The sequence below is a fragment of the Zea mays genome, chromosome 2 (assembly GCF_902167145.1).
Source record: "Zea mays cultivar B73 chromosome 2, Zm-B73-REFERENCE-NAM-5.0, whole genome shotgun sequence".
Lineage (NCBI taxonomy): Eukaryota > Viridiplantae > Streptophyta > Magnoliopsida > Poales > Poaceae > Zea > Zea mays.
Window position 1 is genome coordinate 190,328,648 of NC_050097.1, and position 70,756 is coordinate 190,399,403.

General features: G+C 48.6%; 3 protein-coding genes and 1 long non-coding RNA gene across 8 annotated transcripts; 2 read left to right on the plus strand and 2 right to left on the minus strand.

Moving 5' to 3' along the window:
• Positions 1-12,300: 12,300 nt before the first annotated feature.
• Positions 12,301-15,248, minus strand: LOC100191736 (uncharacterized). 2 transcript variants are annotated; one of them, NM_001155169.2, is made up of 9 exons: positions 14,876-15,231; positions 14,398-14,654; positions 14,250-14,304; positions 14,080-14,160; positions 13,893-13,989; positions 13,738-13,805; positions 12,998-13,096; positions 12,867-12,908; positions 12,409-12,791 (listed from the first exon to the last, which is right to left on the minus strand). In NM_001155169.2, exons 1-9 carry the CDS (start codon positions 15,068-15,070, stop codon positions 12,660-12,662), a joined length of 1,026 nt encoding a protein of 341 aa, NP_001148641.2. In that variant the 5' UTR covers positions 15,071-15,231; the 3' UTR covers positions 12,409-12,659. The 2 variants fall into 2 exon arrangements, with proteins under 2 accessions (XP_035820367.1, NP_001148641.2); XM_035964474.1 differs by lacking the exons at positions 13,738-13,805; positions 13,893-13,989 and having other exon boundaries at positions 12,301-12,791; positions 14,876-15,248.
• A 1,200-nt stretch (positions 15,249-16,448) lies between these two features.
• On the minus strand, positions 16,449-18,722 carry LOC111590834 (uncharacterized). 3 transcript variants are annotated; one of them, XR_002749971.1, is made up of 4 exons: positions 18,299-18,722; positions 17,563-17,723; positions 17,381-17,465; positions 16,449-17,267 (listed from the first exon to the last, which is right to left on the minus strand). It is a non-coding gene; the product is annotated as an uncharacterized lncRNA (long non-coding RNA). The 3 variants fall into 3 exon arrangements; XR_002749972.1 differs by having other exon boundaries at positions 17,381-17,470; XR_002749970.1 differs by having other exon boundaries at positions 17,381-17,723.
• Positions 18,723-28,456: 9,734 nt separating this feature from the next.
• LOC100280158 (uncharacterized) lies at positions 28,457-30,645 on the plus strand. Its single transcript, NM_001153090.1, is given in 3 exon segments — positions 28,457-29,745; positions 29,859-30,087; positions 30,179-30,645. Coding segments are annotated over 3 exon segments (1,221 nt in total). The 5' UTR covers positions 28,457-28,918; the 3' UTR covers positions 30,344-30,645.
• A 1,065-nt stretch (positions 30,646-31,710) lies between these two features.
• On the plus strand, positions 31,711-34,923 carry LOC103647471 (uncharacterized). 2 transcript variants are annotated; one of them, XM_008672006.3, is made up of 5 exons: positions 31,711-32,159; positions 32,895-33,397; positions 33,489-33,524; positions 33,970-34,546; positions 34,628-34,923. In XM_008672006.3, exons 2-5 carry the CDS (start codon positions 32,924-32,926, stop codon positions 34,663-34,665), a joined length of 1,125 nt encoding a protein of 374 aa, XP_008670228.1. In that variant the 5' UTR covers positions 31,711-32,159; positions 32,895-32,923; the 3' UTR covers positions 34,666-34,923. The 2 variants fall into 2 exon arrangements, with proteins under 2 accessions (XP_008670228.1, XP_023157443.1); XM_023301675.1 differs by lacking the exon at positions 33,489-33,524 and having other exon boundaries at positions 31,712-32,159.
• Positions 34,924-70,756: the final 35,833 nt, after the last annotated feature.

Genomic DNA, 70,756 nt, shown 5'->3' on the forward strand with positions numbered 1-70,756 from the left:
GGACTAGGAAAATAGCTATTTCATCCGAGCATTCCATCTCTAATGTGTTTTTAGTTGAATCGCTCGGGTATAACTTGTTGTCCGTTAGTCAACTATGTAATATGGGTTATAATTGCTTATTTACAAATGTAGATGTGTCTGTCTTTAGAAGGAGTGATGGTTCATTAGCTTTTAAGGGTGTACTAGACGACAAACTCTATTTAGTTGATTTTGCAAAGGAAGAGGCCGGTCTAGATGCATGCTTAATTGCTAAGACTAGCATGGGCTGGCTGTGGCATCGCCGTCTAGCTCATGTGGGGATGAAGAACCTTCACAAACTTCTAAAGGGAGAACATGTGTTAGGTCTAACAAATGTAACTTTCAAAAAAGAAAGACCTTGTGCAGCTTGTCAAGCAGGTAAACAAGTGGGAAATGCTCATCACAGCAAGAACATGATGACCACATCAAGACCCCTGGAGCTGCTGCATATGGACCTCTTCGGACCCGTCGCCTACCTCAGCATCGGGGGAAGTAAGTATGGTCTTGTTATAGTTGATGATTTTTCCCGCTTCACGTGGGTATTCTTTTTGCAGGATAAATCTGAAACTCAAGGGACCCTCAAGCTCTTTTTAAGGAGAGCTCAAAATGAATTTGAGCTCAAGGTGAAGAATATAAGGAGCGACAATGGGTCCGAGTTCAAGAACCTTCAAGTAGAGGAGTACCTTGAGGAGGAAGGAATCAAGCACGAGTTCTCCGCTCCCTACACACCACAGCAAAACGGTGTGGTAGAGAGGAAGAATAGGACGCTCATAGACATGGCGAGGACAATGCTTGAAGAGTTCAAGACACCTGAGCGGTTTTGGTCGGAAGCCGTGAACATGGCTTGCCACGCCATAAACCGAGTCTACCTTCATCGCCTCCTCAAGATGACGTCGTACGAACTTCTAACCGGTAACAAACCCAACGTGTCATACTTTCGTGTATTTGGGAGTAAATGTTATATTCTAGTGAAGAAAGGTAGAAATTCTAAATTTGCTCCCAAAGCTGTAGAAGGGTTTTTGTTAGGTTATGACTCAAATACAAAGGCGTATAGAGTCTTCAACAAATCATCGGGTTTGGTTGAAGTCTCTAGCGACGTTGTATTTGATGAGACTAATGGCTCTCCAAGAGAGCAAGTTGATCTTGATGATGTAGATGAAGAAGATGTTCCAACGGCCGCCATACGCACCATGGCGATTGGAGATGTGCGACCACAGGAACAAAAGGAGCAAGATCAACCTTCTTCCTCAACAATGGTGCATCCCCCAACTCAAACTGATGAACAGGTTCATCAAGAGGCGTGCGATCAAGGGGGAGCACAAGATGATCATGCTATGGAGGAAGAAGCACCTCAAGCCCCCCCAACTCAAGTCCGAGCGACGATTCAAAGGAATCATCCCGTCGACCAGATTTTGGGTGATATAAGCAAGGGAGTAACTACTCGCTCTAGATTAGTTAATTTTTGTGAACACTACTCTTTTGTCTCTTCAATTGAGCCTTTCAGGGTAGAAGAGGCCTTGCTAGATCCAGACTGGGTGTTGGCCATGCAGGAAGAGCTCAATAACTTCAAGTGAAATGAAGTTTGGACCCTGGTGCCACGTCCAAAGCAAAACGTTGTGGGAAGCAAGTGGGTGTTCCACAACAAACAAGACGAGCACGGAGTGGTGACAAGGAACAAGGCTAGACTTGTGGCAAAAGGTTATGCCCAAGTCGCAGGTTTGGACTTTGAGGAGACTTTTGCTCCTGTGGCTAGGCTAGAGTCTATTCGTATTTTGTTAGCCTATGCCGCTCACCATTCTTTCAGGTAGTTCTAAATGGATGTGAAGAGTGCTTTCCTCAATGGGCCAATCAAGGAGGAGGTGTACGTAGAGCAACCCCCTGGCTTTGAGGATGAACGGTACCCCGACCACGTGTGTAAGCTCTCTAAGGCGCTCTATGGACTTAAGCAAGCCCCAGGAGCATGGTATGAATGCCTTAGAGACTTTCTAATTGCTAATGCCTTCAAGGTTGGGAAAGCCGATCCAACTTTATTCACTAAGACTTGTGATGGTGACTTATTTATGTGCCAAATTTATGTCGATGACATAATATTTGGTTCTACTAACCAAAAGTCTTGTGAAGAGTTTAGCAGGGTGATGACTCAAAAATTTGAGATGTCAATGATGGGCGAGTTGAACTACTTCCTTGGGTTCCAAGTGAAGCAACTCAAGGACGGCACTTTCATCTCCCAAACGAAGTACACGCAAGATTTGATCAAGCGGTTTGGGATGAATGACGCCAAGCTCACAAAGACTCCAATGGGAACCGACGGACATGTCGACCTCAACAAAGGAGGTAAGTCCGTTGATCAAAAGGCATACCGGTCTATGATAGGGTCTTTACTTTATTTAAGTGCTAGTAGACCGGATATTATGCTAAGCGTATGCATGTGTGCTAGATTTCAATCCGATCCAAGGGAGTGTCACCTTGTGGCCGTTAAGCGAATACTTAGATATTTAGTTGCTACGCCTTGCTTTGGGATCTGGTATCCAAAGGGGTCTACCTTTGACTTGATTGGATACTCAGACTCTGATCATGCTGGATGCAAGGTTGATAGGAAGAGTACATCAGGGACGTGCCAATTCTTAGGAAGGTCCCTGGTGTCTTAGAGTTCTAAGAAACAAACTTCTGTTGCCCTATGCACCGCTGAGGCTGAGTATGTTGCCGCAGGACAGTGTTGCGCGCAACTACTTTGGATGAGGCAAACCCTCAGGGACTTTGGCTACAATCTGAGCAAAGTCCCACTCCTATGTGACAATGAGAGTGCAATCCGCATGGCGGATAACCCTGTTGAACACAGCCGCACAAAGCACATAGACATCCGACATCACTTTTTGAGAGACCACTAGCAAAAGGGGGATATCGAAGTGTTTTATGTTAGCACCGAGAACCAGCTAGCCGATATCTTTACCAAGCCTTTAGATGAAAAGACCTTTTGCAGGCTGCGTAGTGAGCTAAATGTCTTAGATTCGCGTAACTTGGATTGATCTATAGCATACATGTGTTTTATGCCTTTGATCATGTTCCTTTATGCATATTGTTGCCTAATTATGGTGCTTAAGTTGTACACATGATCCCCGGTCCATTTGCAAGTAATGAACTTTTTAGGGGGAAGCATGCTACAACTTGACACTTTGAGACTAACATTGTGTTTGAGTTTACTTGTTTTAGTCTCAAAAGTGTATTGAAAGGGAAAGGTGAACTTGGACCATGCAAGACTTCCACTGCACTCCGATAAGAGGGTAATTAACTCCAAGTTCATCTCTATGATCTTATTGTCTTTTGCTCTTAATTAACAATTTTGTTGAAGCATTGAGGTTAAAGGGCCAACAATGATCCCGTTTTGGTGCTTGATGCCAAAGGGGGAGAAATTAAGGCTAAAGCAAATGGATCAGCTACCACTTGAGAATTTTAAAAATAGTAGAGTTAGAACTTTTGTTTTGTCAAAATACTCTAAGTGTCTCTTTTTGTCAAAAGTTGGTCTCTTGTGGGGAGAATGTTTGATTATGGAAAAAGGGGGAGTTTTTGAATCTTTGATCAATTTCTCTTGGAATACCTCTCTTTATGTCTCAACAAGTGTGTTTGACCTAGAGATAGGAATTTGAGTTTGATTTACAAAAACAAACCAAGTGGTGGCAAAGAATGATCCAAATATGCCAAATTTAAATAAAAAACAAATCTTGATCTCATTTGCGTTGATATTGCACTTCTATGTGTTGCTTTTTATTGTGTTGGCATAAATCACCAAAAAGGGGGAGATTGAAAGGGAAATGTGCCCTTGGGCCATTTCTAAGTATTTTGGTGATTAAGTGTCCAACACAAATGGCTTAAGTATAAATTGAGCAAAATGGTGGATGAAGTGCAAATCATCAATAAGGTAAGATTCTAGACTTAGTACATTGTAATTTGTGTACTAACATATTTGGCTAAGTGCTAGAATCAGGGAAAACAGAAAAAGAAAAAGACTTGGCTGAAGCAGCCAAGACTCAGCACAGTCCGGTGCACCGGACAGTGTCCGGTGCGCCAGGCTGGCGTTGGTCAAACTGGTCGCTCTCGGAATTTCGTCGGCGGCGTACGGCTAAAAATTACCGGACTGTCCGGTGGTGCATCGGACTGTCCGGTGAGCCAACGGTCGGCCGCGCAATCCGCGCGTGATGCGTGGTCGAGCCAACGGTCTGATGGGGGCACCGAACTGTCTAGTGTGCACCGGACAGTGTTCGGTGCGCCAACGGCTCCAAATCTTCAACGGTCAGCTGCGCCAGAATAGGAAAGCAATCAGCATCGGACAGTGTCCGGTGGTGCACCGGACTGTCCGGTGCGCCACCCGACAGAAGGCAAGAATTGCCTTCCTGGATTGCTCTCAACGGCTCCTAGCTGCCTTGGGGCTATAAAAGGGACCCCTAGGCGCATGGAGGAGACCACCAAGCATACTTTGAGCATTCTTAATCATTCACACTCCGTCTTTGCGCACTCGATTGATATTCTTAGTGATTTGAGCTCCGTTCTAGTGGTGAACTTTGTGCTATTCATTTGAGCTCAAGTCTTGGTTGTGTGTGTGTGCGTATTGTTGTGAATTTGTTTGTGTTGCTTCCCTCCCTTACTCTAGTGCTTTCACTTTGATCCTTATTGTAAGGGCGAGAGACTCCAAGTTGTGGAGATTCCTCGCAAACGGGAAAGAGTAAAGAAAGAAGAAAACCGTGGTATTCAAGTTGATCATTGGATCACTTGAGAGGAGTTGAGTCCAACTCTCGTCCGTTGGGACGTCACAATGTGGAGTAGGCAAGTGTTATACTTGGCCGAACCATGGGATAAATCATCGTGTCTCTTGTGCTTGTTCTCACTATGACTATTGTGTTTCGTAAGAGCTCAGTCCTTAGCCACTTGATTTCATTGTACTAACACTTAACCAAGTTTTGTGGTTATAAGTTTTAAGTTTTTACAGGATCACCTATTCACCCCCCCCCCTCTAGGTGCTCTCAACTAGCCGTGCTCACGGTCATGAGCAGCTCGGACACTCACATGATTAATTTATGGAACTAAATTCAATTTGTCATATGCATTGCATCGCAGGTGATGTTGTTACTTTTGTTCCACTATTTAATTGGGTTGGTATTTACTTATACTTAGTAACTGCTAATAAAATTTTGACCAACTTTAAAAGCAATGCTCAGCTCTAACCATCCTCTTTGGTAAGCCTTACACTTCACGTGAGCTCACACCTTTGGCGAGTTCATGCACATTATTCCCCACAACTTGTTGAGCTATGAACGTATGTGAGCTCACTCTTGCTATCTCACAGCCCCCACAGGTCAAGATCAGGTACCACAGGATGAGGTGCTTGGAGGATGCTGTGATGTGTTCATGAGAGGTTTAGGCTGTCGTCTCCCAGTCAACTTTGGGTTGCTGGACCGTTGTCTCCTTATAATGTAATTATTTATTTATTTTGTATAAAACTCCTATTATATAGTAAAGTTGTGACATTCGATCCTGTGCCATGATTCATCATATGTGTGAGACTTGGTCCCGGCACACCTGGTGATTATGTTCGTGCCCGAGTCTTGGTGCCCTAAAACCCGGGTGTGACAGAAGTGGTATCAGAGGAATGTTGACTGTAGGACGAAACCTAGATAGAACCGGACAACCAATACTTACTTAACTTCGCTACTCTGATTCTTTCTAAACTTTTCTTAATCTTTTCTCATCTATTTCCGCTTTACTCTGATTACTCTTACCTTTTCCTTCTAAAGACAAATGTGGATTTCACACTTTTAAATCATGTACCTAAAGTGATCTTCAGGAATAAGAGACCTAATCTTAGGAACCAAAACAAAACTATTTTTATAAGTATCCATATGCTTGAATGCTTGTTCTTATGATATTTGTCTGATTTGGATCTTTGATTGAGTGTGATGAGTTGTGGAGTAATATCCACAATTGCGTCTGCATATACATATAGAAAGATCCATTATAAGACAGCTAGCCCAGATAGATTATCCCCTATTAAAAAATATCCAGCTTAATAGATCCATCTTATCTTAAAAGATACTCTCTTATCTTAATAGGTTCATCTCATCTTGAAAGATTTGTCTTATCCTAACCACTATACTTACCTCATACTAAAATAACAACCCGGATCTAGTCCAAAAAAAGATAAGTAGATCTTAGCTAGTTTAATCTAGTCATATTCAATTTAATCTAGATCCTATCTAATCTTATATGACCCAATCTAGTGTGAGTTACCTAATGATGGTACAGAGGATAAGGCAATACTACTAATTCACTTAGGCCTAAATTAGCGACTTAGATTAACTGGGCTATACCTAACAACTTGACCTACATAATGGGTTACATAACCTATCCCACCCATCCAGAAGCAAACGACCAAACCAGATTCTGACTAATCTCATTAAACTCATAGAAATCTACTAAACTAGCTGCTCTACCTACAAGTTACATACAGATCTATCTTAACCTCTTATCCCAAACCCAAATGGAGACACCAAAGAGCAAGAAAGAGGAGATCAACCTTGACATGGAAGGATAAGAGTCAAATCAGATCGCAAGATGATTCAAGATTTACCACCTTGGATGGAGTCTTCCCTTACTAAGTTCTTCTTATCGTCAGCTAACCTCACACTAACCATCTCTCTTCTTACCTAACTGTGTGTCTAAACATAAAAGATAGCCATGCATTTCTAATCACCTGCTAAATAATATTAAAAAAAGAGACTCTTATTTTTTTAAAAAAAATCAATTAGAAACTACCATATCAATTACAAACCAATCTTGGTATAATACTTTTTCTTACAAATCTCGAGGACGAGATTTCTGTTAAGGGGGTAGGATTTGTAAAGCCCAAAATTTATATCAGAGAAAATAATAATAATAATAATAATAATAATAATAATAATAATAATAATAATAATAATAATATAAATGAATAAATATTATTGTGTAGGGTTTTAGGATTAGGGAACCGTTGGAGATTACTTGATTTTCTTTTATTTGTGCATATTCAATTAATGGAGTTATATCGGTTAAACAACAAATAAATAAATATAGAAAATGCATATCATGCTGGAATTCTTGTATGTTTACAATTGTACTCAAATTTTTGTGACAAGTTTAAGTTTGAAAAAATAGAACTTGAAAATATAAAGAAAAATAAGGAAAAGAAATGAAAAAGAATATACAAAGAAATATATATATATATATATATATATGAATATTTATAATTTTGTATACTAGAACCTTATGTGGGAATTCAACCTGTGTATGAACTAACGAACAAGTTTGAATTCAAATACTAGAGTTTGAAATTTAGTGGAGAAAATGCAAATAGAAATAAATAAAAAGGAGAAGACTCCATTTGGCGCCTTGGGCCATTTTCCCCTCGTGCTGGCCCATCTTCCGCAGAACTAGCCTGCCAGCCGGCCCACTTCCCCATCTCTCCCGCGCTGGCCCATCTTTCCCTTAAAACGGTACACTGGGCTAATTTGGGTTACCTTAGCGCTGACATGCGGGCCCCTTTGGCCAGCCGCTGATTACCTCGCGCCAGCCACTTGCACGCGGGCCATCTTCATCAGCTCTATCTCCCTGCTCGAATCGAACGCACCCCATATCCGCGGAACAGACTGGGCGGGCGCGCAACAAACTCGCCCTGGATATTGGGGAGGTCCATCAATCGACCCTAAATCCCCGTTCTCGGACTCGCCCCTTGCCTTGTGATCTATATATTGAGCATCAAAGCCATCGGAAGGAGCAGAGCACCATCGAGCAGGCGGAAGGGAGAGAGAAGAAGGTTGTCGCCGCCATGGCAATCGGTCGGACTTGCGTCTCTGGCCATGGAAGGGAGACCAGGAGCATCGCCTTAACGCGGGGAAGCTGTAGCTACCAGAAAATCAGCGCGGGAGGCCACGAATCCATGGCTATTCCTCGTCGGAGTATGAGCGCGGTCGCGGATCCGCCTCGCGCCATGAACCGTGCGGTCGTCGCCATAATCAGAGGTATGAATGTCGCTTACGCGTTCGCCTGGGTTGCCTCTAGGGGTAGGACCGTTTCGGGTCAGGTAATTGTCGGGGGAAGTGCGCATTGACCGGGCGCCGGTGAACTTCCGCCACAGGGCGTGGCGGCGCCGCCGTCCTGGCCAGTCGTGTGGAGAAGATGTCGGAGCACCGTCCGATCATGCACCAGTGGCTGCGATTAGAAGCTTAAACACTGGTTCGGGAGATTGAAATCGGGCTGTTGATCGACGATCCAAGGGTTTGGTCAATCTCGCTGCGTGGCACGTTCTCTAGCGTAGATCCTTGATCCAACGACTTCTGTGGCGTACCGATTCGATGTAGAAGAAACCTAATCCGAGCGCTTGATTGGTAATCTGACGGCTCGCGATTGTCCATACCCCTTCGCCGCGTTTATTTTTCTAAAGAGCCCCTTCACTTTTATACAATCAATCCGCCGTCCATATAGGGTTAATCTGAGTCTGGGGTATTTTTGTACGTCTGCCCCCGAACTTCTCTGATTTTGGCGCCCAGTCCAGAGAGTTGGAAAATCCAGTAAAAATAATTAGAAAATGAACTTTAATATGAAAATAAATGCTAGAAACTTGTATAATTCATAGAAAATTCATATTAAGTCCAAATTAGTCCATTCTAGTTCCTATAATTTTGAAATATTATTGTTTATCATTTAGTGTCACTGTTTTGACATTTTGGTCACAATAAAATTTATATCCTATTTAATCTTGTGCAAAACACTTCAAACCTTCAGAAAATCATAACTTAAAATCTATAATTCCAAAATTAATAATTCTTGTTCCTGTGATATTATTTTATTATATAGATTATTAATATGTATTTTGTTCTTATGTTTGGTGTGATGTTAATTTTGCCTATACATGTTTGTCTCTATTGCTACGTTTAGCAGTGAGGACACGTGTCATCTGAAAAGCAAGTTGGTACCTGGAATCTCAAGTGTCAGGCAAGTTGTGCCCTTGATCACTTCTTTTTACCCAGTCATGTTCTGATTAATCATAATGATCTGCATAGATTAATTTTGATGGGACCCAATAGGTTACCCTAGTTTGACTATCTTTATACCTTGTTTACCACTGAATTTTTGGGTAGTTCTTGCTATTGCTTTATGTGGTTTTGGGTATGGAGATACATTATACATGATTACACTTTTATTACCAGTTTATTATTGTTGTTCATGTTAAGATCATTATGTTAATTGGAACATGGAGAACCACCTGGGAAAACAGTGCTACCACAAGGGTTTAACGGACGCCCTTGGTTGATTAACTAGGAAAGCTAGTGGATGACTACCTTACCCGAAAGGGGCAAGGGCAGTAGGGGAGTGGTCAGTGTAGGGAGGTCCTTAGTTGATTTTGCTGCGATGGTGGCCAGGCACGGGATTCCTGCACTGGAGCTTCCTATAAACTGTAGCGGGTTTTCTGAAGCTAGTGGAACTTTGTAAAGGCCTCGTAGTGTTACCCTGCCTCGTCTCCTTGGTAGAGGTGTATGGGATTGGCTATCTCTTGGCAGATGGGTAACATGGCTTGTGGGTAAAGATGCGCAACCTCTGCATAGTGTAAAACTGGTATACTAACCGTGCTCACGGTCATGAGCAGTTCGGACACTCACATGATTAATTTATGAAACTAAATTCAATTTGACATATGCATTGCATCGCAGGTGATGTTGTTACTTCTGTTCTACTATTTAATTGGGTTGGTATTTACTTATACTTAGTAACTGCTAATAAAATTTTGACCAACTTTAAAAGCAATGCTCAACTCTAACCATCCTCTTTGGTAAGCCTTACACTTCATGTGAGCTCCCACCTTTGGCGAGTTCATGCACATTATTCCCCACAACTTGTTGAGCTATGAACGTATGTGAGCTCACTCTTGCTGTCTCACACCCCCCACAGGTCAAGATCAGGTACCACAGGATGAGGCGCTTGGAGGATGCTGTGATGTGTTCGTGAGAGGTTTAGGTCGTCATCTCCCAGTCAACTTTGAGTTGCTGGACCGTTGTCTCCTTATAATGTAATTATCTATTTATTTTGTATAGAACTCCTATTATATAGTAAAGTTGTGACATTCGATCTTGTGCCATGATTCATCATATGTGTGAGACTTGGTCTCGGCACACCTGGTGATTATGTTCGCGCCCCGGTCTTGGTGCCCTAAAACCCGGGTGTGACATTGAGGCACAAACCCGCTTCTCATCAAAATCAATTGCTCGAGGTACCATGCTATTCTTAATCTTATCATCCTCAAACAAGATAGTGTATCTTGCTTCTACAAACTTAGTATGTCTCTCAGGCGAGCAGAAATAATACTATTTTATCTTTCTGGATAGGTAATGAAATAGCAACTTAGTGTATCTGTAACGCACCCACTGGGCCAGTCCGCCCAAAGCCCACCATCGCCAGCGTCGGACGTTCATGCGCTCGTGCGCAGCCTATTCAGACGGGTACCTCGCTCTCAAAACCTAGGCTAAGAGAGGAGGGAGGCCCGCCCTTATAAGTGCAACACGACCCCCTTGGCTAGGCGAGGTGGTACTAACCCAGGGCGTGCATACCGGTCCCTTACATCCCACCCCCCTAAGAGGCCCAAAGCTCTTCCAGGCAGCAGCGGCAATGTAGGCTCCGATACCAATTGTAACGCACCCACTGGGCCAGTCCGCCTAAAGCCCACCATCGCCAGCGTCGGACGTTCATGCGCTCGTGCGCAGCCTATTCAGACGGGCACCTCGCTCTCAAAACCTAGGCTGAGAGAGGAGGGAGGCCCGCCCTTATAAGTGCAACACGACCCCCTTGGCTAGGCGAGGTGGTACTAACTCAGGGCGTGCATACCGGTCCCTTACAGTATCCGAGTCTAATTTCCTGATATCTAGGTTAAATGTTTTACCTTTCACTAGACAGCCCCACACATACAAATCTAGTTGTGCGTCTATAGAATGTGGGCTTGGTGGCAATTTTGCAAAGCTCATTCTTTATAATAGCAAATATCCAATTCTCTCCTTTCTAACCCATAACCATAGCTACTAGGATGGATAAAAATATGTGAATACCTTTAGGGTTGAGGAAAGGGCACCACAAATGTGAGGAATCTTGTTAGCGGTGTTAGAGACAGTATCCATGGTGGCGGCGACTTTCCCCTTGCTTTCGTGTACAAATGATTGAGTCTTAAGACTTATTTGATAGAACTTCGCTCCATGATTTTTTAGCTCCGAGAGTTGATTATCTGATAGAGTGATTCTCTTCCGAAGTGAATCTATTTGACGAAAATCGTTTGATAAATATGCTGTGAAGTGAATTTGAGGGGTTAAAGAGTGGAGAGTAGGTTGGAAGTGGTGGGAAGCAGATTTTTTTGCTCTCACTTTCTAGTACAAAGTAGAGATTAAATTCACTCCACTCGCACCGCGAAGCACTTCAGATTTTTATCGTTTGGCTCGGCAGGAGTGATTCTCCCTAAGAGCGGAGCTGTGAGAGCTCTGTCAAACGCTGCCTTATTTAGGTGTGTGGAGCGAAGAGGTACCAACCGATGAATGTTGATTCGTATGTCGATTTCATCCTGTCTCTGTCGTTGATCGAATGATGATCCAACAGTTTATCCCTTGCGTTGATTGAACACTGTCATACACATTACCTTGTGCATTGTGAATTAACTTACATGCCCATACGGCGTATCAGTTCTTTCAAGCTGAGTATTTTGCGCTGGTCCTAAAATTTTGACGGTGCAAAAAAACATATGCACTCCATTCTTTTTTATTTATCGCGTTTTACTTCAAAAATAGACTAGCGAATGACACATATTTGAGAATGAAGGTAGTAGTATTTTGCTACAGCATGCCTGGAGTGTTTATTTGGGATTATAATTTGACCAGATTTTATAATCCAGCAAATTTTGAACTAAGTGTTAGTTCAAAATTTTTTGGATTATATAATCTAGAAAAATTATAATCCCAAACAAACACCCCCATAATCACTTAACAGATCACTGAGGACATTATTACATATTTTATCATCTCTTGCAGTACTGGACAAGAAGAAACGTAGTAACAGTCGGAAGCCATTCATCTGCAGTAATATCCGACAACTTAAGTGCATGGGCCAGACAAGGCCAACCCCGCACGTCAATGACCTGACCTATCAGCAGCTACTTCAAGTTACTGTAGAGGATCCGGTTGCGTAACAATGTCCAACGTAGGAACTTGACAGCAGATCCTATGGTTAGTACAAAAAGGGCTATTGATACCTGGAAATACAACTGACAGTCCACAACTCGTCTTAGCTTTGAAGATTTAACAATTGCCACGATTCGAACAAAGCAATATGATTCTCGTGTGTGTTTCCTCAGCAATTAGCTCTGCAGTGAAATGTTTCGACACCAAAACTAGTTACATGTTAAGGTTCATGTGTTTTTTCTATGAAAAATGAACTGATTCATGTATGATTTCTCTGAAATTCTTTCATTCCAAAGAGGGCCTAATTGTTTTTTCGCCACTCCCTTTGCTCGGCGCATGTCTGAATCTTCACCCCCTTTCCCCTTTTCATCCTCTTCCACGCTATTTCCACGAATACCCACAGGTCTACCCCTTTATTAGTCGGAGGACTGGAGCCCTGTCTTTGAAAACCGCTCTACCATCCTTTGCCACGTACTGATATTGCCATGCCGGACCTAGGAACCATGCCATGGCAACTCCCCCAAGCAAGCCTCCCAGCTGTCATGATTCAAGTGAACTAGTGAGCTAAATCCATTCATGTTGTAAAATGAACAGATAATCCAAGAAACTTACATGGCCCCAGTTATCAATTCCCCTTGAAAGGAGGCCCATACCCTATGAAAAAAGAAAATGTTGCACATGGAACAAAGAAAGTTTTTGAAACGAAGGCAAAATAAAATAAGCAGAAAAAAGTGGAGCAGTACCATATTCAGGACAACCACACGCCCAATATGTTCTAAACTCTCTCTAGAATTCCCAAAAAATCTTCTATGCCTCCACATATAAACTGCATAGGCTCCAACCTGATAGTGCAGATAAAGGTGATATAAACACTTTCATGACCAGTTGTATCAGAGATTTATATTTCAATAGGACAAGACCAGGACTATTTTTTGACAAAACATAAATGTGGTGTACATAAGAAACAAAAGTCTGAAATACAGAAATACAAACTACAAATAAATCATGTTTCTGGCCTGTTTAGTAAAGATGTGCAGTTTTGAGGAGTTAGTACAAAGGAATGTTATACCAACCATTTAGAAGTGACGAATTAAAAACTTGGTTTCCAAGTTATAGTTCACTTAAGCTTTGTCCTAACTCGTATGTCAAACTTGTTAACTTTGACTGTTTTTAGGGGGGATATATTTTTACATGGATAAGTTCATATAAGTCCGCTATCAATACATGAGTTATGGAGAATTTAATTAAACTAATTTTATATTATAGATGTTTGTGTATATTCTACAAAGCTGGTAAAAGTTAGAGAAGTTTGACTCATGACAAATCTAAAGTGAACTATAATTTGGAACAAAGGGAGAAGTTTGTAGTTTCACATTGCTAATGAATTATGCCATATTATAGGGTTAACATGATTCTGGCACTGGGTAATGACCACAAGTGTGACAAACAAGTCCTATCATATGTAGCGGCAAAATAGACATACCAATCCAAAAATGGCACCTGACGCACCAACAGCAGGTGACGCACTAAAACGGTAGCTCATCAGTGAACCTATTTATGTTCCAAGAATTGATTAATAACAGTGATAACTTAAGATCAGGGCACTACCATCCAATCCAAAAGGTTAAGAACAAACACCTGCCAGCGCCGAACTGAAATAAACAGCTAGATATCTTCTAGGACCACTTAACATTTCAACCATGGGCCCAATAGAGTTCAAAGAGAAACAATTGAACTGCATCATTATGACAACATCCAACAGGTAGGAAGTTAGCTGATATTTTTTCTATGAAATATAAAACCCAATTCAAACATAAAAACATACTGCAAGGTGGGTGAGATTTGCATGAAGTAGAGATGATGTTGCCAAACGCCAAAATTGCCCTCTATCAATCAGACTGTTGATCTTTCATTGCAAATGATGGTCATAACTGTATTAGGTTAACAAAATCAACAGCGCATAACTGAAACAGAAATTCCAACCAAGACACAAACCTTGGCTCCCCACATGAGAAGCTTTCCTTGTGATGCTACCTGAGCGACATAAGCCCTTCGTTGAGAGCAAAAGGAAGGGTGTTAAACAACAAATGTACCAAAGGATTGGAGCTACTATCACATAAACTCAAATTGTCCACCGACTTACAGGACATTAAGAGCAAGAAGGACATTAGTCCAGAGCCTCTTCTTGGAATCGATTCCACGAGGCCGTCTGGACAACAACTTCCCGTTGCTGATGTATCTACCCCCTGACCCGTTCCCACTGAACAGAGCAGAGCTGCAAACATAAGGTGCAGAGAACACAATCCCTATCGCGCCAAGAATGTGGAATGTCGCAAGCGATTCTGATCCTTCAAACCAAAAGCTACCCATTTTCGGCAAGGCATCAAGATGTCGCACCTCCTAGAGTAGAAAGGTTCACTTGACATTAAGTATTTGATCGAGCGCGCGCGCACACACACACACACACAAAAATCGCCATCCAATGAACAAAGAGCGTGAGAGCTCAGTCAACAACAGACTGAGGGTCTGAGGCCTGTTTGGTTGGGAACAGACTAAGTAGACGCTATCATGGTGTGCATCCCAAGTTACAACGAAATGGAAGGCGAGGCGAGGCACGGTACCGGTGAGCGGAGGAGGCCGGCGAAGCGGCGGCGGAGAGCGCGGCCGACTTGCACGCCTGCGAAGGCTGCGACGACGGTCGGCCTCCAATCGCCGCCGTCTCCGCCGCCATCGCCGCCGCGGCCGGAGGAGGAGCCTGGTGGGGGCGGGGGAGGCCACGGGAAGGAGGAGAAGGGGAGCAACAGCCACGAAGCCATGGGCACCACCGCCGCCTGCGTGCGTGCGTGGACCACAGGAAGCGGGGGGACCTTTTGAGCTTTCGTCTCCCTTTGCTTCGGGGAAACGGCATCGGAGGCGCACAGGAGAGCCGTGCGTTGGGCTGTCAACCAGGGCCCACTGGTAGATTATCGGATTTGGCCTCCACCTCCATAGAGTTTAGTGTCTGTTTGCCAGCGGTCTATATATAATATTTTCCTCTACATTCATTGAAAATAACTTTATTTTGTTTAAAAAAAACCAAACATTCTAGATTCGTTAAATTCTAATTTACCAAAACGATAGATTTGAAGGTCAGTTTACTATTTTGGTAAAACTCTTTATTAGAGGATGCAAGACGAACTCAAATTTAGTATGGTTGGAGAGAGAATTGCCACCCGTTCATTCTAAATTATTTTCCGTCGTCCTCTTTTACCCGGCCCTTTTCCTCCCTGGCCTCGCCTCTCTCCGACGCCCGGCCCAGCCATGGCCGACGAGCACGCCGATCCCATCCCTTCGCGCCATCCCGTAGAGCTCGTCGCCCCGAATGGTCCTGTCCTGCCCAACGCTAGTCGTCTGTGGATAGGCTTGACTACACTAGGGCCACATGCCGCCACGAGCCCCGCCGGTCGCGCCAGCCGCCAGGGCCATGGGCCATCGCGCGCGGGGCCTCAAGCCCGGCTGCGCCGTCGCCACGCCTAGCCGAGTAGCCGTGCTCTATGTTTTTTTTTTCTTCGCGTCATCTGAGGAGGCATACATGGACGTGTGACTTCTATCCGGAGGGCTACGTAGTTCTAACTAAAATGTCCGGAGGCATATATAACTAGAGCTAGAATATCAGCTACACAAATTTTGTAGATCTATAGTGGATATCAAATCTATTGCAGATTTATTGAATACGGAGCCTAGGAGCGACAAGCAATTTGAGGCTGTTCCCCACGGCTTCCACAAATTAGGGCCCCTGTCTCTGTTACAAGGTACTGGTAAGTGGTAACCCGTAGCAAACGCAATCCGAGCTCGGTCAGAAACCGTTATGAACTATGAAGGCCGTAACACAATAGCACGTAACATTATGTTCTATTATTTGTTACCGAGTCAAACGAGCATGTATGCTCTAATGCTCAGGCAGTCGAAATTGTACGTAGAAAGGCGAGTTAAAAAACAATAGAGAGAGATCCACAGACGCGAAACAGGACGAATGGAAGCCGACAAAACGTGACAATGTACTTTGTGGGCTTGTACTGCTAGCCGACTAACCTTTCCATGACAGGTGCTCCCAGTCCCAGTCCCAGGCTGGGCAAAATCGTTCTAGACTAGTGCGATCGGCTGTACAGATCCGCGATCGTTCCCTGTCGCGCGTGTGTCCTGGCGACTGGGCGTAGAGATGGGCCGTGGACCGGCGAAGCGCATGCGAAAGGAGGCGGGCCAAGGTCGCGTGTCGTCGTCTTCGTGTCTCGTCGATTCAGCAGGCTCGCGTTCCAGATATGATGATGATGATGACCTTTAGCTGAACAGTCGACGACGGTAAAAAAGCGTTTTGCGGATATATAGAGAGAGAGAGAGAGCTAGCCACAGTTTAACGACTTTGCTGAAAGTTGATCATGCGACTGCGACTGCGACTGCTGAGGTATTTGCATTCATTCGAATTCGAATCAAACACGCGCTCCATGGAAAACCGTCTGCTAACACGCGCGCGCCATGAAAGTTGCGTTGCATCAGCGCCTACGTCCGACGACGCATCGCACTAAAGCGGAGGGAGGGTAAAGGCAACGGAGAGTAAAGGCGGGCCTCCGCTCTCTCTGAAAGGCCGTGCAGCTGCCGGCGTCGGCGTGCCTTTTCCCGGCGGCTTCCCGGCTCCTCGCCCGCTCGGCGTACTATAATACCTCCTGCGCTTGGGAGGGAGGGGAAGACTTGCGAATTTGCGATCATTCTGCCCAGGAACGAGGCGGCGGCAGACGTTTCCCCCACCACCTACTACCAATAATTCATCGGGTATTCCCGGAATCGATCACTGCCACTCAGCCAGTGAGTCATCAGTCTGCCAGATTGGATAGCTTTCGTTTCGCCCACAGCCTACGGCGGCCTGACCTGTGCAGTGCAGACGATAGTGTTTCTCTTGCATCCCCCGCACCTCCCTGTTGGTTCGTTCTTGTTGGAATGACAACCGCCAAGGAGCTTCAGGACGAAGGCTACTGGCAGCTGAAGAAGAAAAATAATCCATAGAGTTACAACAGTTACGACTAAGGGAGTGAAAGCCTGAATGGGGATAGACGCAAAAGAAAATCTTCTTTTTTATGAGGTCCAAGTCCAACCTGATGTCACATTTTTCTAACATGGATGGGCTCCATCCAAACTCTCGATCGATTCGTCTACCTCTGTCTCCCGTTCCTACTTTTCCTGTACTTTTTTTATATTATGCGACAAACGATAGCTGATTCATTCTTGGTGCAAACTTTTTGATGGTTTAATATAAAGCAGCAATGAGAAGTAATACCAGATCATCAACAGGCCAGCAGCTTTAGTGACGTCGATGGTGCGATCCCGGCCGGTGCAAACTGAGCATGCGGCTACTGCATGCATTACTCCGTGTCGGACGCCAGATTTCTCTTTCTTTTCAACTAGACAGCAGCAAGCATCAACGTGCCTGGAAAAAAACTAGAGAAATAATGTAAAAGTAGTTAGTATACCATACGAAGGGAAAGAGGCTACATCGCAGTCTCTGACCAGACTGAAAAAGGCTGCTCAGTTTTTGCAGCCGCATCTGTTTTCTCGCTGAAATCAGGATCGATGCTGTGATTTCTTCCGACCTTTCAAAGGAATGACTTTGGGGGTATTGTATTGTTGTTTTCATACCGTGATTCATTCCGGTCTTTCTAAGGCCATGTTTGAATGTACTATAGACTACAGTTAATAGTTGTTCGATAAATTGCTAGTGTAATTAGTTGGCTAACAAATGGTTAGCTAACTATTACCTTATTTTAGCTAGATTGAGCTAGCTAATGAATTAATAATGGGTAGTTAAGGGTGAGGCTACGGATGATTGGATGTGTCTAGCTAAAAGAGGTTAATGGTTATAGTGTTAGCTGAGTCGACTATTAGCTCTATTGCATTTAAACAATATCTAGGCTTGAAATCAAATCTTGTTGAGGGTGGCATCTCAGATCTTTCTTGCAAATTAACAAAAAGTATGGGTAAATCTGCCGCAACTTTATACTTGTGCCTCTACGTACTGCTTTTGCGTGAGACAAGACCGTGGCTTCTGTTCGTCGGTTTGCTACTGCCTCTGTGCCTCACGACCTGTTTTGCACGCTCCCCGTTCTCCTCCGGTAACGGCGATCTAGGAAGGGTGCTGCTGACTGCCTGCTGAGTGTCGATGCCGATCAGTTTAGGAAGATTAGTACTAGTAGTATGCCGCAAATGGCGATGGCACAGGCTCTGCATCCATTCAGAAAGAGAGATGCACGCACGGGCACGGTAATGTGGGTGGCTATAGGAAGGAGTACGTGGTCTGTCAGAGAAGAAGAAGAAGGGGGGCAGAAAGGCTATCTGATCGCTGATCCCGCGCGAGGACGCGAAAAAGAATATCTCCTGCCGGCCGTCGCCTCTTTGGCTCTTTGCTTAGTGGGGGGTTGGAGACATGGAGTGTGGTGGTCAGTGGAGGTGGAGCACTGGACTCTGGAGGCCTTAAAAAAACAAGGACTCAGCTATATGATGTGGACCATCGGTGGTCCGCGATGCCCACGGTCGTCATTCAGTGAAGTCCATGGGTTTCTCCCGTGCCGTGGTGGCGTTTGCGTGCAAGGAGCATTCCTTTTCCACGGTGTCGAAAGCACGCCTAACATTCACCTGGAGGAGCAAGCGTATACCTACTTGCTCAAGATTTCGGAATGGGTTTGCCAAGGAGTTGATCCGTGCAAGTGACTGGGAGCTGAAGTGCAGTTTTTCACCTTGTACCGATGTCACTGCATGCGAGCGGAGAGGATGGGCCCAGACCGAAAAAAAAAAATTGGTACCGCGTGCGCATGCCGCCGCCGCCGTTCTAGAACGAGGGGGAGGAAGGAACAAGGCTCGACGTGTCGTCGTTCGTCCACGCCTAGAGACTCCCCCAAAGTCCAAAGCCTACCGCGCGCTGCAAGACACTGCCGTGCCCCTACGGGTCTACACGCCGCCGGCCGCCCCGCCCGGCGCCCGCCCATGGATTCGCACGCCCGCGCCACACCAAAACTGGGCGCGCCGTGCGCTCCGCATCCGGATCCGCCCCAACTCCTCGAGCGAACCAGAAGGCACGCCGGGCATGGGAACCCGAACCCTATAGCCGATCGAGCGACTGCTCTCCTGTTCCCGGAGGTGGCCACGGATTGGCCGGTATAATAGGGCAGCTGACTCATGAGTCCTGACGAATCAGACGACGTACGTGTGCCCTGCCTGACCGGTGGCCTGGTCGTTGGCCGTTCAGCACCAAACTTACTCCTCCGAATCAATGCCCTCGCCCGAGTGAGCTCAGGCAACGTCGATGACACCGAGGTTGTGTCAACCATTGATTCACGCTTGCGCAGGCCGGCGATGCAAACAATTGAACAACGCTCCGGTCGCAGATTTGACATATAGACCAAGTCTTGCCTCTCCACCGAAATAGCGGGAGTCGATCACGACCGCTGACTCAATGTGTGAAGCCTATAAGGCATATGCAATCCATTTTAACGGTATTAAGAGTATTTTTAAGAGCTCCCTACCAAACGATTACTCAAAATCAGTTTTAAGGGGAACATTAGTGAAGCTAGATTTTAATCATTTCTCCAACAGATCGCTTAAATCGGCAGATTGTTTCTGTGGAGCATAGAAAACCCTCGTTTGTAGCTACAAATAAGGAAGTTTTAAGGGATATGAAAAAATTGGAAGCGTTTTAAGAAACTATTGGAGACAAGTTTTTGTATTTTTTTCCAAAAATTGTTGGATCTTTTATGGGCTTGGCCTATTTATTGAATAAACTCTAAGGTGTGTAATGGTGGAGAATACCAATAGTACCACATTGAAAGTCCAAGGGTCTTTTGCCTTGACTTATATGGTGAGATTTATTCCACTTAACTTGAGAAGTCAGGAAATGGACAAGGGTGTGCCACACGCGCGCGCGCCGCCGCCGCCGGCCGGGCCGGGCGTGGCGTGGCGTGGCGTGGCGTGCAGGCAGGCAGGCGTGGTGTTGGTTGTTCACTAACCGCGTACGTCAGCCGAGTGACCCTGTCTCTTCGTCAGCCAGCCGAGTGACCCTTCTCCTTCAGCTGCCGACTCATGGCGTGACTCGGCGAGAGCTGGCCGACTCATGGCATAACTCGGCTAGAGCTGGCCGACTCTTGGCGTGACTCGGTTGTGTTAATTTTTAGCACTCACTAACCGCGTACGTCAGCCGAGTGACCCTGTCTCTTCGTCTGCCGAGTGACCCTGTCTCTTCGTCAGCCAGCCGAGTGACCCTTCTCCTTCAGCTGCCGACTCATGGCGTGACTCGGCGAGAGCTGACCGACTCATGGCATAACTCGGCTAGAGCTGGCCGACTCTTGGCGTGACTCGGCGACCTTTCTCCTTCAGCTTCCCTCTGCGAGAGGTTAAATAGAGGAGCACCCCTGTCACTCGGCACACGCGAGAGAACACTTTCAGAATCACAGTACAGCTGTCGAGTGAGGGTATTTCCATCTCGTGACTCTGCGCGCACAGAGAAGCGAGAGGGCAGGTGCCTCCGAAGCCGGTGCCGTTCGAGACCTTGCACGGGGGATCGGCAATTAGGTTTTTGGGGAGCGTCTACGCGACTGCCCAAAACATCTCCAACATGACAAAAGAAGCTGGTCAAAGATCTGGATCATCAGAGCGCATCGGAGGGTATGATTGTTTTATTTACTTACTGTTTTGTGTTCTGGATATTATATATGTTTCATATATTCTTCTATGATGCTTCATATGTAGGAATGATTTTATCTTATCTGTTCTGTCTTATTGTAATATGATAGATCTGTCTGTTTTAATTTTACAGTCATGTTGTTTGTGTTTCTATCTGTTTATTTTCATTTGTTCAGTCAGTATACATGTTTATCGTATTTATATGATTTATATAATTCACATGCTCTATGTTCTCTTGATTCATATTGGTATGGATCAATTTAAGATCACGATTTATATGGTTAATCATTTATTATATGTCATCATCATAATGTTAATTTATGGAATTAAAATAATACGGAAAATGCCTATAATTCTAAAAATCCAAAAACCTAATGTTAGGCATTTTTCTGTCAGAGGTTTTGCTGCTGTGCTAAAGCCTGATCCTTTCGATGGTAAAAACTTCTTGATATGGAAAGCTAAGATGGAATTGTGGCTAACTGCAATGTCTTGCTTTCATGCCGCTGAGGGCAAGCCTGCCAACTTACCTCCTGAGGTTGAGGCTAAGTTTAAGGCTGAAGACAACCTCTTTCGAGGAGCAGTAATTAGCGCACTGGATACAAAATTCCAGAAAAGCTATATCATCCTTCCCACGGGGAAAGAGCTGTGGGATGCTCTTGTTGGAAAGTTTGGAGTTACTGACGCTGGTAGCGAGCTGTATCTCATGGAGCAGCTGTATGACTACAAGATGGTTGAGAACCGATCTGTAGTGGAACAGGCTCATGAGTTTCAGGCACTAGCTAAGGAACTCGAACTTTTTCCTTGTCCTCTGCCTGACAAGTTTGTGGCTGGCGGTATAATCGCCAAGTTGCCACCTTCTTGGAAGGACTTTGCTACCTCTCTCAAACATAAGAGACAAGAGTTCAATGTGGAAGAGCTCATTGGTACTCTTGATGTTGAGGAAAGGGCTAGAACAAAGGACAGTGGGAAAGCTGTTGAGACCTCTACTGCTAATGTGGTGCAGAAGAGAAACTTCCGTAAGTTTAACAAGAAGAAAAACCAGAACAAACAAGAGAATGCAAATAAACCTGTTCAAACAGCACAGTTTAAAAAGAAGAACAACAATAACAAGGGAAAGGGAGGATGCTTTGTCTGTGGCAGTGATCAACATTGGGCAAGAGAGTGCCCTGATCGCAAGTTCACTCAAGACAAGAAATCAGCTCATGTTGTAACCACTGAAACTGAAGGAGGAACATCTGGGTATGGTAATTCCTTACCATTTGTTCTTTCAGTCTGTAATTCACCTGAGTGGTGGATGGACAGTGGTGCAAACATTCATGTGTGTGCTGATGCCTCTATGTTCACTTCCTACCAGGTCGGGAGGTCTGGCGCCTTGTTAATGGGAAATGGGTCGCGTGCTCATGTTCTTGGTGTTGGTACGGTCATTCTGAAGTTTACTTTGGGAAAGACGGTGCCATTGAAGAGCGTGCAACATGTGCCCTCTATCAAGAAGAATCTCGTTAGCGCGTCTATGCTATGTCGAGATGGATACAAAGTTGTTCTTGAGTCTAATAAATGTGTTGTGTCTAAACATGGTATTTTTGTTGGTAAAGGATATGACTGCGGAGGGTTGTTCCGCTTATCACTGCATGATGTGTGTAATAAACTCGTGAATTCTGTTCATTTTTCTGATGAGTCGGATTTATGGCATTCACGTTTTTGTCATGCAAGCTTTGGCTGTCTTATGCGGTTAGCAAATATAAATTTAATTCCTAAATTTAACTTGGTCAAAAAGTCTAAGTGCCATGTGTGTGTTGAATCAAAACAACCTCGCAAGCCTCACAAGGTTGCTGAGGCGAGGAGTTTGGCATCTCTAGAACTTGTTCATTCTGATCTGTGCGAGATGAATGGAATTTTGACCAAAGGTGGTAAAAGATACTTTCTCACTTTTATAGATGACTCCACTAGATTTTGCTATATGTATCTCTTAAAAACAAAAGATGAAGCGTTCAATTATTTTAAGGCCTACAAAGCTGAAGTAGAGAACCAACTTGAGAGGAAAATAAAACGTTTAAGGTCCGACCGAGGTGGAGAATTTTTCTCTAATGTGTTCGATGAGTTCTGCGTGGAACATGATATTATTCATGAGAGGACACCGCCATTCTCACCACAATCCAATGGGATTGCTGAAAGGAAAAACCGCACTCTAACAGATTTGGTGAACGCCATGTTGAGTACAGCGGGATTATCCAAGGCATGGTGGGGTGAGGCGATTTTGACAGCATGTCATGTCCTGAATAGAGTTCCAACAAAGAACAAAGAGATCACACCATTCGAGGAATGGGAAAAGAGAAGATTAAATCTCTCATATTTGCGCACTTGGGGTTGCTTGGCTAAAGTGAATGTGCCAATCAACAAAAAGCGTAAACTTGGGCCTAAAACTGTTGACTGTATATTCCTTGGGTACTCTTTTCACAGCACTGGGTATAGGTTCTTAATTATAAAATCTGATGTGCCAGATATGTATGTTGATACTATCATGGAATCAAGAGACGCAACATTTTTTGAGAATGAGTTTCCCATGAAGAATACACCTAGTGATACAAGTCATGAGACTATAATTCCCCATGAGCACGAACTGTCGATTCCTATAGATCATGCTGAGGATTCTCACGAGCACATCCCTGAGGAGGATGACACTATAGTCACTCGAAAGAGCAAGAGACAGAGGGTTGCAAAATCCTTTGGTAATGACTTTATAGTGTACCTTGTGGAAGACACACCAACTACCATTAGTGAGGCATATTCCTCTCCTGATGCTGACTTATGGAAGGAAGCAGTAAGGAGTGAGATGGAATCTATTATGTCTAATGGAACTTGGGAGGTCGTTGACCGTCCTTATGGTTGTCAACCTATAGGTTGCAAATGGATCTTCAAGAAAAAGCTTAGGCCTGATGGTACAATCGAGAGGTACAAGGCAAGGCTTGTGGCCAAAGGATATACCCAAAAGGAGGGTGAAGATTTCTTTGATACCTACTCACTAGTGGCTCGATTGACTACAATTCGCACATTAATAGCCGTGGCAGCCTCTTATGGTCTTATCATTCATCAGATGGATGTTAAGACAGCTTTTCTAAATGGAGAGTTGGATGAGGAGATCTATATGGATCAGCCAGAAGGGTTTATAGCGTATGGTCAAGAGAACAAGGTGTGCAGGTTGATAAAATCACTGTATGGCCTAAAACAAGCACCTAAGCAATGGCATGAAAAGTTTGATAATACTCTTACAGCAGCTGGCTTTGTTGTAAATGAATCTGACACGTGTGTATACTATCGGTATGGTGGGGGTGAGTCTGTTATGCTGTGCCTTTATGTTGATGACATCTTGATCTTTGGATCAAATCTCAATGTGATTGAGGAAGTTAAAAGTCTTCTATCGAGCAATTTCGAGATGAAAGATTTGGGAGAAGCTGATGTCATTCTAAACATCAAGCTTGTTAGAGAAGCTGATGGTGGGGTAACTTTGTTACAATCCCATTATGTGGAAAAGGTATTGAGTCGCTTTGGTTTTAGTGACTGTGATCCTGCTCCAACACCTTATGATCCTAGTGTGCTATTGAGAAAGAATCGGAGAATAGCAAGGGATCAATTGACATACTCCCAGATCATTGGCTCGCTCATGTACCTTGCAAGTGCAACAAGGCCAGACATCTCTTATGCTGTGAGTAAGCTAAGTCGGTTTGTGTCGAAACCAGGAGATGATCACTGGCGTGCTCTTGAGAGAGTGTTGCGGTATTTGAAAGGTACTATGACATACGGTATTCACTATACCGGAAACCCAAAAGTGCTGGAAGGCTATTGTGATGCCAACTGGATTTCTGATGCTGATGAGCTTTATGCCACAAGCGGATATGTGTTTCTGTTTGGAGGTGGCGCTGTTTCCTGGAAGTCTTGCAAGCAGACTATCTTAACGAAGTCTACAATGGAAGCAGAACTCGCAGCATTAGACACTGCTGGGGCTGAGGCCGAGTGGCTTCGTGATTTTCTATTGGACTTACCGGTAGTTGAAAAACCGATACCGGCTATTTCCATAAACTGTGACAACCAAACGGTGATTACAAAGGTTAACAGTTCTAGGAATAACATGAAGTCTACAAGGCATGTTAAGAGGAGATTGAAATCTGTCAGAAAGTTGAAAAACTCCGGAGTTATAACTGTGGATTATGTCCACACATCGAATAATCTGGCAGATCAATTCACTAAGGGTCTATCACGCAATGTGATAGAAAGTGCATCGAGGGAAATGGGTATGAGACCCATGTGAGATCTACTCTAGTGGTAACATGCTCTATGTGATCGGAGATCCCGTGAAGTAGAGTGGAGAAACAAGCTAGGAGTAGATTGTGAGGAAAGATCCCTTCTTTAACTCATTTCTGATGCACATCTTTCCTATCTGTAAGGCAGGATGGTTTTTACCTTAATGTATTCCAAGAGTCTTATAAAGGTGAGATGTTGTCCTATAGAACATCTTCAGAGGAATACACCTATATGAGTCAGACTGCTAGTCACAGTCTATGGGACTTGGGTAATCCCTAAATACTCATGAAAGGCACTGAAGTGTGACTTATATGCTTCTAAACAGCGGGAATACCCTTTGCAGCCTAGTATCAGCAAAGGATTTGAGTGAATCTTATTTCGCACAAAACTGTCAATTCAAGGCTTAGTCCATTGTTCAGTTGTGAATGAGTGAAACTCTTATTCTAGATGGATGTTCAACTTAACAGTCTCCATCGAAACACTGGTATATATATCAAAGGATTGTGATTCTGATACTTCATCATTACAAACCCTAGAGTTTGGTGGGGATTGTTGGATCCTTTATGGGCTTGGCCCATTTATTGAATAAACTCTAAGGTGTGTAATGGTGGAGAATACCAATAGTACCACATTGGAAGTCCAAGGGTCTTTTGCCTTAACTTATATGGTGAGATTTATTCCACTTAACTTGAGAAGTCAGGAAATGGACAAGGGCGTGCCACACGCGCGCGCGCCGCCGCCGCCGCCGGCCGGGCCGGGCCGGGCGTGGCGAGGCGAGGCGAGGCGAGGCAGACAGACAGACAGACAGGCAGGCGAGCGGGCGTGGTGTGGTTGTGTTAATTTTTAGCACTCACTAACCGCGTACGTCAGCCGAGTGACCCTGTCTCTTCGTCTGCCGAGTGACCCTGTCTCTTCGTCAGCCAGCCGAGTGACCCTTCTCCTTCAGCTGCTGACTCATGGCGTGACTCGGCGAGAGCTGGTCGACTCATGGCATAACTCGGCTAGAGCTGGCCGACTCTTGGCGTGACTCGGCGACCTTTCTCCTTCAGCTTCCCTCTGCGAGAGGTTAAATAGAGGAGCACCCCTGTCACTCGGCACACGCGAGAGAACACTTTCAGAATCACAGTACAGCTGCCGAGTGAGGGTATTTCCATCTCGTGACTCTGCGCGCACAGAGAAGCGAGAGGGCAGGTGCCTCTGAAGCCGGTGCCGTTCGAGACCTTGCACGGGGGATCGGCAATTAGGTTTTTGGGGAGCGTCTACGCGACTGACCAAAACATCTCCAACATGACAAAAGAAGCTGGTTAAGGATCTGGATCATCAGAGCGCATCGGAGGGTATGATTGTTTTATTTACTTACTGTTTTGTGTTCTGGATATTATATATGTTTCATATATTCTTCTATGCTGCTTCATATGTAGGAATGATTTTATCTTATCTGTTCTGTCTTATTGTAATATGATAGATCTGTCTGTTTTAATTTTACAGTCATGCTGTTTGTGTTTTTATCTGTTTATTTTCATTTGTTCAGTCAGTATACATGTTTATCGTATTTATATGATTTATATAATTCACATGCTTTATGTTCTCTTGATTCATATTGGTATGGATCAATTTAAGATCACGATTTCTATGGTTAATTATTTATTATATGTCATCATCATAATGTTAATTTATGGAATTAAAAAATACGGAAAATGCCTATAATTCTAAAAAAAAACTTTGATTTACGAGAGACTTCCGGAAAGCTCCTGCATATGCTCTAAGAGGGCAAATGCAAAAACACACATAAATCAGCAAAGCAGCGTCTTTAGCGCGATTGTCTGAATCTATATATTGTTCTATCCATGCAACTTACATAAATCAGTCGTATCTTAAAGTTGTCTAATGAATAAGATACAAAATTTAGATAAATTAGGTTGCATTAAAAAGTTTCTTATACGTATTTAGTGCTCAAAGAAATGTAATATAGTATATATGTTGTACATACTCTAATACACTACGCATTACGAAAGCGTTTTGAACGTGTCTTTTCCATATGCCTCTCGTAAGTAGGGCGGGCATCGCCCGTTTTCACACATGACACATGATAACGTCGTCCAAGAAAAGTCGTGGAATGCAAAACTAAATGATGTCTTTGTGATTTCCTGACCTGGAGTTCAGTGGATTAACTGGAAGTTTTCAGAAGGGAACGACCGGAAGCACTTGATGACGTTTGGTTAACATGAGTTATCAATAACGTTAAATCGTATTTGTTTAAATCCAACCGTAATTAAATACCACACTAGAAATAGATATCATTCTATTCAAACTTATTACGCTAGTACTCGACTATAACTCATTACCATTTAAGTTAACAAATTACCAAACAACACCTTCGATTTTTCTTCTTTACAACTGAGGGGACGAAGACCTTACCTACTCAGTTTGCTTTAGTGGTGCTTCTGTGGTGTTGACCACATACATTTGGTTTGGTTATGATGTTTCCGAAAAGAAAAGGTCATATCCAAACCTTCATTTGTTTATTATGTCGTCCGTTTGACCGCTTGGTTAATTTCACATTCACATAAAGTGAGCGCGCTGTGTTCGATGACTGCTCGAAGTGAAAAAAGGATAATATGATTATTTAGAATCATAGTCTATCTAGTCGGTCAACTATGACCAATTTTGAGGTCTGGTATTAAGGCTGTGTCAATATAACTTATTTTTCTTAAGGTTAGTTTTAAAACATAAATCCTCTCTGAAAATCATGAAAATTGAGTAGAAAATTAGCTCATTTTCTCACTCAATCATTAGAAATCATATAGAGGATTTAAGTTTCTAAATTAGTCCTTATACTGTGTTTTAAACTTTTTTTTGGTGTCGTGGTTGAATTGGTTCAAATTAAGTCGGCCTAAACTTTCAGCTGTACCTCGCCTCTCTCACCCACCGGCGCGATGCCGCACGCAGCGTCTTCCGGCGTCCGGCCATCCCACTTCAGCCCAACCCGGCAACCACCAATCCGTGCCCCGCGCCGGCCTGGTCCCGGGTTAGCAAAAAGCGCCCCGCGGCACGTGCCCAAAGCTTGGATGCACTCACGTCACCGCACCACGCGACGCCTCCCTCCGCTCCCTCCATGCCCAGATCCGAATTCGGTGGGCGCCACCTCCACCCACTGACAGCCTCCCCTCCCCTCGTCTTCTCTTCCCGGCCAAGCGCCACTGCAGCATCGACACCGAGCGCCCAAGCTCCCCAGCCCGACCCCAACCCCTCCGCGCGGCGCGCGGCGCCCGCGCGCGTCTCCCGCCCAGGCCAACGCCAACCAAACAAAGTCCGTTAGCCGCGACCGCCAGACCACCCCGCCCGGGCCGCGGCGCAGGATGCGCCAACATCCCCCTTGCCTATAGGGCCCACGCGGCAGCGAGACGAGACGAGACGGGACGGGCAGGTCGGCGCTGCGCACACGGAGCTGGTCACTCACCTCCCTGTCTCTCTTCTCCTTCCCTCCCGCGGTGGTTATAAGACCCCTCCGCCCCGTCCTCTCCTCTCCTCTCTGCTCCCGTCGATCTGCCATCCTCTGCCTGCCCCGCTTGCGCGGCGCGTCTGCTCTAGTGATTTGAGACGGAGATCCGCCAGAGATTGAGGAGAGGGAGGGAGGCGCCGGGGCCGGGGAGCGGCGGCGGCGAGGGATGGACGGCCACGGCGGCGGGGCGGGGGCCGGCAAGCTGACGCGGACGCCGTCCTCGCTGCTGCGCTCGCCCACGGTGCGCAACTGCTCCTCGTTCCAGGCCGTGGTTGTCGACGACCCGGAGCCCGACGACAAGAAGGCGCAGGCGCACCCCAAGCCCCCGCCCCACCACTTGCACCCCGGTGGCGGCCCCGCCCACCCGCGGCTCGTCCTCGCGCTCCCGCTCGCCTTCCTGCTCGTGCTGCTCCTCCTCCGCGGCGGCGGCGACGGCCACCACCTCGCCCTCCTTTCGGCGTCCGCGGCCGTCGCGCTCGCCGCCGCCGCGGGGGCCGCGCGCCTGCTCCGGGGACGTCTGCGCCGCTCGCCAGGCTCCGGCTCGGTCCAGTGGTTCATCGGGGACGACGACGACAAGCCGCAGAAGCGGGCGGACAAGGCCGCCGCGCCGCACGGCCGCGTCGTGCGGGAGGGCGTCGAGTTCTACAGCAATGGGGACTGCTACGAGGGCGAGTTCCACCAGGGCCGCTGCAACGGCAGCGGCGTCTACAACTTCTTCGGCAAGGGCAAGTACGAGGGCGACTGGGTCGACGGCAAGTACGACGGCTACGGCATCGAGAGCTGGGCGCGGGGCAGCCGGTACCGCGGCCAGTACCGCCAGGGCCTCCGCCACGGCCACGGCGTCTACCGCTTCTACAGCGGCGACTGCTACGCGGGCGAGTGGGCCGGCGGCCAGAGCCACGGCATCGGCGCGCAGACCTGCTCCGACGGGAGCTCCTACGTCGGGGAGTTCAAGTGCGGCGTCAAGCACGGCATCGGGAGCTACCATTTCAGGTGAGCGGTTAGCGGAATTCCACGGCAAATCTCTCGATCCCCTTGGCGGTGAGTTGCTCCAACTTTGAACGCGGCTTTGCTAATTTCGGCCGTGCTGCTCGAATCCGTTTCAGAAACGGTGATCGGTATGCGGGCGAGTACTTTGGGGACAAGATCCACGGGTTTGGCGTCTACCGCTTCGCCAATGGCCACTGCTACGAAGGCTCCTGGCACGAAGGCAAGAAGCAGGGATTTGGGATGTACACGTTCCGGAACGGCGACAGGCGATCGGGGGACTGGGATTCTGGGACTCTCAAGACCCCCTTGCCCCCCGCTGATCCTTCCGTCCAGCGTGCTGTACAGGTAAACAGCAACTTTTCCTGTGCCCATCTATCAGACCAAAATCTAGCTACAGATATTCTAATTTCGTTGCATCATCCATCCATCCATCCAGGCCGCTCAGCGTGCTGCGGAGAACGCATTTCGCCTGCCTAGAGTTGATGAGCAGGTCCACAAGGCGGTCATAGCCGCCAACAGGGCGGCCACGGCCGCTCGAGTAGCGGCGATCAAAGCAGTTCAGAACAGGATGGATGGGAAGTTTTGCGATACCTGTGTGTGAATCGCTGCGTGCGAGACCATGTTCTTTTTGTTTCTCCTTCTAATCTAACTGTACATTAGGGTAGTGAAGGACAATAACTAATCAGAGTGAGGTCAGACGACCGGGGCAGCACAACCGCGTGCTCCGAGTCAGGGTTCATCAACGAACGGGAGCGGACCTGGCAAAAAAAAAACATTTGCGAGAAACGGCTCTGATCCTGCCATATCGCCATGGCCATCGGAGGTTCCCTTCCTCCTTCCTTGCAACAAGCTGTAACTGTACATAGATCCAAGTGTTGTATCAATGGAAGAGCGAGTTTTTCCAGCGCCCCTTTTCAGTGCTAAATTATGTCTGTGAATGTGTGCAGGGCACCACTGCACACAGTCACAGGAGTGTATGGTACGTGCTGTGACTGATTGCTTTGCATCTGCGTTTCCATTGCTCCGACCTAAATCTTGGCTGCTTAGTTGGACTCCCATGTGCAGTGATTCTCCATTTGCAAATGTACTTGGAGGTGCACATGGGGGCTGTAAATTTCCCTATTCTCCTGCAACTTGTATTTGTATCTCTGGTGGTGTAGTAGGGCACGCGTGACATAAATAATTTCCAGTGGCCTGTGCTGTCGATCCAGTCCCTGCACCTGAGCCCACTGTGTTTTTTTTTTCAAACCTAGGGAGAGCAATTCATAGCTTTGGGGTCCCCTGGCTCTGGCTGCTCCAGATTTTTGCACCAGAGGGTCATGAATGCCGGAAATGTGAAGCTGGCACAACGCATGGTTGGCTGCCGGGATCCCTCTTGCTTCAAATAACTTGCCTATCTCTCGATTATCCCTACAAAAGACCATGATGCTTAACAGAGAAATGAATTAGTCAATTTAAAACTACTTCTATCTATAGTGTGTATTTTTTTACGCAGACAAAATATATACAATAAATAAACTATTTATACGTGCGACTAGCTAGATGTGTTATTGTCTCTACCGTAAATGAGTTATACAATATAAATAATCTCAAAAGTTCACCCATGCATAGTAGGTGTAGAAATAATAAATTTTAGTCCTGCATGAAAAAAATGTAAAGAGGGTGAAGCTAACTTAAATAGCTTATCTTTTTGTCATTCCTCGACAGAAGCACGACTGCACGAGGGAGGAAACTAAAAGCCACACACGCTCGTGTTTTGTGTGATTATATTTGCGTGTCGTGTGCCTTATGATGTCGCGAGTAGCGTCGATTCTGCTTCTATCTTTTGTTGTTGTTAACAATGATGTGGCTTTGTCTTGCGCGATAAGTTCTAAACTGAATTTATCAGATTGTGTAGATTGTAACTTAGTCAATTTTCTATGTTTTTGCGTGTGGTTATCCTGAACCTAGTCACTCAATAACATAAACAGGATGTGCTCCCTAAAAGGTACGAGAACTACCAATCTACTACGAGTTATGGCCTTAGACGAGGGTGTTCTCTGTGTTGCACACTCTTAGGCTAACAGGTTGGATGAACTATCGACGTGTTTGGTTCCATGTAATGTAACGGTATAGGATTCCTGCGGGTATCTGATATCGTTACATGTGTTTGTTATGGGTTCTATTGGAATCAAATACATTGGAATCAGATACCGCTGTACAGAAAACTCAAACCCTCCAACCCTAGCCGGAATCAACACCCCGATTCACTCGCTCAGGCCGCTCGAGCGTTCCTCCTCCTCCTGGGACGCCAGTGCCGCCGCCACCCAGGCCTCCATCCTCCTCGGCCTCCTCCTCGGACGCCAGTGCCACCGCCACCCAGGTCTCCATCCTCCCCGGACGCCAGCAGCCGGCGCCAAGTCTTCGCTTCCGTCCAGGTAACAAATCTCCTAGAGTCTGTTCTCTCTGAATCTCGAATTTGCCCAGAGTCCGTCTCTCTGAATCTCCTAGAGTTCATCTCTCCGAAACTCCGAATCTCTGGTTTTGGTTCGTCGGAGTTCTAGATCTAGTGTAATCCTGACAAGTAGTAGTAGACCATGGAGGTCTGCTGCGCCCAGCGCATGGCATCCCGCTGCTGCACGCTGAGTCTGACGCCGGCGGGGGACGCCGACACGGGACAGCACTGGGCGTGCTTGCATCCGGCGGTCCTGAAATCCCACCACGAAGGAGGCTTTATCTGTAGTGCTGCTGGTCCTCGCATCCGGTGTCCTATAGTGCTGTAGCTTGCATCGGTTGCGTCTCTGGTTGAATAGTTTGCTGACGGGCACCGGTATTCAGCGATGGAGGATCCATTTTCCATCTGTGCACACAAATGTCAAATGATTAAACATGCATTTACTGTATGACGAAAGCAGCTTTATGTCAAATGATTAAACATGCATTTACAGTACAAGAACGGTAGAAGAGCTGGACCTGTGAATTATTGAGAAACGTTCGACCTTGATTAAGTATACCACGCACAATGATATCCAGTTTACTGTATCTCATAATCCAGTTGACTGTATGATCCATACATCAATTATTTGATTCATTTTACCTCTATGCTCTGTTTAATTTATTTGATGTGCACAATGATATCCAGATTTATATGAAACTCATTTGTTGATCTCTAGATTTATCCTCAAGAACTCGACGAAGAAATATGACATTTAGGGGTATCTTGAGTTCTCTCGTTGTCACGTACTATTATGTCTGGCTGCTCATGGGATTAGCATATAGAAGAAAATGTTTGAGAATAGAAAGAAGGTTAAGAAATAGGGAGCGTAGGATGGAGAATTTAAATGAACTCATTCGTGAGACTGATAGAAAATGTATTAGTGAGCTTCGTATGGATAGAAGAACTTTCTTTATTTTGTGTGAGATGCTTAGAGATGTTGGTGGGCTAAAGGCCACACGCAATATGACCATAGAGGAGATAGTGGCTCATTTTTTGTATACATTGGCTCATCATTTGAAGAACCGAACAATTGGAAGGTTTTTCTTTCGAAGCGGCGAGACAGTTAGTAGACAGTTCAACTTATGCCTTCTAGCTGTTCTAAAGTTGCAACATTTGCTTCTTAAGACCCCTGAGCCAATTCCAGAGAATAGCACTGATAATACCTGGAAAAACTTTAAGGTAAATACATAAGACCTATAAGGTTCTTTAGTTTTTCTTCAACTTTAAATAGACACATTGAAGTGATATTTCTTTTATGAAATGACTGTAGAATTGTTTGGGTGCATTAGACGGAACCGCTATCAAGGTAACTGTGCCAACACATCTAAAAGGAAGATATAGGTCAAGGAAAGTTTCCTCTGTTTTTTCCTACATACAATACTTGTGAACTAAAGGACGATACAACAGCTCAATTCTTAGGAATGTGAATCCTATATTTTTTCTTTGTTTTTACTGCGTTTTAAAGGAGCCCTAAGAATATACACATAGGAGATAATTTCAGGGTATCAAGGCTGTTTTGATGTCATCGACCATTAAAAAATTAAAACAATAAGTATGTAATCCTATATTTTCTTTTCACTTTATTTCTGGCAACTACATTTATCCAAATATAAATAGATATGATATTGCACACATAATTCTTATTCTCGAAACATTGGATGCTTGTTGCTATTCCACCTTCTCTGCTTATATCCTATTCCACATGTGTCTGCTTGTATCTGCTGGTGATGATGTGTCTTTGTTTTTTACAGAATAATCCAGATGCAAAAGGGTTGTATGGAGTTTCCTTTCCTTACTATGATGAACTTTCAATGGTATATTCCAAGGACATGGCCACAGGTGAAGGTGCGGAAGACATGACAGATGCTGTTCAAAACTTGGAAGAAGAGTTAGTTCGTGTAAATGCTAATGATGAAGAGGATGGAGAGGATATGACATCTGTAGAGACACCAAGGCGTTCTGTTGACTCAACATCATCTAGCTCCAAGAAGCGGAAGAAAGAGTGGAAAGGAAAGAAGACTTCATCAAGTGACCCGCTTCTTGATGTGTTCAATGAAGTGAGTGGTGATCTCAAGGTTGCCACCATGTCAATTGGAAAAATGGCGCAAGCTATGGATCGTGAGGCATCCAACCAAGAGAAGGCAAGAGATGAGGATCCACAACAAAAGCTAAGAGAGAAGGCGATCAATGAGGTCCGGAGACTTGAATTTACTGGCTCAGAAGTTATCAAAGCAGCTGGTGTGTTTGTTAGGATGCCAGATCAAATGGGGATGTTGTTTGCACTTCCAGAACCACTGAGGAGGGAATACATTGTCGACATGCTACGTGGTAACTAGAATTTTGTTTGTAGAAATGTACATGGCTAGTTTTGATCTTATTTTAATTTGCTAATTATTTCATTTATTCCAGATGAAGCCGCAAGGAGAGAGAGAGAGAGGTCAAAGTGAAGGTGCTGGTCTAGATGTTGAATGATGGAGCTTTGGAAGTTGTTGTTGGTTTAGTTGGTCTCAATCTGTTTACCTTTAGTGTTCTTCATATGTTGTTGTTGAATGACTGTGAATGATGATAAAAACTGAATTTTTATGATGTTGAACGTTGTTGAATGTTCACGAATGGTATTGACTATGGTATTGTATCTGTGGGTAGCTTTCAATGTGGTTTGTTGAATGTCGGTACCTTTCAATATGGAAAAAACTGAATTTTTATGAGTTTTGAATGTTGTTTAATGTTCACGAAGGGAATGATGTTGAATGATGGTAAATACTGAATTTTTATGTTCACGAATGATGTTGAATGGTTTCTTATATTAAAACGTGTATCGGAATGAAAAAGTGTTATAAAACTCACATTTTAAATTTCATTACGTTACATTGGTTTCCAAAAAAAACAGTGTATTGGAATCAAAAAGTGTTACAAAATTTAACCAAGCAAAACATGTAATGGCATTCATTGATTTAGAATCCACCGTTTTTAATTTCCATTGCGATACCATTACCCATGGTGAACCAAACACTACCTATGTTTTTTGGTAGCGATCAAGAACTGCTCGTTAAGTTGATTTGTATTGTCACATCTACGAACTTTAGACTTCAACGATATCGTGAACTCATCTTTGATCAAATTGGAGCAATCCTCATTGTGAACAACAATGAGTTATTTGTTTTTGTCGATGTTAGATACATTCAAGATAGATTTAATCTACTATATGAACACGTTTTAATTTGGTACGTGGTATTTATCTATTGATTATGTAGTGATTGTTTTAGAAATTAATTTAGTCTTAAAAGCCTACAATCTTCTAATAACTCTAACTCGTGCTTCTCTTCGCCCCCATGTCTTCTACCAACGGGACGAGCGGGCTTGAGACATAATAATTGGCCACTAATCACACGGACTAATTAAGCTCGGTTATGTGTCGAACAAAGCATTATAACCTGCTTATTAATTCTAGGTTCAGGTCCCTCAATCATGGCGTCATGCTGATCGGACGTACGATAATGTCGGCATCTCAAACTGAATATTATTATTTAATTTACTTCCTCAGTAAATACTATGTCTGCCTATTAGTATTATAGCTAAAAGACTTAAAATATCTTTGGGAGAAAGAGAAAGCAGTAGATAAAGCTGTACCGAGAAAAAACAAACATGTATTAGTAAAAAAATATGCATTAGAAAGTCAGAAGATCAATTATTTAGAGATAAAATTTAAATGCTATAATATCAACTATTTTAGGCGCCCAAAGTACTCAGTTATATAATCTAACTATTCATATATTTTCTTCTTCTGTGTGAATTTCATGCGTTAAAGAAACGATATAGATCATCTCACCACCATGTTTCATGATGCTCGCTTGCGTGACAAGCGAGGTAGCGCACAGTGAACCCTTCTCCCTTTCTCGCTCTCTTTTGCCGGCTCTGGAAATCCCTGTGATGTCCCCCATTCATGGCTCCAAATTCAGCGACGGCGACGCCGCAAATAAACGCCCCTTTCAGTCGCCATCATGTGAGGTAGCCATCCTCGCAATATCTAGCATTTCTCTCAATTTTGTATGTACGTGTTGTGGGTATCAAATATTCTGTAATAGCGTATTTGTTTTGAGAAATGAGGTAGTTCATCGTTTTCTCATTTCTCATTTTCTATTCGATTTGTAGAATAAAATAAGTTGATCCATCATCATTTCACACCAAACTTATGGAAATAGACTTATGATGTATCAACTTATCTAGAACGGATTGAAGCTTCAAACCAAACGCCCAATAAATTGCTCACTAGCTCAAAATAAACAATATTTTTAGCATGTTTAACTATTTACTTTATTCAGCCATATAATAACAATAAACTATATGAATTATTGTCAAAATATATATACTAATAAAATAAACTATAAAAATAAATAGTATTTATATAAAAAAATAAAAAAAATTAAACAGTAAAATTAAGAAGCCTAAGTTAAAGTAAAAAATGTCATATTGTTCTTGAACCGAGGTAGTAAGGAACAAACATCGTCGTCGATTAGAGAAACGGAAGCATCCTATCGTGACTACGACTTCCGACAATGGTGTGGAACTAGTCTCTGGTTAGTATGGCCATATAAAACACTAATTTTTAATGTAGATAACACTATTTATAAAGTGAATTTTAAGATAGGAGGTGAAATAGGATAGTTGCTGGAGAGGGCCGCTTTCAATTTTCTTAGCATATATTGAACATCATATCAACTATCAATTATTATTATGGACTATCGATCATGGTTGATCCTTATGTACCATATCTCTACTACTACTTAAGTACCTAATGTAGACGTCCACAGCTCCGGATGGTGCACTGTTCTGCCATCAGACCGAGGATCCTCGCCATCAACGCCTTCCATCATCGCTCTGACACCCCGCGCATCACGCGGTCCCTGCCCCCTTCGCGCCAGGGCTCAATCCCACCGCTCCGTCGCCGCCATCATCGCCTCTGTAGAATCCGCAGTGAGGTCTGTGTCGCCCTAACCGCGTCATTCCACCCATGGTTCTGCAGCCGCGCCGAAATCCTCCTCCGCCCCAAAATCCCCCATCGCACCCTTCCATCGACGACTATGGTGGACGAACCAGCCGCCGCACACGCCCTGGTCTTCGTCGCCCTAACCGCGCCCTTCCATCCGTTGATGGATTTCGGGGATGCATTGATGGTCCTCGCTCGACCCGCTCTCCGTCGATGGCATCCACAGTGCACCCATGCTCCTGCCCGGACGCGCCCCCCGCCCACCTCCCCCGCCGTGACAGTCGCCTCCCCATCCGTCGCCCCGCCCCATCAGTCGCATCATCCCACCTTCCCCCGAACCCCGCTCCACGCCTCTCCCAAGCTCCGACGTGTCATCCCCACCCTCCCCCCGGAACCCCGATCGAGCACCACCAGTCGCAGAATTATGGGCGAGCACCGCCGGCCACCATGGGCTCCGCCACCGTCGGCGCCCTCCTCCTCGGCTCCGCGCCCGCCTCCGGCCCCAGCAATAGCGGCGGGGCGCCCAGGTCCGCGGGAGTCGTACATCTGGAGTCCTCTACAACATCAACACCAAGGAGTCCAGAATCGGCCTACACAATGGTAATAGCCTTCCCCTTCTCCAACGCGTTCGCTCCAAAGCGTCGTTTTCCTCAGATGCGAACCTTCTAGACCTATATTCGCTGTTGTCTGGTGCACCCAACCTGGTGCTATCAACAGTGAGGAACCACCCCGCCTCGGATAGTGAGAGTGCAGGGCGGACATCGCTCTGAGCAGGGTCAAGTCGCTACCTGCCGACTCTAGCGGGGAAGTGATCTCGTCGGGTGGGAGAACCGACGATGCATGCGGCGACTCATCCGTTGGCGACGAGCGCGAGCCGACCGCCGAGAACGAACAGCGAGCAATGGAGAGTCAGGGAGCTAAGTGGGGAGTCTGATCCGTTTCATGTAATGGTGACCTGGTTCTTCACCGGAGCATAGGGCTGCTTGCATTTAAATTTGCACTGCCTCGAAATCCACTAGGAAAGGTGAGTTCAGAAGACACGGGCGAGGAGTATGGCGGCCCCGTCGTTCGCGCCAAGCGGACGAGGATGGGCGGGGACGAGGATAAGGTATGGTTCCATCGATCCATTGCAGGGACAGTGCAAGCGGCCAGGTCCGGTGACGGAGACGAAGCCGAGGAAGAGAAGGCCTTCCTGGTGCTGAGCGTCGCGGCCTTCCCCCACGGCATGTCCACTGCCGCCGCGGGCCCATCGCTGGCCGAGGCCAAGAAAGAGGAGTCAGCAAGTCGTCGTCCACCTTCGCGACAACGTCTCCAGCACCGAGTCCAGTATCGGCTCCAGTGTCGGCCACCCCACCACCGAAGTCCACACTGCAGGCGCGACAATCAATGTTAACGAAGTGCTAGGCTAGAAGCTCTCGGAGAGGGATTGGAGAAGGAGAGGAAGACGAGAGAAGGATACGAATGTGCTTTCTGTTACTTGCCTCCGCCAGTCAACACGACGGCGCCTTTACCAGCGTCTGAAACACACACCCTCACGCGTCCGATTACAGCGCATTCACTAGTTGTTTTAGTATGGTTTTAGCGCACAATATTTACTGTTAGCTTACAGCAGTTACCTCGGCGTCGTATCGAATTTTCTTTTATAATCTTTTAGTTGACATGAAACACATTGTTTTATTGAAATATAAATGCATCCAATTACATAATTAAGTAAATAAAATTATATAATTTGTAAAAATAATATATAATTATTGTGGTGCACATCCTAGATATGTTCTCTTAAATTATTTTGGAGCTGGTCATGGACCAGATTATCATTAATTGCAGACTCAAATTGAAGGATGGCCACAAAACTCATGGGTGCTCGAGGGGTGATGGTTGATATTGCAATGAATAACTCGACTATCTCATGATCATCCATATCGTATGCTCCTCTATGCTCATCCTAAATGATTATATTGTACAGAATGATACATGCATGTATGATCACACTGAGTACTTAGTGAAAACGATATGGGTTAGTGAGAATATGGAAGTGAGCCTTGAAAATCCCTATTGATATCTCTACGTCCTTCTGCATGTCATCCTCGTGGCATATAGCAAATATCCACTGCTTCGGAGTTCGTGGGATGGGATCTGTTTTCACAAACATTGGTCACTAGAGGTTGATGCCATCAGGAAGGTAGTACTCTTGGTTATACTTAGGTCTATTCATTATGAAGTTCATATTTGGTGTTTCTCTTTCTAGCGTGTTAATGAACAACAATGATTGATTGATCACGTTGACATTGTTGTTCTACCTCCTATTATAAAAAAAAGCATGCTAAATCCACAAGTCATATGAGACAACCGTCTATATCATGATGGTTGAGGATCCAATGTCCCCTTTAAACTGTCCTTTTTCATTCAACGTTATATTTTCTCCATGTTCAATTTATGCAACCTATACTCCTTATCATCCCAGAAAAGCCCCTCTCGTTCCCTTTGCTAAAAAGTTGCTTAAGATCGTCAACAGTGAACAACAATAGTACTCCTCGCCAAAACATAAAACGGTACTGTTACAAAAATGTTCAAGACACACTAAGGTCGAGCTTGTTCTCTTTTCAATATAATCATCGGTAGAGTCAGCAATATAGGCTTATGTGAGGGGGGGCAGTGGTGCAATTTTGGTAGAGGGAGAAACTGCTCTTTTGGGTGCATCAGTTCTAAGAGTGAGATTGGGAAATTCAAACCAACCTATTCAAGATTTAAAGAGTGTTGACACATAGATTGTTGAAGTAGTATTGCATTAGTCAGTTGTGGATAGCTTCACTATTTCGGTCGATGTAGATCCACTATTGTGTCCTTCGTCTGTCTCTCTGAGCCCTAGAGGCAAGCTTTGTTGTCGCATCCATTATAGTTTGACACAATATATCAAGTATCTCGTCTTCGGTCATCTCAACATCGGAGCATGAAGAAGACATGACGATAGCTGGTTTTACGTGGTAGTAAAAGGAGAGTGGGAGCTGCGAAATATGAAGCAATAGAAGCGAATTCGAGAGTGACATGTGTGAATGAACCTAAACATCTCTATCTATTTATAGGGTGGATTCAATTTTTTAGTTTTTTGTTTTTTGGACTTTTAAATAACGTGGATCAATTAGAACACGACACGTGTCTAAAGTCAATCGGTACTGATCGGTTCGAATCTGTATCTAAGGGTTCGAGTCGACAACGTGTTCATTTGCATTTAATCTGTACCAGCTTCTACTGCTTCTATATTATTTTTCTTTGTAGATGTTTTTAATATGAAGTGAACAGGGTGGATATATATCCACTGAACCCTCCAGCGCAACGGTCAATACCAAATAGTTTTACATGGGTCGATACTGACCAGCGGAGCGGGCCCGCTGTACCAATCGACGTTGAAGCAGGACTGATCGATACCGGCCACGAGTTGAACCATGTCACATGTCGTTATCTCGTTGGAACGAGGCCAAGGGCGGCAAGCTCGACATGGAAAGCATCGCCTCGCCTCGCCTGGCTTGTAGCTTTCGCCTGTCGCGAGCGTCTTTGGACGCAACCACTTCGTACGTAGGAGTCGGTGCACAGCACTTTTGCCGGCTTTCCTAGCAGGAAGGAAGAACACATCAAGCGTACGACATTTCCATTTTTTATATTTCATCCTCGTGTATCACAGTCAGTCACTTTGACGCACCGAAGGAAAGAAAAAATGAAAAACAAAAAGAACACGAAGGAAAGCTTGTCCATGGAGTAGGTGCGGTGCGAGGGTCTCTGCTGCTGGTGCCCCGTGACCCAGACGATTCTCGTCGAATTCGTGTGGGAAACAAACCATCGTGCATGGATTTGGTCGGTTAGCCGTTCGTGGGTTTGGAATCTAAAGCCGATGAACGAACGTTTTTTTTTTTGGCCCATGTCAAGGTGGTGACGCGCCGCAGGTTGGACTTGGACCTGCGGTTCCGTTTCCGGTTTGTTGGTGGTGCATCGGTTGTTCAGGGCCTCGATCGGTCTGCGTCTGCATCCTCGCGCCGGGTAGTTGGACGGCCGACGTGTGCGCTGTTGGTGGGTGGGTGAACCATGGAGCCTGCCAGGCTGGTGGCAACACGGCCATCATCATCTTCATGCCGCTTTGGTGCATTGTGCATTTGTGCGTTGAAAGGAGATGAGAGCTGCCGTTTCGATTTTTGAAACCTGAATTCTTGGGTGGCCGACTGTTGCCTCGCGCCCTCGCCCATATGTAGACACGCCAACACATCCAGTTTACAAGTGGGCGGCATTGTCTGATGGACGGGAATTATTGTCCGGTAGGCTTCCTATCAGCCACCGTCCGTTGAGGTGCTGAGCCCGCCGGACGCTGCCGCCGGTGGGGTTGACGAGGGCCCAACATGGCACTGCTTATGGCGCGAGAGAGAGGGAAATGTGAAGGGAAAAAAAATGGTTCGCTGTTGCATCATTGCATGGTACGTACAAGGACAAAGTCGGTCACTGTTGCAAGGGATTTGGTTTGATCAGTTCATTGACCGATGTGAATACGTTATGATTAGGATAGGTTGAAAAGGGCGAACGTACACATAGCGGCCACAAACTGCTCAATACTAGCTAGGTTACAAACGTGTACCGGCAGCTATATCCTGATCCATCGCCGTCTGCTTACACGCAGACAAATAGTGAAGACACTAACAAATGAAAACTAGTTTATTTCCATGCCACTTCATGGCATCAAAACGAGCTAGCAGTCCAATTTTATAAAATTTAAGTGTCACGTGTACAATTAATTCATAAATATTGGGCAAGCGAGTATGAATTTGGTAAGCAATCATCCGAACCCGATTACCCATGATAATATTTATCTAGTAAAATTAAATGTACTAACCCAACCTCTTCCGACCCTTTTATTTGTGTGTGCAGGTGGCAAACGATCAGGAACGAGGGTGCTTGCCTAAGATCCAATGTCAGGTGCGATCGTCCATCCAACCTTCCATCCTTTGAGATGGAACGCCAGCTTGTTCATGGTCACGGTCCAAACGCACATGCAAGGGATACAAGCCACCGATATATGATCATCCTCGAACGCCAGCTTGTCACAGTGACGGACCCCTCTTATGGTTAGGGTCCCAGAAAAAATGTTTAAAAAATAAATAAAAAAACGAAGGTTCTTGGATGTCACTAACAATAGATTCAAGATACAATACTTACACCACTAAATCTGTTGGGTCCGGGCTTGTCATAATCCGAATTACCCAAACTTAAATTAGGTTTTCAGACTTGCAAAATCCGAATTAGTGATTGGGTAAATCGAGTTCGGGTAGTTTGGGTCCGGATTTAGATAATCGGGTTTTTTCCTAGCCATAGGGTATAGGGATGATGATGAATATAAGGCCCTGTTTGGTTCAGCTTTTGGACTGATTTTGGTGGCTAGAAGAGCTTCTGGATGCCAAACGCACTGCTTCTGGGTCAGCTTCTGCTGACCGCGCTTTCATGAGAATCGCGCTTACAACGATACTGCAGAATCGGGCATCGGGCCGCGTCTCCTTGCAGCCGCCTCAGATTCTTAGTGTTTGACTCGAATACCCATTCCTCTGCTCAACAGTTAGGCTTTCTGTTGTGTAGGGATGGCAGTTGGACCCGTGGGTATGGATACCCGCGGGTTTCGTACCCACCGGATATGGATACGGGTATAAAAACTCACCCGTGGGTCCTATCGGGTCGGATACCCGAAATGCATCGGGTCGGATATGGGTAAAATACTTTACCCACGGGTATCGAGTGGATACCCGAAATATCAATATACCTCTTTAAATATGCTACATCCACTAAAAATGTGCTACGTTCACTAGAAAAACTCACTCGCATGTGTTGTTGATTAATGAATATTGATTTGTGTCGTGTTAACAGTCAATTGTAATGTAATCGAGACCAATGAGACATTGACAATGTTATAACTGTCAACTGTCATGAACTCATTAAGCTTTTATTCTCTGTACTTGTCGGCGTTTCGAGACCGGGGGGTCCCTAAGCCGACGAGTGAGTGTGCCGCGTGCCCCAGCCCAGATGGGTCGAGCGCGTGGGCGAGCGCGAAGGGGGGAAAGCGAGGTGGCCGGAGACGGACGTGAGAGAGGTGGAAATCCCGCGGCCTTCGTGTTTGTCCCGCGCCCAGGTCGGGTGCGCTTGCAGTAGGGGGTTACAAGCGTCCACGCGGGTGAGGGAAGCGAGCGGCCCCAAGAGAGCGCCTGTCCCCGTCCTCGTCCCCGCGCGGCCAACCTTCTCTAAGAAGGCCCTGGTCCTTCCTTTTATAGGCGTAAGGAGAGGATCCAGGTGTACAATGGGGGTGTAGCAGAGTGCTACGTGTCTAGCGGGGGGGAGAGCTAGTGCCCTAAGTACATGCCAATGTGGCAGCCGGAGAGATCTTGGCACCCTGCTGGCGTGATGTCGTGGCTGTCGGAGGAGCAACGGAGCCTGTCGGAGGGACAACTGTTGGAACGGTTGTGTCCTTGCTGACGTCGCCCTGCTTTCGTAAGAGAGCTGAGAGCCGCCGTCGTCACGGGGCTAGCGGGGCGCCATCATTGCCTATCTGGCGGAGCTAGCCAGATGGGACACCGGTCTTGTTCTCTGCGGCCCGAGTCGGCTCGGGGTAGGGTGATGATGGCGCTTCCTGTCGACGTGGCTGGCCTGTGCCCTAGGTTGGGCGACGTGGAGGCTCCTCCGAAGCCGGGGTCGAGTCTGTCTTCCATGGCCGAGGCCGAGTCCGAGCCCCTGGGTCGGGCGAGGCGGAAGTCGTCGGCAGAGGCCAGGGCGGTGTCCGAGCCCTGGGTCGGGCGAAGCGGAGTTCGTCGTCTTCTGGGGCCTTAGCCCGAGTCCGAGCCCTGAGTCGAGCGGAGCGGAGTTCGCCGTCTTCCGGGGCTTAGCCCGAGTCCGAGCCCTGGGTCGGGCGGAGCGGAGTTCGTCGTCTTCCGGGGCCTTAGCCCGAGTCCGAGCCCTGGGTCGGGCGGAGCGGAGTTCGCCGTCTTCCGGGGCTTAGCCCGAGTCTGAGCCCTAGGTCGGGCGGAGCGGAGTTCGCCGTCTTCCGGGGCCTTAGCCCGAGTCCGAGCCCTGGGTCGGGCGGAGCGGAGTTCGCCGTCTTCCGGGGCTTAGCCCGAGTCCGAGCCCTGGGTCGGGCGGAGCTTCCTATGGCGCCTTTGGCAGGGCCTGGCTTCCTTTGCGTTAAATGCTCCTGCGGCTTGGCCGGTCGGTGCGGCGATTTAGTTAGGGTTGCTTCTTAGCGTAGGCAAGGCCTCGGGCGAGCCGGAGACGTGTTCGCCGTTTAAGGGGGGCCTCGGGCGAGACGGAAACCCCTCGGGGTCGGCTGCCGTTGCCCGAGGCTAGGCTCGGGCGAGGCGTGATCGAATCGCTCGTACGGACTGATCCCTGACTTAATCGCACCCATCAGGCCTCTGCGGCTTTACGCTGATGGGGGTTACCAGCTGAGAATTAGGCGACTTGAGGGTACCCCTAATTATGGTCCCCGACAGTAGCCCCCGAGCCTCGAAGGGAGTGTTAGCACTCGCTTGGAGGCTTTTGTCGCACTTTTTTGCAAGGGGACCAGCCTCTCTCGGTTGCGTTTTGTTCCGGTGGGTGCGCGCGAGCGCACCCGCCGGGTGTAGCCCCCGAGGCCTCGGAGGAGTGGTTTCACTCCTTCGAGGTCTTAATGCCTTGCGTAACGCTTCAGCAGGTCTGGTTGTTCCCTCATGCGAACTGGCCGTAGCCCGGGTGCACGGTCGGGGCCCAAGTTCTCGGGCTAGTATGTTGACGCTGTCAACGATTTGGCCGGAGCCGGGTCTGCGAGAGCAGCCCCCGAGCCTCTGCACAGGGCGAGAGGACGATCAGGGACAGACTCGGCTTTTTTACGTACGCCCCTACGTCGCCTTTCCGCAAGGAGGAGGGGGGAGAGCGCCATGCTACCCTCGATGGGCACCGAACATGGTGTCTCCGGTGAGCTGCAAGCGGGTAATCCGAGTGGACGTCCGTGCCCCGTTCGTTAGGGGTCGGCTAGGGGCCCAGAGGCACGCCCAAAAGTACCTGCGGGTGATCTGCCGGACCCGGTCCCCTGGCGACGGGGTCCGAGGGGTCGATGCCTCCCTCTGATGGGATTCCGTTGCAAGATCGCTCCCGCTGGTCTCGGAAATGTCCTAGGGTACCTCGGGAGCGCAGCCCGAGCCTTGGTTATGTATCGAACGTACCCCTGGTCATCCCTCGCTCGGCGTCTGGGGCGACTGTGAACCCTTCGGGGGCCAGCCTTCGAACCCCTGATCAGTAATGGGCACGGAGCCCGAGTAGCCTGAGGCGGCCGTGGAACCCTTCGGGGGGCCGGCCTTCGAACCTCTGACCAGTAGTGGGTGTAGGGCCCACGCGATCTGAGGCGGCTGTTGAACCCTTTGGGGGGCCAGCCTTCGAACCCCTGATCAGTAAGGAGGCTCGGAGCCTGGTTCCTTCACGGGGAAGGATCCCTTTCGGGGTATCCCCCTTTCCTGGTCCCTGTTGCAAGAGATAGAGAAAGAGGAAGGAAGAAAAAAGGATACGAAACCGAACGACGCGGCATACCTTTTTTTGGCGCGGTTGTTTCGGCGAAGGCGAAGCGTCGCCCGCTTTTCCTGCCAGAAGCGCCGCCTGTCCCGCCGCGGAGTTAATGCGATGGGGCGAGTAGCTGGCGGGGCTGCCGTTGCGCGTGCGCGAGCCGTTCGAGGAACAGATCACGGGCGTGTTGTCTTCACGCCGTGAGAGGGGGCTCTCTCGCTGCCCCCGGATGGGACGTGAGCTTGGCTGACGACGCGACCGCTGCTCCCGCGCGCCTGCCACCGTCATTACTGCCGGCCCTCCTTTGGCCGCGTTGGCCGCCGCGTCGGGCTGGCGCCGCTGGGTCGCGTGCTGGGTCGCCTCGAGTCGCGGTATTGGTTCCGCAATTGAGGAGGCGCGGTGGTGGCGCAGGCGATGCAGTTGCTTGCATGCAGCATCTGGCGTGCCGGTTGCGCGACGCGTGGGCCTGGGCCTCCATGCTGGCGTGTCGGGAGTCGGAGAAGTGCGTCCACTTGGCGCGGTTGCATGCCGCCTGCATGGCTGCCCGCCTCTTTCGCCCGTTGGTCTGGGCAAAGGTGGAGGATCACTTGTAACCGCTGGGCGGTTGCATGCACCACGCACGGCGGTTTGGCTTCTCCTGCTCGGAGCCGGTCTGCATGACATGCGGGACCCACCCCCCGCGCCGCAGGGGAGGGCTTTGAAGCGTGTTGGAGAAGACTTAGCCCGTGACGGTTGGGAGCGCAAGCAGGGAGAGTCGCCTTTAAAAGGAGGGCGACCCCTTTCGTAAGGCGACCATGTCTTCTCACTCCCTTATGCGCCGCGCCTTTCCACCTTCCAAACCCCCGGATGGGGGGAGACCGCCGTCTTTTCGCCTCATCGTTGGAGGAAAGCAACTCCGTGGGAGTTGGTACCTTTTAGCCATCATTCGGCTTCAAGGATTTTCATCATGCAACCCGGTTGCTCCCCTCCGCTGGCGGTCGCCCGAGACGGTGATCACCAGCTCGTGGGTGGGGAGGAGCAAGCCGGGCTGCGATCTTGGTCCCACCCTCAGCTTCAAGGATGTTCATCATCCTCGCTGGGGTGGGTGTCGGGCTGAGCCGGCGCTCTACCTCCCGCGCGGGTCCGTGGGCCATCCTCTCCCGCGGCATCCGAGGGAGAGGGCGCTCACTGGCCCTGCGGGCGGCCCGGACTTCGACAACGCGGGGCTGGTCGACGGCAAGCGTCGTCACCTCCAGCGTGTCGGGTTTGTTGGCTTGGCTCCCGGCGGCCCCTTCTGTCGGAGGGCGGCTGCCGCGCCGTGTACACGGGAGGACCACCCTAGATGTCGCGCGCTGCTAGAGCGGCGTTCGTGTTCTGGGGTGGTCCTGCCTTGGCACTGGGATGGCGCCTTCACGTGGAGGCCGGTGCCCCACTTGTCTGGGAGGATTCGAGTGGGGATCTGCCGGAGGGCTGGTGGGCCCTGACGTCGGCGCCGAGGCGGAGGCGGCTCGAGAAGTCCCTGTCGCCGACGGGATCATCGCCACCATCCACGCTTCGGGCCTCCGGCTCTTTGTACTTGTCCTCGCCCCTCGAGCATCGGCGTGGGCGAGGGCAAGATTGCAGCAGTGCCTACCCTGAGGCCTGCGCTGCTGCAGTTCGGCCATCCAGAGTGGGGGCCATTGTCGTCGTAGTCAGAGCGGGCGGCGGCGAGCCGCTCGTCAGTCTTCTGTCGCTCCGCAAGCCTTCCCCCGTGGAGTGGGGTTGTTCGTACCTGCGGAGGAGGGAACCGGAGTTCCGTTTTGTAATGGCACTTCGAATGCCAGGGTTTTTTGTTCATTGCGGCTTTCGGGGCCTGAACGTGTATGTAATTACGGCACAGAGCCGCGTTTTTTCCTCATGTTCGAGCGCTAAGACTCGTCTGTTGATTATCTGAATCGCTTCACCAAGCATGAGTCGCCCCGTGTCAAGGTGACGAGTGAGGTATCCGTATCCCGAAGGCGTAGGAATCCCTCGGCTCGGTCGGCCTTGCTGTCCGAGGCTCCTCTAGCTTAGTTAAAGAGACCCCTCGGCCGCTCTTCGACGAGCCGAGGCCAGGGGTAGCAATATCAGTATGAACAGAGGCGGAGTCGGTTCGAAAATGAAACCTGGTTGGCCGGAGCCTAGTCGAGTTGTCCGTCAGCGGGACTGATGCCGGAGTTGATCAGCCGAGGCCTCAGGTCGGGCTGGCGCCCTCGGGAGATGGTCGGCCGAGGCCCCAGGGGCGACCGGCCGAGCCGCCTGCTCGGGCCGGATTCCCGGGGAAGTCCCTGGCAGCGATTGCCCGGGCGTGGCGATGACGTCGTCCTTCGGAGCGGAGAACCTCGGACCGCGTCGCCGTCCGAGGCTAGGTCGGGCCTCGCCGGAGGTGTCGTCGATGCCGAGGTTGTTGCCGCCTCCTTCTAGCGTCAGGACCCGAGCCTGCAGGGTCAAAGTGTCTTGTAGCGTGTGCCTTGTGCGGCCGCCGAGGCCGGAACACACACCCTCGCTGCGTTGTAAAGCTACGTCTCTTTTCCTCTTGTTTCGAGTATCCGGACTTTTTGTCGGTAACAGGGATGTTTGTGCGAGCGAAAGTTGCTTCTCGCGGAAGGTGATGAGTGAGGTATCCGTATCCCGGAGGCGTGGGAGTCCCTCGGCTCGGTCGGCCTTGCCGCTTACGCGTACTTTCACCCGTCCGCGAGGCCCTGTCACCGACTCGGTCGAGAAGGCTCGAAGGATCGCTTCGGCAGAAGGGCTTCCGAATGTAAAGACTTGTCTGATCCGCGGAGCCACTTTATCCGAACACGAGTTACTTATTGCAGAAGGTGATGAGTGAGGTATCCGTATCCCGGAGGCGTAGGAGTCCCTCGGCTCGGTCAGCCTTGGCTGCTTACGTGTACTCCGTCGTTTCCAGGACCCACTTTTCGAAGTAGTCAAAAAGCACGAAAGATATTCTGGTAAAAGAGATCTTTTTTCGAGGAAAATTTTGACGCAGAGGGGGTTTCCCCCCTTTTAGCCCCCGAGGGAGGGTCGGGCTTTGCCGAGGCGAGGCCGACCCTTCCTTGTTGACTAAACTTTGCGTGGGTGCGAGGTTTATGAACGACTTGAAAACATCTTAAGGGTAAAAGCGACGTAGTTGTTGGATTTTCCAAGCGTTGCCGTAGACCTCGCCTTGGCTGTTGGCCAGCCTGTACGTTCCGGGCTTCAGAACTTTGGCGATGACGAATGGCCCCTCCCAGGGGGGCGTGAGCTTGTGCCTCCCTCGGGCGTCTTGCCGCAGCCGAAGCACCAGGTCGCCCACCTGGAGGTCCCGGGGTCGGACCCCTCGGGCGTGGTAGCGTCGCAGGGATTGCTGATACCGCGCCGAGTGTAGTAAGGCCCTGTCCCGAGCCTCTCCCAGCTGGTCCAGCGAGTCTTCTCGGCTAGCTTGGTTGCTTTGCTCGTCGTAGGCCCTTGTCCTCGGGGAGCCGTATTCCAGGTCAGTGGGCAAGACGGCCTCGGCCCCGTAGACCAGGAAGAACGGCGTGAAACCCGTGGCCCGGCTTCGTGTTGTCCTTAGGCTCCAGATCACCGAGGGGAGTTCCTTCATCCATCGCCTGCCGAACTTGTTGAGGTCGTTGTGAATCCGAGGCTTGAGCCCTTGTAGAATCATGCCGTTGGCACGCTCTACCTGCTCATTCGACATGGGATGAGCCACGGCGGCCCAGTCCACCCGGATGTGGTGATCCTCGCAAAAATCTAAGAATTTTTTGCCGGTGAACTGGGTGCCGTTGTCGGTGATGATGGAGTTTGGGACCCCGAAGCGATGGATGATGTTGGTGAAGAACGCCACCGCCTGCTCGGACCTGATGTTGTTCAGGGGTCGGACCTCGATCCACTTGGAGAATTTGTCGACGGCGACCAGCAGGTGCGTGTAGCCCCCGGGCGCCTTCTGCAAGGGACCGACGAGGTCCAGTCCCCACACAGCAAAGGGCCAGGTGATAGGTATCGTCTGCAGAGCCTGAGCGGGCAGGTGGGTCTGCTTCGCATAGAATTGACACCCTCCGCAGGTGCGGACAATTCTAGTGGCGTCGGCCACCGCCGTTGGCCAGTAGAAGCCTTGCCGGAAAGCGTTCCCGACGAGGGCTCGAGGCGCTGCATGATGGCCGCAAGCCCCCAAGTGTATCTCTTGCAGGAGTTCCTGACCCTCGGCGGTGGAGATGCATCGCTGGAGGATGCCCGAGGGGCTGCGGTGGTCGAGCTCCTTCTCATCGCCCAGCAAGACGAACGACTTGGCGCGTCGCGCTACCCGCCGAGCCTCGGCTCGGTCGAGGGGTAGCTCTCCTTGTCGGAGATATTGCAGGTACGGGGTTTGCCAGTCTCGGTCAGGCGTGGCCCCGCTCCGCTCCTCCTCGATGCGCAGCGCCTCGCCTCCGGGGGCCGAGGGTACCTCGGGCTGAACCGAGAACGCCTCGGGCTGGGCCGAGGGTACCTCGGGCTGGACCGAGGGTACCTCGGGCTCGGGCGTGTCGTTGATCTTGACGGAGGGTTGGTGCAGATCCCGGGAGAAGACGTCCGGGGGAACTGTCGTCCGCCCCGAGGCTATTTTTGCCAGCTCGTCCGCAGTCTCGTTGTAGCGCCGAGCGATGTGGTTAAGCTCGAGCCCATAGAACTTGTCTTCCAGGCGCCGAACCTCATCGCAGTAGGCCTCCATCTTCGGGTCGCGGCAGTGGGAGTTCTTCATGACTTGGTCGATAACGAGCTGCGAGTCGCCGCGAGCGTCGAGGCGTCGGACCCCTAGCTCGATGGCGATTCGCAATCCGTTGATCAGAGCTTCGTACTCGGTCACATTGTTGGACGCCGAGAAATGGAGGCGTAGCACGTAGCGTAGGTGTTTCCCGAGGGGCGAGATGAAGAGCAGGCCCGCGCCGGCTCCCGTCTTCATTAGCGACCCGTCGAAAAACATGGTCCAGAGCTCTGCTTGGATCGGAGTCGTTGGTAGCTGGATGTCGACCCATTCGGCTACGAAGTCCGCCAAGACCTGGGACTTGATGGCCTTCCGAGGCGCGAACGAGATGGTCTCGCCCATGATTTCCACCGCCCACTTCGCAATCCTGCCCGAGGCCTCTCGGCACTGGATGATCTCCCCCAGGGGGAAGGATGACACCACAGTTATCGGGTGAGACTCGAAGTAGTGTCGCAACTTCCGCCTCGTCAGGACCACTGCATACAGTAGCTTCTGAACTTGTGGGTAGCGGATCTTGGTTTCGGACAGTACCTCGCTGACGAAGTAAACTGGCCTCTGAACGGGCAATGCATGCCCCTCTTCTTGCCTCTCGACCACAATCGCGGCGCTAACCACCTGAGTGGTCGCGGTGACGTAGACCAAGAGGGCTTCTCCATCAGCTGGGGGTACCAAGATAGGCGCCGTTGTAAGAAGCGCCTTCAGGTTCCCGAGAGCTTCCTCGGCCTCAGGTGTCCAAGTGAAGCACTCGGCCTTCCTTAAGAGGCGGTACAGAGGCAGGCCTCTTTCGCCGAGGCGTGAGATGAACCGGCTCAGGGCCGCGAGACATCCCATGACCCTCTGTACGCCCTTTAAGTCCTTGATGGGCCCCATGTTGGTGACGGCTGCGATCTTCTCCGGGTTGGCTTCGATGCCTCGCTCGGAGATGATGAACCCCAAGAGCATGCCCCGGGGCACCCCGAAGACACACTTCTCGGGATTGAGCTTGACGCCCTTTGCCTTGAGACACCGGAATGTCACTTCAAGGTCGAAAAGGAGGTTGGAAGCCTTCCTCGTCTTGACTACGGTGTCATCGACGTAGGCCTCGACTGTGCGTCCGATGTGTTCGCCGAACACATGGTTCATGCACCGCTGGTACGTCGCGCCCGCATTCCTCAAACCGAACGGCATGGTGACATAGCAGTACATGCCGAAGGGCGTGATGAAAGAAGTCGCGAGCTGGTCGGACTCTTTCATCCAGATTTGGTGATACCCGGAGTAGGCATCGAGGAAGGACAGGGTTTCGCACCCAGCAGTGGAATCCACGATTTGATCGATGCGAGGTAGAGGGTAGGGAACCTTTGGACATGCTTTGTTGAGACCAGTGTAGTCTACACACATCCGCCATTTCCCCCCTTTCTTTCTCACAAGCACAGGGTTGGCAAGCCATTCGGGATGGAATACCTCTTTGATGAACCCTGCTGCCATTAGCTTGTGGATCTCTTCGCCTATCACTCTGCGCTTCTCCTCGTCGAATCGGCGCAGAGGCTGCCTGACCGGTCGGGCCCCGGCCCGAATATCCAGCGAGTGCTCGGCGACTTCCCTCGGTATGCCGGGCATGTCCGAGGGACTCCACGCAAAAACGTCGGCGTTTGCGCGGAGAAAGTCGACGAGCACTGCTTCCTATTTGGGGTCGGGCCCGGAACCGATCCAGATCTGCTTGGAGGTGTCGCCATTGTGGTCGAGAGGGACGGCCTTAACCGTCTCCGCTGGCTCGAAGTTGCCGGCATGTCGCTTCACGTCTGGCACCTCTTTGGAGAGGTTCTCCAGGTCGGCGATGAGGGCCTCGGACTCGGCGAGGGCCTCGGCGTACTCCACGCACTCCACGTCGCATTCGAACGCGTGTTTGTACGTGGGGCCGACGGTGATGACCCCGTTGGGGCCCGGCATTTTGAGCTTTAGGTAGGTGTAGTTGGGGACGGCCATGAACTTCGCGTAGCATGGCCTCCCCAATATCGCGTGGTAGGTTCCTCGGAACCCGACCACCTCGAACGTCAGAGTCTCTCTTCGGAAATTGGAGGGCGTTCCGAAGCAGACGGGAAGGTCGAGCCGTTCGAGGGGCTGGACGCGCTTCCCAGGAATGATCCCGTGGAAAGGCGCAGCGCCTGCTCGGACGGAGGACAGATCGACGCGCAGGAGCCTGAGGGTCTCGGCGTAGATGATGTTGAGGCAGCTGCCCCCATCCATCAGGACCTTGGTGAGCCTGACGTCGCCGACGATGGGGTCGATGACGAGCGGGTATTTCCCCGGGCTCGGCACGTGGTCGGGGTGGTGAAAGGGAATTAGGCTTACACCTAGTCCCTAAATAATTTTGGTGGTTGAATTGCCCAACACAAATCTTTGGACTAACTAGTTTGCTCTAAGTGTATAAGTTATACAGGTGCAAAAGGTTCACACTTAGCCAATAAAATGACCAAGAGTTGGGTTCAACAAAAGGGCAAAGGAGCAACCAAAGGCTCCTCTGGTCTGGCGCACCGGACTGTCCGGTGTGCCACCGGACAGTGTCCGGTGCACCAAAGGACTTCAGCTCAAACTCGTCGCCCTCGGGAATTTCCAGAGGCCACTCCGCTAAAATTCACCGGACTGTCCGGTGTACACCGGACAGTGTCCGGTGCTCCAAGGGAGGTCGTCCTCAGGAACTCGCCAGCCTCGGGTTTTCACTCCAGCCGCTCCGCTATAATTCACCGGACTGTCCGGTGTGCACCGGACTGTCCGGTGCATCTGCGGAGCAACGGCTACTTCAGGCGCCAACGGCTACCTGCAGCGCATTTATTGCGCGCCAGCGCGCGCAGAGGTCAGACACGCCCATGCCGGCGCACCGGACAGTGAACAGTGCATGTCCGGTGCGCCACCGGACATCAAGGCGGGCCCAGAAGTCAGAACTCCAACGGTCAATTTCCAACGGCACTGGTGACGTGGCTGGGGCACCGGACTGTCCGGTGTGCCATCGAACAGACAGCCTCCACCAACGGTCATGTTTGGTGGTTGGGGCTATAAATACCCCAACCACCCCACCATTCATTGCATCCAAGTTTTCCACTTCTCAACCACCTACAAGAGCTAGGCATTCAATTCTAGACACACCCAAAGAGATCAAATCCTCTCCAATTCCATACAAAGACTAAGTGACTAGTGAGAGTGATTTGCTGTGTTCATTTGAGCTCTTGCACTTGGATTGCTTTCTCTCTTTCATTCTTTCATTGTGATCAAGTTCACTTGTAATTGAGGCAAGAGACACCAAACTTGTGGTGGTCCTTGTGGGAACTTTGTGTTCCAAGTGATTGAGAAAAGAAAGCTCACTCGATCCGCGGGATCATTTGAGAGAGGGAAGGGTTGAAAGAGACCCGGCCTTTGTGGCCTCCTCAACGGGGAGTAGGTTTGAGAAAACCGAACCTCGGTAAAACAAATCCGCTTGTCTCACTTCATTATTCGCTTGCGATTTGTTTTGCGCCCTCTCTCGCGGACTTAATTATATTTCTAACGCTAACCCGGCTTGTAGTTGTGATTATTTTTGAGAATTTCAGTTTCGCCCTATTCACCCCCCCTCTAGGCGACTTTCAATTGGTATCAGAGCCCGGTACTTCATTAGAGCCTAACCGCTCGAAGTGATGACGGGAGATCACACCAAGAGGGAGATGGAGACCGGCGACAAGCCCACTACAAGCCAAGGGAGCACTTCTTCGGAAGAGTCCCGCACCAAGAGGAGGGAGAAGAGGAAGGTCTCCTCCAAAGGGAAGGAGAAAAGATCTTCTTCACACCACGAAGAAAAGAAGAAGGACTCCTCCAAAGGAAAGGAGAAAGTATCTTCTTCACATCACAAAGAGAAGAAAGAAAAGTCCTCTTCCCACAAGCCGCATCGGAGTGGTGACAAGAAGAAGAGGATGAGGAAGGTGGTCTACTACGAGACCGATTCTTCATCAACATCCACCTCCGGCTCCGACGCGGCATCCGTCACTTCTAAGCGCCAAGAGCATAAGAAGTATAGTAAGATCCCCCTACGCTACCCCCGCATTCCTAAACATACACCTTTGCTTTCCGTCCCATTAGGCAAACCACCAACTTTTAATGGTGAAGATTATGCTATGTGGAGTGATTTAATGCGATTTCATCTAACCTCACTCCACAAAAGTATATGGGATGTTGTTGAGTTTGGTGTACAGGTACCATCCGTAGGGGATGAAGACTATGATACGGATGAAGTGGCCCAAATCGAGCACTTCAACTCCCAAGCCACAACCATTCTCCTCGCCTCTCTAAGCAAGGAGGAATACAACAAAGTGCAAGGGTTGAAGAATGCAAAGGAGATTTGGGACCTACTCAAGACCGCGCACGAGGGTGATGAACTCACCAAGATCACCAAGCGGGAAACGATCGAGGGGGAGCTCGGTCGCTTTTGTCTTCGCCCAGGGGAGGAGCCACAAGATATGTACAACCGACTCAAGACCTTGGTGAACCAAGTGCGCAACCTCGGGAGCAAAAAGTGGGATGACCACGAAGTAGTTAAGGTTATTTTAAGAGCTCTTATTTTTCTTAACCCCACTCAAGTTCAATTAATTCGTGGTAATCCTAGATATCCACTAATGACCCCCGAGGAAGTTATCGGGAATTTTGTGAGCTTTGAATGCATGATCAAAGGATCAAAGAAGATCAACGAGCTTGACGAACCCTCCACATCCGAGGTGCAACCGGTGGCCTTCAAGGCGACGGAGGAGAAGAAGGAGGAGTCTACACCAAGTAGACAACCAATTGACCCCTCCAAGCTCGACAATGAGGAGATGGCTTTAATCATCAAAAGCTTTCGCCAAATCCTCAAGCAAAGGAGAGGGAAAGACTACAAATCCCGCTCCAAGAAGGTTTGCTACAAGTGTGGTAAGCCCGGTCACTTTATTGCTAAATGTCCATTATCAAGTGATAGTGACAGGGGTGACGACAAGAAGGGGAGAAGAAAGGAGAAGAAGAGGTACTACAAGAAGAAGGGCGGCGATGCCCATGTTTGTCGGGAATGGGACTCCGACGAAAGCTCAAGCGACTCTTCCGACGACGAGGACGCCGCCAACATCGCCGTCACCAAGGGACTTCTCTTCCCCAACGTCGGCCACAAGTGCCTCATGGCAAAGGACGGCAAAAAGAAGAAGGTTAAATCTAAATCCTCCACAAAATATGAATCCTCTAGTGATGACAATGCTAGTAATGAGGAGGATAACTTGCTTACCCTTTTTGCCAACCTTAACATGGAACAAAAGGAGAAATTAAATGAATTGATTAGTGCTATTCATGAGAAGGATGATCTCTTGGACTCTCAAGAGGACTTCCTTATTAAGGAAAACAAAAAGCATGTTAAGGTTAAAAATGCATATGCTCTAGAGGTAGAAAAGTGTGAAAAATTGTCTAGTGAGCTAAGCACTTGCCATGAGACCATTAACAACCTTAGGGATGAAAATGCTAAATTAATTGCTAAGGTTGATTCTCATGTTTGTATTGATTCTCATCCTAGAAATGATAATGTTGAATTACTTGCTAGGATTGATGAATTGAATGATTCTCTTGCTAGCCTTAAGATTGAAAATGAAAAATTGCTTGCTAAGGCTAAGGATTTTGATGTTTGCAAAGCTACTATTTCCGACCTTAGAACTAAAAATGATTTGTTACATGCTAAGGTTGTTGAATTAAAATCTTGCAAACCCTCTACATCTAATGTTGAGCATGTTTCTATTTGTACTAGATGTAGAGATATTGATGTTGATGCTATTCATGATCACATGGTCTTAATTAAACAACAAAATGATCATATAGCAAAATTAGATGCAAAAATTGCTGAGCATAACTTAGAAAATGAAAAGTTCAAATTTGCTAGAAGTATGCTCTATAATGGGAGACGCCCTGGCATCAAGGATGGCATTGGCTTCCAAAGGGGAGACAATGTCAAACTTAATGCCCCTCCAAAGAACTTATCTAACTTTGTTAAGGGCAAGGCTCCCATGCCTCAGGACAACGAGGGTTACATTTTGTACCCTGCCGGCTATCCTGAGAGCAAAATTAGGAAAATTCATTCTAGGAAGTCTCACTCTGGCCCTAATTATGCTTTTATGTATAAGGGTGAGACATCTAGCTCTAGGCAACCAACCCGTGCCAAGTTTCCTAGAAAGAAGATTCCTAATGCATCAAATGATCATGCTATTTCATTCAAAACTTTTGATGCATCATATGTGCTTACTAACAAATCCGGCAAGGTAGTTGCCAAGTTTGTTGGGGGCAAACACAAGGGCTCCAAGACTTGTGTTTGGGTACCCAAAGTTCTTGTTTCTAATGCCAAAGGACCCAAAACCGTTTGGGTACCTAAAGTCAAGAACTAAAATTGTTTTGTAGGTTTATGCATCCGGGGGCTCAAGTTGGATACTCGACAGCGGGTGCACAAACCACATGACAGGGGAGAAGAAGATGTTCTCCTCATATGAGAAAAACCAAGATCCCCAACGAGCTATCACATTCGGGGATGGAAATCAAGGTTTGGTCAAAGGATTGGGTAAAATTGCTATATCTCCTGACCATTCCATTTCAAATGTTTTTCTTGTTGATTCATTAGATTACAATTTGCTTTCCGTATCCCAATTATGTCAAATGGGCTACAACTGTCTATTTACTGATGTAGGTGTTACTGTCTTTAGAAGAAGTGATGATTCAATAGCATTTAAGGGAGTGTTAGAGGGTCAGCTATACTTGGTAGATTTTGATAGAGCTGAACTCGACACTTGCTTGGTTGCTAAGACTAACTTGGGTTGGCTCTGGCACCGCCGACTAGCCCATGTTGGAATGAAGAATCTTCACAAGCTTCTAAAGGGAGAACACATTTTGGGACTAACAAATGTTCATTTTGAGAAAGACAGGATTTGTAGCGCATGCCAAGCAGGGAAGCAAGTTGGCACCCATCATCCACACAAGAACATCATGACTAGTGACAGGCCACTGGAACTCCTACACATGGATTTATTCGGCCCGATCGCTTACATAAGCATCGGCGGGAGTAAGTACTGTCTAGTTATTGTGGATGATTATTCTCGCTTCACTTGGGTGTTCTTTTTGCAGGAAAAATCTCATACCCAAGAGACCTTAAAGGGATTCTTGAGACGGGCTCAAAATGAGTTCGGCTTAAGGATCAAGAAAATTAGAAGCGACAATGGGACGGAGTTCAAGAACTCTCAAATAGAAGGCTTCCTTGAGGAGGAGGGCATCAAGCATGAGTTCTCTTCTCCCTACACTCCACAACAAAATGGTGTAGTGGAGAGGAAGAATCGAACTCTATTGGACATGGCAAGAACCATGCTTGATGAGTACAAGACACCGGACCGGTTTTGGGCCGAGGCGGTCAACACCGCCTGCTACGCCATCAATCGGTTATATCTTCACCGAATCCTCAAGAAGACATCCTATGAACTCCTAACCGAAGGCTTTTTACTAGGATATGACTCAAACACAAGGGCATATAGAGTCTTTAACAAGTCCTCAGGACTTGTTGAAGTTTCTTGTGACGTTGTGTTTGATGAGACTAACGGCTCTCAAGTAGAGCAAGTTGATCTTGATGAGATAAGTGAAGAACAGGCTCCATGCATCGCGCTAAGGAACATGTCCATTGGGGATGTGTGTCCTAAGGAATCCGAAGAGCCTCCACATGCACAAGATCAACCATCCTCCTCCATGCAAGCATCTCCACCAACTCAAATTGAGGATGAGGCTCAAGATGTTGAACAAGATGATCAAGAAGATGAGCCACCTCAAAATGACGGCAACGATCAAGGGGGAGATGCAAATGATGAAGACAAGGAGGATGAACAACCAAAGCCGCCACACCCAAGAGTCCACCAAGCAATACAACGAGATTACCCCGTCGACACCATCCTCGGCGACATTCATAAGGGGGTAACTACTCGATCTCGTGTTGCACATTTTTGTGAACATTACTCTTTTGTTTCCTCTATTGAGCCGCACAGGGTAGAGGAAGCACTTCAAGATTCAGATTGGGTGATGGCGATGCAAGAGGAGCTCAACAATTTCACAAGGAATGAGGTATGGCATTTAGTTCCACGTCTTAATCAAAATGTTGTAGGAACCAAGTGGGTCTTCCGCAACAAGCAAGACGAGCATGGTGTGGTGACAAGGAACAAAGCTCGACTCGTGGCCAAAGGGTATTCACAAGTCGAAGGTTTGGATTTTGGTGAAACCTATGCACCCGTGGCTAGGCTTGAGTCAATTCGCATATTATTGGCCTATGCTACTTACCATGACTTCAAGCTTTATCAAATGGACGTGAAGAGTGCCTTCCTCAATGGACCAATCAAGAAGGAGGTCTATGTTGAGCAACCTCCCGGCTTTGAAGACAGTGAGTACCCTAACCATGTTTATAAGCTCTCTAAGGCGCTTTATGGGCTCAAGCAAGCCCCAAGAGCATGGTATGAATGCCTTAGAGATTTCCTTATTGCAAATGGCTTCAAAGTCGGCAAAGCCGATCCTACTTTATTCACTAAAACTCTTGACAATGATTTGTTTGTATGCCAAATTTATGTTGATGATATTATATTTGGGTCTACTAACGAATCTACATGTGAAGAATTTAGTAGGATCATGACAAAGAAATTCGAGATGTCTATGATGGGGGAGTTGAAGTATTTTCTAGGATTTCAAGTCAAGCAACTCCAAGAGGGCACTTTCATTAGCCAAACAAAGTACAATCAAGACATTCTAAACAAGTTTGGAATGAAGGATGCCAAGCCCATCAAGACACCCATGGGAACCAATGGGCATCTCGACCTCGACACGGGAGGTAAGTCCGTGGATCAAAAGGTATACCGGTCGATGATTGGTTCATTGCTTTACTTATGTGCATCTCGACCGGACATTATGCTTTCCGTATGCATGTGTGCAAGATTCCAAGCCGACCCTAAGGAATCACACCTTACGGCCGTAAAACGAATCTTGAGATATTTAGCTTACACACCTAAGTTTGGGCTTTGGTACCCTCGGGGATCCACATTTGATTTGATTGGTTATTCGGATGCCGATTGGGCGGGGTGCAAGATTAATAGAAAGAGCACATCGGGGACTTGCCAGTTCTTGGGAAGATCCTTGGTGTCTTGGGCTTCAAAGAAGCAAAATTTGGTCGCTCTTTCTACCGCCGAAGCCGAGTACATTGCCGCAGGCCACTGTTGCGCGCAATTGCTTTGGATGAGGCAAACCCTGCGGGACTACGGTTACAAACTAACCAAAGTTCCTCTTCTATGTGATAATGAGAGTGCAATCCGCATGGCGGATAATCCTATTGAGCATAGCCGCACTAAACACATAGCCATTCGGTATCATTTTCTTAGGGATCACCAACAAAAGGGGGATATCGAGATTTCATACATTAACACTAAAGATCAATTAGCCGATATCTTTACCAAGCCACTTGATGAACAATCTTTTACCAGACTTAGGCATGAGCTTAATATTCTTGATTCTAGGAATTTCTTTTGCTAATCTGCACACATAGCTCATAAATGTACCTTTGATCATGTCTCTTTTATATATGCTATGACTAATGTGTTTTCAAGTGTATTTCAAACTAAGTCATAGGTATATTGAAAGGGAATTGGAGTCTTCGGCGAAGACAAGGCTTCCACTCCACTCTACTACTCATCCTTCGCCGTTACTCTGCTCCACTCTCCGTCTTTGGTATAATCCTCACTCCTATGTTTCATTTGCCAAAGGGGAGAAAATAGTCAACAAAAGGGCTCTAATGATTCCGTTTTTGGCGATTCATGCCAAAGGGGAGAAAATATGAGCCCAAAGCAAAAGGACCGCACCATCACCCTAATTTTAACATATGATTTTCAATTGGTTGAAAATTTCAAAATTGGTATCTCTTTGTGTTCTAAAGGGGGAGCAAGTAGTATTTTCAAAACTTGATATCTTAAAACCCTCTTGAACACTAAGAGGAGAATTTATTTGAGGGGGAGTTTTGTTTAGTCAAAGGAAAGGCATTTGAAACAGGGGGAGAAAATTTCAAAACTTGAAAATGCCTTGCAAACTCTTATTCATTTACCTTTGACTATTTGCAAAAGAACTTTGAAAAGATTTACAAAAGATTTTTGCAAAAACAAAACATATGGTGCAAATGTGGTCCAATATGTCACAAACAAAGAAACAATCCATGCGCATCATGTAAGTATTCATATTGGCTCAATTCCAAGCAACCTTTGTACTTACATTATGCAAACTAGTTCTTTTATGCACTACTATATTTGCTTTGGTTTGTGTTGGCATCAATCACCAAAAAGGGGGAGATTGAAAGGGAATTAGGCTTACACCTAGTCCCTAAATAATTTTGGTGGTTGAATTGCCCAACACAAATCTTTGGACTAACTAGTTTGCTCTAAGTGTATAAGTTATACAGGTGCAAAAGGTTCACACTTAGCCAATAAAATGACCAAGAGTTGGGTTCAACAAAAGGGCAAAGGAGCAACCAAAGGCTCCTCTGGTCTGGCGCACCGGACTGTCCGGTGTGCCACCGGACAGTGTCCGGTGCACCAGAGGACTTCAGCTCAAACTCGTCGCCCTCGGGAATTTCCAGAGGCCACTCCGCTAAAATTCACCGGACTGTCCGGTGTACACCGGACAGTGTCCGGTGCTCCAAGGGAGGTCGTCCTCAGGAACTCGCCAGCCTCGGGTTTTCACTCCAGCCGCTCCGCTATAATTCACCGGACTGTCCGGTGTGCACCGGACTGTCCGGTGCATCTGCGGAGCAACGGCTACTTCAGGCGCCAACGGCTACCTGCAGCGCATTTATTGCGCGCCAGCGCGCGCAGAGGTCAGACACGCCCATGCCGGCGCACCGGACAGTGAACAGTGCATGTCCGGTGCGCCACCGGACATCAAGGCGGGCCCAGAAGTCAGAACTCCAATGGTCAATTTCCAACGACACTGGTGACGTGGCTGGGGCACCGGACTGTCCGGTGTGCACCGGACTGTCCGGTGTGCCATCGAACAGACAGCCTCCACCAACGGTCATGTTTGGTGGTTGGGGCTATAAATACCCCAACCACCCCACCATTCATTGCATCCAAGTTTTCCACTTCTCAACCACCTACAAGAGCTAGGCATTCAATTCTAGACACACCCAAAGAGATCAAATCCTCTCCAATTCCATACAAAGCCTAAGTGACTAGTGAGAGTGATTTGCCGTGTTCATTTGAGCTCTTGCACTTGGATTGCTTTCTCTCTTTCATTCTTTCATTGTGATCAAGTTCACTTGTAATTGAGGCAAGAGACACCAAACTTGTGGTGGTCCTTGTGGGAACTTTGTGTTCCAAGTGATTGAGAAAAGAAAGCTCACTCGATCCGCGGGATCGTTTGAGAGAGGGAAGGGTTGAAAGAGACCCGGCCTTTGTGGCCTCCTCAACGGGGAGTAGGTTTGAGAAAACCGAACCTCGGTAAAACAAATCCGCTTGTCTCACTTCATTATTCGCTTGCGATTTGTTTTGCGCCCTCTCTCGCGGACTTAATTATATTTCTAACGCTAACCCGGCTTGTAGTTGTGATTATTTTTGAGAATTTCAGTTTCGCCCTATTCACCCCCCTCTAGGCAACTTTCAGGTGGTCAGCTTGGTCGAAGGTGATGGGCTTGTCGGACCAGTCTAGGTAGACTGGCGCCGCCACAATCACCGAGCAGACCTCCCGGCGCTCTTGCTTGCGATGCCGAGCCGAGGCATTCGCCGCATGCCCACCGTAGATCATGAAGCAGTCGTGGACCTCGGGGAACTCTCCTGCTTGGTGATCTTCCTTTTTGTCGTCGTCGCGGGCCCTACCACCCTCTGTGGGTGGCCCGGCCCTGTGGAAGTGGCGCCGAAGCATGACGCACTCCTCGAGGGTGTGCTTGACGGGCCCCTGATGATAGGGGCACGGCTCCTTGAGCATCTTGTCGAAGAGGTTGGCACCTCCGGGGGGCTTTTGAGGGTTCTTGTACTCGGCTGCGGCGACAAGGTCCGCGTCGGCGGCGTCGTGTTTCGCTTGCGACTTCTTCTTGCCTTTCTTCTTGGCGCCGTGCGGAGTAGACGCCTCAGGAATCTCTTCCGACGGGCGGCCCTGGGGCTGCTTGTCCTTTCGGAAGATGGCCTCGACCGCCTCCTGGCCAGAGGCGAACTTGGTGGCGATGTCCATCAGCTCGCTCGCCCTGGTGGGAGTCTTGCGACCCAACTTGCTCACCAGGTCGCGGCAGGTGGTGCCGGCGAGGAACGCACCGATGACATCTGAGTCAGTGATGTTGGGCAGCTCGGTGCGCTGCTTTGAGAATCGCCGGATGTAGTCCCGAAGAGACTCTCCCGGCTGTTGCTGGCAGCTTCGGAGGTCCCAGGAATTCTCGGGGCGCACGTACGTGCCCTGGAAATTGCCGGCGAAGGCTTGGACCAAATCATCCCAGTTGGAGATCTGCCCCGGAGGCAGGTGCTCCAACCAGGCGCGAGCGGTGTCGGAGAGGAACAGAGGGAGGTTGCGGATGATGAGGTTGTCGTCGTCCGTTCCACCCAGTTGGCAGGCCAGGCGGTAATCTGCAAGCCACAGTTCCGGCCTCGTTTCCCCCGAGTACTTTGTGATAGTAGCTGGGGGTCGGAAACGGGTCGGGAACGGTGCCCGCCGGATGGCCCGGCTGAAGGCCTGCGGACCGGGTGGCTCGGGCGAGGGACTCCGATCCTCCCCGCTGTCGTAGCGTCCCCCGCGCCTGGGGTGGTAGCCTCGGCGCACCCTTTCGTCGAGGTGGGCTCGACGGTCGCGACGATGGTGCTCGTTGCCGAGGTAGCCCGGGGCCGCAGGCGCGGTGTTGCGCGTGCGCCCGGTGTAGACCGAGGCTTCCCGTATGAATCGGGAAGTCGCAGCATGAGGCTCCGAGGGGTATCCCTGCCTTCGGGAGGCAGAGCTCTCGGCCCGTCGGGCCGCAGCGCCTTCCAGGAGATTCTTGAGCTCTCCCTGGATTCGCCGACCCTCGGTGGTTGATGGCTCCGGCATCGCGCGGATGAGCATTGCTGCGGCTGCCAGGTTCTGACCGACCCCGCTGGACGCGGGAGGCGGCCTGACCCTGACGTCGTTGGCGACGCGGTGCTGGAAACCCTGGGGCAGGGGACGTATTTCTCCGGCCGGGGGCTGGCCCGCCCATACCTGCCCGACGTCCCGGCGGATCGACTCAAGTGCTCCTGCTCCCTCGTCGAGCCTGGCCTGCGCCCCGCGGACTTGCTCGAGCTGTGGGTCGTGACCCCCCGCCAGAACGGGGACCACAGCTAGCTCCCACGGGATGTCGGCGCGAGGCGCCGGCCTAGGGAGATCACCGTCCTCCGGCATGCCGAGGTGGTTGCCTTCGGAGGGATCCCCTAGCTCGACGTGGAAACATTCGCGGCTTGGGCCGCAGTCCTTGTCGTCAAGGCTGCGGCTACCGTCGGAACAGTCGGAGAGGCAGTAGTCACATGCGGTCATAAAGTCCCGCATGGCATTGGGGTTGTCAAATCCAGAGAAATCCCAACAGATGCTGGGGTCATCATCTTCCTCGGACCCAGAGGGCCCGTAGGTCGAGACGTCCGTCAATCGGTCCCAAGGCGACCGCATACGAAACCCCAGAGGGGTTGCACTCGCCTCAACGAGAGCGCCCGCCAAAGCGAGGTCGCTAGGCGGGTTGAGGCCGAGTCGAAATAATGTAGGATGGGAATCGGTCAGTACCTTTTGGTCGACGAGGAGCGACATAGTCACGTCGGGGACTGATTGCGCCGTCGTCTTGGGTACAAGGGCGACGTCCTGCAGGCCCTCCGCGAGCTCGCTGGCGTCATCCACTTGCTCGAGATCGGCATGTCGCGGGGGGACGGCGCTCGCCTTCGTCTCGAACGCGAGGTCGATGCCCGACGCGCCCCCCGTTGGGGCGCTGGGGACGTCGATTCGCTCGATAGCCGACGAAGCGCGGCCTCCCGTTTGGCCTTGGTTGCCCCGCCTCCTCCTCCGTTGCCGGGGGAGAGGACGGGGCGAGCTCGAATGTCGTTCTTCCACCACGCGGGGAAGATGTCGTCGATTCCGCTGCCGGCGGGCGGGTCGTCGGCCGCCATTGTTGTTGTCGCACGGCGGTGGAAGGAGTATCATGTCGTAGCTGCCGTCGAGGGACATGAACTCAAGACTCCCGAAACGGAGCACCGTCCCGGGTTGGAGAGGTTGTTGGAGACTGCCCATCTGGAGCTTGACGGGAAGCTGCTCGTCAACACGCAGCAGGCCCCTACCTGGCGCGCCAACTGTCGGCGTTTCGAGACCGGGGGGTCCCTAAGCCGACGAGTGAGTGTGCCGCGTGCCCCAGCCCAGATGGGTCGAGCGCGTGGGCGAGCGCGAAGGGGGGAAAGCGAGGTGGCCGGAGACGGACGTGAGAGAGGTGGAAATCCCGCGGCCTTCGTGTTCGTCCCGCGCCCAGGTCGGGTGCGCTTGCAGTAGGGGGTTACAAGCGTCCACGCGGGTGATGGAAGCGAGCGGCCCCAAGAGAGCGCCTGTCCCCGTCCTCGTCCCCGCGCGGCCAACCTTCTCTAAGAAGGCCCTGGTCCTTCCTTTTATAGGCGTAAGGAGAGGATCCAGGTGTACAATGGGGGTGTAGTAGAGTGCTACGTGTCTAGCGGGGGGGAGAGCTAGTGCCCTAAGTACATGCCAATGTGGCAGCCGGAGAGATCTTGGCACCCTGCTGGCGTGATGTCGTGGCTGTCGGAGGAGCAACGGAGCCTGTCGGAGGGACAGCTGTTGGAACGGTTGTGTCCTTGCTGACGTCGCCCTGCTTTCGTAAGAGAGCTGAGAGCCGCCGTCGTCACGGGGCTAGCGGGGCGCCATCATTGCCTATCTGGCGGAGCTAGCCAGATGGGACACCGGTCTTGTTCTCTGCGGCCCGAGTCGGCTCGGGGTAGGGTGATGATGGCGCTTCCTGTCGACGTGGCTGGCCTGTGCCCTAGGTTGGGCGACATGGAGGCTCCTCCGAAGCCGGGGTCGAGTCTGTCTTCCATGGCCGAGGCCGAGTCCGAGCCCCTGGGTCGGGCGAGGTGGAAGTCGTCGGCAGAGGCCAGGGCGGTGTCCGAGCCCTGGGTCGGGCGAAGCGGAGTTCGTCATCTTCCGGGGCCTTAGCCCGAGTCCGAGCCCTGGGTCGGGCGGAGCGGAGTTCGCCGTCTTCCGGGGCTTAGCCCGAGTCCGAGCCCTGGGTCGGGCGGAGCGGAGTTCGTCGTCTTCCGGGGCCTTAGCCCGAGTCCGAGCCCTGGGTCGGGCGGAGCGGAGTTCGCCGTCTTCCGGGGCTTAGCCCGAGTCCGAGCCCTGGGTCGGGCGGAGCGGAGTTCGCCGTCTTCCGGGGCCTTAGCCCGAGTCCGAGCCCTGGGTCGGGCGGAGCGGAGTTCGCCGTCTTCCGGGGCTTAGCCCGAGTCCGAGCCCTGGGTCGGGCGGAGCTTCCTATGGTGCCTTTGGCAGGGCCTGGCTTCCTTTGCGTTAAATGCTCCTGCGGCTTGGCCGGTCGGTGCGGCGATTTAGTCAGGGTTGCTTCTTAGCGTAGGCAAGGCCTCGGGCGAGCCGGAGATGTGTTCGCCGTTTAAGGGGGGCCTCGGGCGAGACGGAAACCCCTCGGGGTCGGCTGCCGTTGCCCGAGGCTAGGCTCGGGCAAGGCGTGATCGAGTCGCTCGTACGGACTGATCCCTGACTTAATCGCACCCATCAGGCCTCTGCAGCTTTACGCTGATGGGGGTTACCAGCTGAGAATTAGGCGACTTGAGGGTACCCCTAATTATGGTCCCCGACAGTACTCAAATTTAAATTTATTGGATGTGATAATTATGAGTTGAGATATTGTATCGTCGTGTAGCCAAATATAGTCATTCTCGTGTTGCATTGGTGCTTAGATGTAAACTAAAATATTTTATGCATTTATTATAACACTCACCGAATGTTATTTAGTCTACAATAACATATCCACTGGATACCCGATACCCGGTGGATACCCGATGGGCATGGGTACGGGTACAGTTTCTCGCCCGATTGGCTTGGTGGGTATGGATATTTGTAGAAGTCTCGAGTACAATTTCGAGTCGGGTATTATTATACCCGAACAAAACCCGACCCGCTGTCATCCCTACGGTTGTGGTGCTCATACACACTAATGTAAATGTTGTTAATTAGGAAGCAGATCCCAGTGTGTGCACGTTGTGCAGTTGTCACTTGGTGTGGAAGAAGGTATAACTATCTTGTACTTTTGTATCATTCGTTATTAATTTGTGGCATATGTATATGTTTTGAAGTTCATATTTATGTTTGTGCAGGTAAATACTATCTTGTGAACTCTACTATTCTTAATGTAATGACCTTTTGTTGGTTCGGTGTTTATATGTGTTTCCTTTTTTCAATCAGAATATGCGTATCCAAACACCTAGATTCTAACCAACAGCTTTTCTCCACAGCAGGCGAACCAAACACCTAGATTGTAACCACCAGCTTCTCTGCACAGCCAGTTTTTCCCCACAGCCAGCTTTTCAGAAAAGCTCTTTAGAAAAAAGCCGAACCAAACAGGCCCTTGTCTCGGCTCTCGCCGGTCCACCTCGCTTGAATCCGGCGAACCCCAAAGGCCAAAAGGCAACGTATACTGTGTTTAAAGGGGTATCGTGCTCACATGTATATTTTAAATGTGAAACGTTCATCTTGCATCTAACAACAACACTAATTTTATAAAGTAACTCCTGCTACCCTCTTCCTTAGTGGAAAAGGTTATTCGTAAAATTAGCTATTACTATTGGATGTTAAATACGTACCTTAAATTTAAAAAGTGCATACGACCATGATACCTTTGACCACATTTATACTTCTCTATTAAGAACCTAATGGCTTTATCCTCCGCTGACACTTTGTGCCCACCTCACGCTTTCTACCTTGGTGCCATGCCCTATGGGCCTCCATGCCCAGCGCTCTTTCAGGTACTGCCCTGTGAACCCTAGCGCCTGCCCATCACCCCACAGCTACCACAATTCTATCACCCCAACGCCTGTCCAGCATCCGACCCCATCCACAGTTACCACAATAATTATATATAAAAAACACAAAGCAATCACTCGAACCCACGATCCACTATTTTAGAAATGTATGGCTAACCAACAGACCACATACACATTAATATTTAAAAATAAACAATAATTATATTTAAATAAATACTTTAATACCTATTTATATGATATATACAATAATTATATTTAAATAAATACTTTAATACCTATTTATATTTAATACCTATTTATCTATACTATACTTAAAGCACCAGTTTCAACGGTCGTCGTGCGTCATTTTTTTACAAATAACCCCTCACAGCTATTTCAAATTAATCCGCTGCACGTCTATAGATGCCAACGCCCGACACAGGCTACAATTATGGCACAGACACGTTATGCCGGCATGCTAACTGTGTCGGGCCAACTCGTTAGTCTGTTGATCCATTTAATTAAATCAGCGTAAAATTGAGAGCATCTAGAGGGGGGTGAATATGTGATCCTATAAAACTTGAAACTTAAGCCACAAAAACTTGGTTAAGTGTTAGCACAATACTTGTCAAGTGGCTAGAGAGGAGTCTCAGCAAAACACAATAACCTCAAAGATATCAATCACAGAGATGGCACGGTGGTTATCCCGTGGTTCGGCCAAGACCAACGCTTGCCTACTCCACGTTGTGGCGTCCAACGGACGAGGGTTGCAATCAACCCCTCTCAAGCGGTCCAAAGACCCACTTGAATACCACTGTGTTTTGCTTTGCTTTTCTTAATCCTGTTCGCGAGGAATCTCCACAACTTGGAGCCTCTCGCCCTTACACTTGAAGTTCACAAAGAAGCACGGAGTAAGGGAGGGATGAGCAACGCACACAAGACGCAGAATCAGAATGTCAACACGCACACAAGTCACAACAAGAGCTCGCAAACACAACCCAACGAGTTCACAACTCAACAAGAGCTCTAGATGCTATCACGAAGAAACAAATGCGTGGAATCGAAGTCTTGGTGCTTAGGAATGCTTTGAGTGTGCTTGGTATTCTCCTCCATGCGCCTAGGGGTCCCTTTTATAGCCCCAAGGCAGCTAGGAGCCGTTGAGAACATTCCAGGAAGGCTGATCTTGCCTTCTGTCGCTTGGCGCACCGGACAGTCCGGTGCGGATATCCTTCCTTATTTGGCGAAGCCGACCGTTGGGGTTTGAGAGCCGTTGGCGCACCGGACACTGTCCGGTGCACACCGGACACTGTCCGGTGCACACCGGACAGTCCGGTGCCTCCTTCTAGCCGTTGGCTCGGCCACGTGTCCCGCGCAGATCGTGCGGCTGACCGTTGGCCCGGTCGACCGTTGGCTCACCGGACACTGTCCGGTGCACACCGGACAGTCCGGTGAATTATAGCCGTACACCGTTAATTTCTTCCCGAGAGCAGCCAGTTCGCCTGAGCCAGCCTGGCGCACCGGACACTGTCCGGTGCACCCAGACCGAGCTGACTTTGGCTGAACAGAGCTATCTCATTTCCAATTCAATCTTTCCTGTTTCCAGCACTTAGACACAATACATTAGTCCATAAAACAATGTACTAAGTCTAGAAACATACCTTTTGACATGATTTGCCCTTTGTTCACCACATTGCATAGATCAACACAAAAGCACTTGCGTTGGCACTCAATCACCAAAATACTTAGAAATGGCCCAAGGGCACATTTCCCTTTCAATCTCCCCCTTTTTGGTGATTTATGCCAACACAACATAAAGCAACTAGAACAAGTGCAATATCAATGCAAATGAGAACTCAAAATTGTTTTGATTCATATTTGGTATATATGGATCACTCTTTGCCACCACTGGGTTTGTTTTTGCAAATCAAACTCAAATTTCTATCTCTAAGTTAAACACACATGTTAAGACATAAAGAGAGTCATTCAAAAACTCCCCTTTTTCCATAATCAACACTTCTCCCCACAAGAAGCCAACTTTTGACAAGAGAGACAATAAAAGATTTTTGACAAACCAAAAGCTCTATTCTACTATTTTCAAAATCTCTCAAAATGGTAGCTGATCCATTTATCGCTTTGGCCTTTATTTTCTCCCCCTTTGGCATCAAGCACCAAAACGAGATCAATCTTGGCCCTTGAACCCCATTGCCTCACCAAAATCTTCAATAAGAATACAAAGACAATAAGAGTACGTGAGATGAACTTGGAATAAGTTACCCTCTCATCGGAGTGCAGTGGAAGTCTTTCATGGTCCAAGTCCACCTTTCTCCTTTCAAACCTCCTTTGAGACTAAAACAAGCAACCTCAAGCACCCGGTTAGTCTCAAAGGGTCAAGTTGTAGCACAGCTCCCCCTAAATATGTGCATCACTTGCACATGGACTTGTGAGGTCCGGGGAGTGATTATACAACTTGAGCACCAGAGTAAGCAACAATATGCATAAGGAACATGATCAAAGGCATAAACACATGTATGCTATAAATCAATCCAAGTTCCGCGAATCTAGAACATTTAGCTCACTACGCAGCCTGCAAAAGGTCTTCTCATCTAAAGGCTTGGTAAAGATATCGGCTAGCTGGTTCTCGGTGCTAACATGAAACACTTCGATATCTCCCTTTTGCTGGTGGTCTCTCAAAAAGTGATGCCGGATGTCAATGTGCTTTGTGCGGCTGTGCTCAACAGGATTTTCCGCTATTCGGATAGCACTCTCATTATCACATAGGAGTGGGACTTTGCTCAGATTGTAGCCAAAGTCCCGCAGGGTTTGCCTCATCCAAAGTAGTTGCGCGCAACACTGTCCTGCGGCAACATACTCGGCCTCAGCGGTTGTAGGATCTAGGACACCGGCTAGAGGGGGGGTGAATAGGCGGTTTTGACTAAAATCAAAAACACTAGGTAAATTTAATCAATATAACAAGAGGAATAAGTTCTCTAGTGACAATAAGTAAACAATGTATGAGAAACAACTACGGTGATTGAATACTTGAGGAACAATATGCAAAACACTAATTACTTGCAAAGCAATAAGTAATGCAAGAAGGTAGAGACACCGAAATTTATCCCGTGGTATCGGTGATTTGCCGATCACCCCTAATCCACGTTGAGGTGGACTTCAAGCTCTCACTTGCTCCTCTATCAAGTCACAGCTTGATCTTTGAGCCAAGTGGATAAGAAATCACTCAATACCTCGATTCCACTAATGTCACCTTTGCCGCT

Bases quoted from the DNA above. Each gene is read 5' to 3' on its own strand.
- LOC103647471 (XM_008672006.3), top strand. From the start codon at position 32,924: ATGACATTTAGGGGTATCTTGAGTTCTCTCGTTGTCACGTACTATTAT. The intron at 33,398-33,488 runs GTAAATACATAA...AAATGACTGTAG, and splicing joins ATACCTGGAAAAACTTTAAG to AATTGTTTGGGTGCATTAGA. The intron at 34,547-34,627 runs GTAACTAGAATT...CATTTATTCCAG, and splicing joins CATTGTCGACATGCTACGTG to ATGAAGCCGCAAGGAGAGAG.
- LOC100191736 (NM_001155169.2), bottom strand. From the start codon at position 15,070: ATGGCTTCGTGGCTGTTGCTCCCCTTCTCCTCCTTCCCGTGGCCTCCC. The intron at 14,161-14,249 runs GTTTGTGTCTTG...TTGCAATGAAAG, and splicing joins TTCTCATGTGGGGAGCCAAG to ATCAACAGTCTGATTGATAG. The intron at 12,909-12,997 runs GTACTGCTCCAC...CTTTTTTCATAG, and splicing joins GTGTGGTTGTCCTGAATATG to GGTATGGGCCTCCTTTCAAG.